The sequence below is a fragment of the Benincasa hispida genome, chromosome 7, assembly GCF_009727055.1.
Source record: "Benincasa hispida cultivar B227 chromosome 7, ASM972705v1, whole genome shotgun sequence".
In the NCBI taxonomy this organism is placed as follows: Eukaryota; Viridiplantae; Streptophyta; class Magnoliopsida; order Cucurbitales; family Cucurbitaceae; genus Benincasa; species Benincasa hispida.
This window is the reverse complement of record NC_052355.1, coordinates 48,370,717-48,442,805: the sequence shown is the minus strand read 5'-3', so window position 1 is coordinate 48,442,805 and position 72,089 is coordinate 48,370,717. Positions and strand designations below refer to the sequence as shown.

The window sequence follows — 72,089 nt, the reverse complement described above, 5'->3', positions numbered from 1 at the left end:
ACCTAAATAGGTTTGTAGTATAAGGATTAAGGTGGGATACCTAATCCTGGTGACACTACAGATACCGGCCGCTTTGTAGAGGTTTGCAAGTGTTACAAATGGTAGATTCTGACCATTCATGTGGAGACATGCGAGCGGTGGTGTCCTATACAAAGAGTTTGTATAATACTGGACCACGAGATGATTCGTCTTTGTATATAACGTCGTTGATACTGAAGACTTACATCTCACCTAAACGACCATAGGTGACATGACCTCAATCCTGAATGTTTTGGAAATTCCTGCCTTTGAAGGTAATCCTTTGATTAGTATGGGTGAGAGTGACCAGATTGACAACTCAACATGCCTACCTTTTTAGGGAATTGTCTGATGTAGGAGCTGGGAATCAGTTACACAAGATAGAATTCACTTCTTCCCTGAAGTTGGGGTAAGTAGATAGATTGCTCCCTTAAGGGCTGATTCCAGGGCTTGAACATAGTGCCCACAACTTTTCTTTGGAAGAGAGAACTCAATCATAGTAGAACTATGACTTATGTTCATTAAAGGGATTAATGGTACTTAAGGAGTTAGATGTAACTATAGGGGCATAACGGTTATTGGCCCAGCTGTACTTACGGGCGATCTGTGAAGGGTTATCGCACTGTTGATTGGTTGATATGGACACATAATATATCTGTGGTAAGGAGAGTTCAGTTGTCGGTATTTAGTGGAGTGCCTGGTAGTCTATGAAGCACAGATACTTCATGTGAGGCAAAGAATCCGTATCAGACATGTATCAGATACCGATACTTCCAGATACTTCCCAGATATGTATTTGACACCCAATTTGACATATCTATTTCTACGCATACCTTTTTTAAAGAAAAAAGACAAACAACTTATCTAATCTTTCCCAATCTAAAACTAGACAACCTATTTAAAAAGCTCAATACTCGAGTCCAAAACTAAAAGGAAAATAATAAATAAAAGGCCAAATCCTAGAATCATCTAATCTTCATCTTCACATTTGAGTCCCACAAAGTCCGCCAAAATATATACCATTTGGATATCTTCAACAATTCAATGAAGAAGTTCTTCGTTTATCTTCATATTTCTCCTTCTAATCTTTTTCTTTTTTATAATATGAGTCACTTTTCTATTGCATTTTATTAACTATTGTAATTCAACATCTTAGATGTTGCTTTTTTTTTTTTGTATTGTATTTCAGTGTATGTATTCTATTTTGTGCTATTGTTATTAACTTGTATGCTAAATTTATCTATATCCTAGATTTTTTTTAAAAAAAAGAAAATGTATCTTCAACGTATCAGTATCCTCGTTTTTTAGATATATATTAAAAATATATATAAAAAATGATGTATCCTTAAACATATCCGTATCATAGTTTTTTAGAAATTGACGAATCACCGTATCGGATCATATCCGTATCGTATAACCGTATCTGTGTTTGTGCTTCATAGCTGGCAATTAATGGATGGTGGATTCCATGACTAAAGAGTTTAGTCAATTATTCACGTACCGTTAGAGCTTCGAGCTACAGGTCCATAAAGTCCCCTTGGTAGCTCAATGGATTCAAGTTGAGGATCAGTTCTTGGTGTTGATTTGAAATGTTCAAATAGACAAGAGGTAATTCGATTATATATGATATGATCGGTGTGATGTTTAAGATACATCAAGTAGAGGATTAATGTAAATGAGATTTACATTAAGGACTATAAAATAGAAAAAGAGCTATGGTTTATATGTTTCATAAGATGAAATATTAAAACTATAGGTTAGTATGGTAAGTTGGTTTTCATATGTATTTATAATAATATTAATTATTGGATAATTATCTCTGTTTCTCTAATAACCAATTGAGTGGGAGGTTATTGGTGGTTTCATGGTAACCATGTGATAAAAGGAAAAATGTTTTCCTAAATTTAGTAGTTGAAATGAGAGATTCTATTCTCAGAAAGTTCTCATGGCGACTGTCAAGTAAATAAGATTTACTAAACGACAGCTGAAGAAAAGACTAGACGATCATGGAGTGTTTCTATACGATAGTCACTCAACTGGCCGATTAGCTAAACGATCATATAGTTTTTGCTAAACGATCGCATAACTTTTGTTAAGCGATTGGCATCGTCTATACGATAGACATGTCATCTCCCACTTGCTCAATCGTTTACACGATTTTTCTTCCTTTAGTCTCGTCTTCTAACCAAGTCCACACATAGCCCACACTTCTGGATTCTTACACTGAGAATACCAAGGTAGCCATTATGGTGGTGTCGTACTCAACTCAACATAGTCAAGGTTTTTGGAGGTCGTTCATTGAGTTCGCGGTGTTCGTGTGGTGGTTGCCGATTGTTCGTGATCTTGGAGATCGTTGAGTTCACGGTCGTTGTGATCGGGGAGTGGAGCGGTCGAAGTGTTCGAGCATTCGTGATTACTGTGTTATTGTCTGTTCGAGCGTTCGTGATCAAGGGAGATTGAAGATGAGTCTTCAAAGGTATGTTTTTTTTTATCCCTTGATCTTATGGAAAAGCATGTTGTAATTTCGTTGTATGCATGACATGTATGTTTCCGTTTGTATACTATAATTGTTAATGTTCATATACAAGTGGAATTTGGAACGATCATTCCACTGCTCATGGAAATCCTCATGTTCGATTTCCTTCACTAATTTCTTTGGGTATTGTACACATGTGTTGGACAACCCCAAATCTTAAAGCGACATAAACTACCTTTACGTCCTCTCCATAACTCGTAAGGTATTTCTGAAACACTTTTCAAGGGAACTATGTTCAATATATATACCGTAGTCTCTACTGTGTGACCCCAAAAAGAACTTGGCAACTGAACATAACTCATCATAGAACGAACCATGTCCAATACGGTTCTATTTCTCCTTTCTGCAATACCATTTTGTTGAGGTGTGCCAGGTGCTGTGAGTTGTGGTTGAATTCTGTGTTCTATTAAATAGTCCTGGAATTTTAAGTCCATATACTCACCACCTCGATCTAATCAAAGTGTTTTAATCTTTTTACCTAATTGGTTCTCAACCTCTGCCTTATATTCCTTGAACTTTTCAAGTGTATCGAATTTATGATGCATTAGGTAAATGTAGCCATGCCTTGAATAATCATCGATGAAGCTGATGAAATATTCATACACTCCTCTCGCTTTAACATTCATCGGACCACAAAGATCTAAATGTACTAGCTCTAAGGGTTCTTTAGTTCTAAGACCTTTTCCAGTAAAAGATCTTTTGGTCATCTTACCCTGAAGACAAGATTCACATGACAGTAAATAGCTATCTTCTCACTAATTTAGAAGTCCACTCTTAATCAATCTCCAAATCCTATTGAGATTAATGTGACTTTGTCTTAGGTGCCAAAGATGGGCATTTGGACAAATTTTTCTTTTCTTATGATGAGTTTCAGCTGTTTTAAATATCTCTATATTCAAAACAGCTTTTATTTCAGTCGGTTTTAACATGTATAAGTTATTTTCCACTTTTGTTGAACAAGTTTTAATATCTTTCGAAATAATGAACACTTCATTATTTTCAAAAGAAACTTTATAATTTTGTCCTAGTAAACATGAGATAGAAATTAAATTCCTTTCCATAGAAGGAATGTAATAAACATTTTCAAGTAAAACGTGTCTATCTCCAATAAATAACTTTATATCTCTCGCTGCTTTAGCTGAAACAACCTTCTCGATCCCTACCTTAAAGGTTGCTTCACCTTCTGTAAGCTGTCTCTAAGAACTAGTTTTCTAAGCAAAAGTACAGATATAATTAACGATACCTAAATCTAATATCCAGGTTAATTTATCATTTTCCACTAAACATGTCTCAATGACAAGTAAATCATATTTACTTTGTTGTGCCTCCTGGTCAGTAGTAGAATTGGGAGATAAAAGACATTCATGTGTTAAAACAAATTCATCATCTGCTAGTATATTCGTTTTCCACATTAATTTATGGTTAAAAGTGTCGAAAGCAAGTAAATTTGAAGAATTCAACATGCTGAAATTATAAACAAATTCTAATTAATGAATTGCTCTTAAACTCAATCAAAGTTTAGCAAAGTAATAATGTACCCAAATTTCATTATTTTATTTGCAACGATACCATAATGAGTTAGAGCAAGTGCTAACGAGGGGCAATCAAATACTCCTTTACTAAAGCAAAACATTCTTGACTAAATAATATCTCCAGAATAACTCATATTCCGGTAGTCATTTAATTACCGCTTTTGGTCAAGAACTTACTAACACTTAATAATTTTGTAAGTGTAACCCTCCATTTTCAGATCTCAGAGATTAGCGGTCCCAACAATGCTACCGAATTGGAGAGTAAAAATTGGGAAACAACCTAAGAAATCCTATCTATTTATGGAGTTTTATTTGTTCCGAATCCTATTTGACAACCCTCCGACGGGATAGCCGTGATTAGCGACTAGCTAATTCCGCCTTAAAGACAACAACCAGGCACAACATAGGAATCTCACGGTCCAAACTAATGGAAAAGATCGCAGGACACGTTGACACACACTCTTCACCCACTTACTATAATCTATTTCCCTTATTAACCTTGATATTGACCCATGAAAACACTTTCCGTATGGAGGTCACTTCTAGGGTGACACGAAGCGTTGCATGGATCTCACAATGTGAACTCTGAGGGACGTGAAAGCTAAGAATAACATATCCCATATGTTATTAATCTCCCACTAAAGTGTTCTTTTTGTTTTTAAGTAAATCTTTACTTAGGAATGTTTCGGCTAATTAAACAACCTGAGTCTATGTGGTTTATCCAAGTATAACGATTATAATTGGATTTAACCAACGATGTCTAGGTGAAAAACCAATTTTAACACCTCACACCGCTCACGTGTGCTTATAAAATCGGTTAACAACGCTCAATTATTCGACCATAATCCCCAGGTAGGAGGTATTCCGTAGACCGTCAACTTAAGTACCCTTAGCCTTAGACAAGAATATATACCTGTTGAGTTTGTAACCGTATTTTATAAGATGTTGACCTATTTTAACTATTAAAACAGGTGGTTAACCTACGTGAGCATGCAACTTGTCTTTGTTATGGATTTTAATGTCTAATCCAATTTTATAACAACTTATAAAATAATATACATGGTTTGCATCCATAACATGATTTTATATAACAATTATATAAACATTCATTCCATGCATTAATATAACAACTTATATAAAAAAACCATGGAATCCTACACATGCATACTATACATTATAACACTTATAATATACTTGCAATGCATGCTACATGCTTATCCTATGGTGGGATTTTAAATCTACATGGCATACAATATGCCACAATAGATAAAATATTTAATCCATACATATACAATGCATAATTAAATAAACATACTAAAATAGACCGATTTTGGCATCCTAAGCTAGTTAAAAGCTAAACTTATTACAATAATAAACCAAAACCAACCTCGAATCACCTCCAAACACTTTGAAACAGCTCAAACCACTTGAAAAATGCTTGAATCGACTTCAAAAATCGCCCAAAACCGGTCAAACCAGTCGAATCAGACCGATCTAGACCATCTGGACCGACTGAGGCATCAACAGGTGCACGCGGGTCAACGGGTTGATTGGAGCGGGCGCTGAACCGAGTCGGCTGAGTTGGGCGAGTGCAGATGGCTTGGGTGAAACTTGGCGCGGGCACAGAGGCTGCAGGTCTAGACCAGGTCTGGAATAGCTCTACACGTGTCAGCTACAATTACATGGGTCAAGCGCCACTTTGAGCCGGATCACGAGTTGTGAACATAGTTTGGGATGTCAAATTGGGTCTATGAGAATTTCTACTCCAAATTTGAAGTTGTCCTTTTTAGAAATCGAGCAATTATAGCTTAAAAACGACTCTAATGACTCTAACAAATTTACAAACCTTTCACGACACATTAAAGCCCATAAATCACTGGGCAATTACAATAATTATTATAACCCATGAGAGAATTTGGATGCCAAAACCGAAATTATCCACTTTAGCACACAAACATTCATCACATGAATCAATACCCACCATATGCAAAAATTAACCACAATTGAGTACTTTAAACATGCTCTGATACCAATTGATGGAACAAATAAATACGCATGAAGAAAAACAGATCTATAGTACTCTAATTAGGTTAATTACAAAGGATAAGAATGCGATTAAAATAAATAAAAGGGGAAGAAAAAAATATAACTTTTGTAGTCCCAAAGCTTCTCCAAATTAGCTCCAATCTTCTCACGAACAGTTCTAAACCACCACGAGAGTCTTCCCGACTATTCTCCTACCTTAAAACAGGATGATGGAATCCGGTGAGTGACTAATTTGGAGAGAAAAAGGTTAAGTCTTTGAGAGAAAATTGTAATGAAATTATCACATAATCTCACCAATTTCCACTATGGCCAAAAAGCTTTAAAATTCAAGAAACACTTCCTTTTAAAGGTCATTACATGAAAAACATGCAACTTTGAGTTTGATGAGAAATTGACATTAAAAAATCTACTAACTCAAAGTGGGATTTAGTGAGGCAAGTGTCTTCAAATGAAGACAACACTTAGCAATGCAAAAAATGGCATTTCTCACTCACAAATGTTGGATCTTTCCACTAACTTGGTCAAAGGTCAAAGTTCGACTCTCAAAGTGTAAATTCAACAATTTTGACTTTTTGACTTTCAAAGTCAAAAGTCAACAATTTGACTTTCATTGCATTTTTTACCTAGTCAATAGTTTTGACTTTTAATGCAATTTTGACCAATTCCATTTAATTTCAAAATTAATTCTAATAATCAATTTTTAAATTAAATTCATATTTAAAAATTTTAATTAATTTAATTTAATATTAAATCCAACACTAATCCCAAGTAATATGAATCTTCATTCATAATCTTGATATTTAAATCTTATTTAAATATCTCATATTTTCTCTTTCTTTATGTTTATTTCACAATTAAACATTAGGTTAAATATATTGTATATATTTAACGCTTTACTCCAAAAATCGAATTTGAACACTTCAAATTCGTTTGTCACATTGTTCTAAGGTTTAGTCCAATATGAGCTAGTAGGGGGACCTCATGAACCTACAGATCATGGGCACCAACGATCCAAGATTAACCGGCTAAACTCTTTAACCTAATTAACCACATTCATTAACTACTGGGTAATTCTACTAAAGCTCAGTAGTTGCACTCCCTTGACTGTAGATATATTATGTCCACTCGATATAACCATGATTAGTAAGTTAACCCTTCACAGATTGTTCGTAATAACAGTTAGGTCAAAAGTTGTTTTACCCCTGAGATTACATCTTGCTCCTTAAGTCCCACTGATCCTCTAATGAACAATTGGTTTGTGATCCAATCACTAAACCGAGTCCCTCTCGGGCCAATGAGAGGGTGGGGCCCGTTCAAAACCTAGAGTCAGCACTTAAGGGAACAACCTCTCTACTATCCCTAAAATTGGGTAGGAGTGAATTTCGTCTTGCACCCTATGTCCTCAACTATTTACTCGATCTTACTCTTGAAATGGGAGGCTTATTGAGTCAGCATTGTTGAGCCAACCCTCACCCATGCAAATCTAAGGATAATCCCGAATAAATAGGAATTCATAGTTAGCTCAAGATTAAGGTCAAGTTACTAAGGTCATCGCTTTGAAATAATCAGTCTTAAACAGTAAACATCGTTATAAAGTAAGAGTGACTTAATTCTTGGTCCGATCTTATGAAAACTTATTGCATAGAACACCCATGTTCCTCATGTCACATGAACGAATCAGGATCACTTCGTTTGTAGCACTTTACAATAAATTGTAACATCTACAGAGTGAGTCGCATTTGATAGTGTTACCAAAATAAGGTACCCAACCTTATTTGTATACTATAGATCATTTTGACTATTTACTGAACTTGATCCACTCTTTTATCTCCATATAAAGTTCATATACTCATATAATAGCTATAGATATTTAGTTTATTGGATTTAGTTTTTACAAGTGCAATTTACATATTTAACAACAGTTTTATTGAATAAATGTGAATAACATCTTTATTGACAATAGAATATGTTTAACAATACAAACGATGAGTTTTAGGACATACAACCCAACAAAAATAACTCAGAAGACTAGAGAGAGTAGAGAGAAAATTAAGTTTAGAGAGAGAGAGAGATTTTCATTCTGACCTGAAAAGATAGAAATTCATTTTGAATTTGGAAAAGAAACCAGCTCTCCCATGTGTTTTTCAATCGGCAAGATGTGGCTTATTCTTCTCCTCCTCACAAGGCAACAACCACTTACTCTTCATTTGGATCAAAATTCTCCACAATTGGGTCTGGTATCAAAATTTGAAAGCCCAACAATTATCCTTCCGTAAACATGCCTTAGTTCTTCATTTCTAAAGATCAAAGATTCGATGTTCTATATCTACTTGTTGTTGTTGATCTTAAAAAAGAACAGGTTTTCACAAAATTTTGCATTTATTACAAGAAAAGAAAACCAATTTTTTAGCTCAACAAAATTTGGGGGCAAGAATTCAAACTTTATGTATTTGACAATGAAATAATGTTTTCATTAGTTAAATTATGTTGTTGGCATGTTGCAACTAAGAAGAGAAAATTTAATAATCTTAACAGTATTGTTATATAAAAAAGGATAAATTATATGTTTAATCTTTAAATTTTTAGCAGTTGGTTCTAAATTTTAAAAGATTAATAAGTTGCTAACCTTTAAAATGTTTAATTGATTTCTAAACTTTTGATTTTGTGTCGAAAAAATTTATAAACCTTCACTTTTATATTTAGTAGGTCTATAACACATTCTACATTTAAAATATATATATATACTGTCTCTTATACACATCTAGATGTGTATAAGAGACAGTACTAAGGGTTTTTTCTAGTAAGGTTTTAACAAGGCTATTTCATATATATATATATATATATATGAGCATATTAGGTATAAAACTAAAATTTTAATATCTTATTAGATACAAAATTCAATTTTATGTCTACCAATTTTGTTAATATATAAAAATGTTGAAATTAAAAAGGACTTATTTAATATTTGTTATTTTTAAAAGTTTAAAGATGGAAAAACATTTTTAATAATAGAAGGATGTGAATCAACCTTAAAAAAGCAGTATTTTTTAATTATCATTAAGTTATGCTCACTTTAACAAATATTCGTCGTAATTTGATCTATAATTAGTAAGATTCAAATATGTTATGGGTAAAAAATATGGCTAGTATGGCTTTTTATGGATGATCCAATGGGTCATTTAGGGAGAAGTGAGTTATTTAGTTAAGCGTGGGGTTGGCTATAAGATGTAAAAAAAATTAACTCACAAGATGGATTAAATGATCAACAAACATCATGAAAGGCTAACCCTCTCTCTTGTATTGTGTCCTAAATCCTCAGAATCGGTTTCTGATGGTCTTCATCTCCACAGAAGTTTAAAGAAAAGACATAGAGGTTTAGGATTACCAAAGTGTTTGTCTATTAGACCAACTACTATGATCGTAATGATTCAATTAAGTTAAAGATGGTCAAATTAATTATCAGAGAGATTAATTAGTCAAGTGACCGTTATTGAACCAAATTTTCTATATAATCAAGAGGATTCAAGACATTTGAGGTACACTAAAAAAAACACTACGAATACTTTTCCATTCTATTAGATCTCAAGATTATTACTAACTTGATCGTCATAGTTCTAATGGCCAAACATCACATTAATGTAAAGTCTTTTATGATTGTTCTATTCCTCTAAAGATTACAAATTTACGGTTGGTATTAATTTTTGCTACCAACACAAATAAATTATGAATTTTTTTTTTTTTATAATGTAAGGATCTTGATGGATAGTTCCTAGTGGCAGACCATGGTCTCTGAATCAAACAGACAGAAAATGAAGAACGAGAATTTGCCACGTGGAGCTTATATTTTTGTCTTATCTCAATCGCATCAGCCGGCTTCCTATCGACTAATGTGCAAGAATGTTAATGATGTTATTTATTTAATAATAGATGGCGAGGACAAAAAGAACAAACACAAGCGACCAACCACTTTGTAGTTGCCTTCTTCTTTGGCTTCGTATTATCCCCTGTCTTCCCTCTCCTTTTTTTCTGTTAATTTTATATTTTATCGTTATTTAAACTTTTAACCCTTTCCTATATATTTGCTAATATTTATCTGTTGAACATAGTTCAATTGACAGTCCAATAATTTGATAAAATTAATTATTTTAATACTTTAATATTCCAATCACTTGTAAGCTTAAAAATTACTAGAATATCTAACAGTAGAAATCAATATTAATTTGTTCAAATACAATATTTTGTGCTCTTATATCATGTTGAATCATTGATTAACCCAAAAATTTAAATTGATGAGTTATGATAAATTTAATTATATCAATATTTTAACAATAAATTTAAGCAACAATTTCCACTAGCTTCGTAAACCTGTAAAGAAGCTCAATTCTTTCTATATCATTGCATCTAAAAAATACAACGAATAGGGTAGGGAGAATCGAACCTATAATCTTAATGTAATACTTGTCAATTACCATCGAACTATGCTTACTTTGGCTAGATCCTCGTATATTAGTACTATATTTATAATCAACTATGTATAGGAGTGTAAGTAGTTTGTTTTGGTTCTATTTTTGTAGAAAAACGCAACCAAACTGGAATCTAGGAGAAACCGTGTCGATCGAACCGCTTAGACCGACAGTTTGATCGACTCGACTTTGGTTCATCAGACATAATATGTGGTGCGTGAGAATGGGTGAGGAGAGAGAGAGTAGAATGTTCCTCTAGGATCAAACCCACACCACGACCTGGAAAATCTTGGCACACCAATTCACTAATTTGACCAACTCAACTTTTGAAGTAAAAAAATGACGTTGATTATAAATATTTTATCGGCCATTTCAGTTTTTCAAATTCTTTTTTTGCCTAACCCGAACTTGACAAAAAAAAAATGTTTTATATATTTTTAACTCGAAACCGCCATATCGACCAATTTCAATTTGAATCGATAGCGGTTTCAATCAGTTTAAGCAATTTTCTCGATTTTTTCTTACACCCTTGAAAACTATATTTCTTGATTTTAAAAAAAGGAGAATTAGAACCATTTTTTATAATTAAAAATTTAAAACTAAACAGTTATGAAATGGATATTGTTTTTCACCATCCAAAATTGAACATTTTACCTAATGACTGTATTTTGCGAAAGTTATCTAGAAAGTAGGTAAGTAATGTTATACAATTTTTTTTTTTGGGAATATTCAAACTCGTATTTAGTAACTCATCAAACTCCAAATTTCAGAAACACGATTGACAACCAGTCGACCAAAAGCTCCTTCTACTCAAGCACAACATAGAATTTGACAATATCAACTATAAAAAAAAATTTGTACCGATCTATTTCTAAAAATTCAATATAAAATGACCAATCTTAAAAAACGAAAAAAAACTTTTTGTTGATAGCACTATCTTAATAAGAAGGTGTCTCCATCGTAAAATAACTAGAATCTTAATATGATATTCATTTTAATTGAGATCTTTTTTTTAAAACTAACCCGTCAATCAACCAGTGATTTAAAATGAAAATAAAGATCCAACTATCTTACGATGGGTGAAAATAAATCGTAATGGTAGAATACTTTGTGACGTAAGTAGAAGATTAGTTTTCATATTTTTTTTATGATTAAGTTATTCTATTGTATTTAATCGTCCGTACAAAAATTTCTTTAAAAAATTAACAATTAACAAACAAATAAAAATAAATAAACATATTTATTTATATAATTAATTACTTCAAAGTTAAACTCAGCCGTTAGAATCAATGGCTCTAGCTGTTTGTTGGTATATCAAACTACGTCAAAATAAAATAAAAATATATATTTATTAAAAATGCTAAATAACAAACACAGAGCACCCAAGAAGCATCAAAATTAACCTCCTCTGTTTTCTTTCTTCCTCACAACGAAACGAAGAACTCCTAAAACCACTTCCATGGCTTCAAACGTCGTCGTTTCATCCTCCATCTTTCTACTGATTTTCATTTGTTCTTCAACAATCTCCGCCGCCGCCGCCGCCATCGACACAAATCAAAGTATGTTTCCGATGACATGTTCAAGAATAAAGAAATGCGAAGCCTCATTATATCACGTCAATGGCGACTTGCAGGCCGAGAGCGAAATCGCCGCCGCGTACTCCGTCAATCCGTCGCAGATTCAGCCGGTTCCGCGCAAGGGAGTTCAAGATTACTTAATTACGGTGCCGTGTTCATGCGAATCGGCCGACGGCGTGTCCGGAACGGCGTATTTTCACGACACGTCGTTCAGAGTGGGAGTTGGAGACTCCTTGAGCGACGTGTCGAATCGAAATTACAGCGGACAAGTTTGGATATTCGGCGATCCGTTGCTTTTTGCTGGAGATGAATTTGGGGTGAAATTGTTGTGTGGATGCATAGAAGACGAGTCTAAAATTGTGGTGACTTACACGGTTCAGATGCACGATACGTTGTCACAAATCGCTGGTCTTTTATGGGCTGATGCGAGTGAAATTCATAATTTGAATGCGAATTTGATTCAAGACCCTGGTTTGATTGTTCCCGGTTGGGTTTTGTTTGTGCCGATGTACAAGAATGCGTTTCAAAGTGCCAAAGGTAATTTTCTTCTTAATAATTGTATTTCATAATGCTTAAATTATTAATTCCCACGAATTCGTCTCGCATAACTTATTTAGGGGCCACTCGAAATTTAACTTAGATTTCTTGTTCTTTACTCTCATTTCTTCATCTTGTTCTTCTTGCTCATTCGAAGCGGGGAAAGAGATTGAAGACCGAAGACATTTTCTTTATTTTTAAATAATAAATAATAAATTTTTTAATAAAAATATTCTCCACACATGTGCGCCTCACCTCGCCTCGCCCAACCGATCGACAGATGGCGACACACATGGAATGTCCACCAAACTCATGTTTGCCTATCTCCTCATCCCTCTAAAACATAGGTACCCCTTAGGACCCAAACCTATAACTAAAGGTGAGGGTTTATAAAGAGAATCAAATTCACAAATCTAGTAATGTGGGATTTCTCAAAATCTTGTTTTTCTTTTATTTAAGTTTTTCACCAACAATCCCCCACCTGTAAAACTTTTCAGAATACAAGAAAACATTTTTTTCATCCAACAATATCAGTCTATAAAATATTGTGCATAAGCAAAGGTGTCTAATGACTTGAACCTTTACGTAGTGTAGATGATTCAAAATATAGTAGAGTAACTCTTGGTTTTGAACTCTATCTCTACCAACATCTCAAACACATCATTATTAGGATGTAGTTCGAAAGTCTATGCTTTAAGGCCTAGCACGTGTATCACAGTTTAGCAAATGCTCTAGAAAATTTGCCTAAAATTCCATAAGAAGTGACCCTCACTTCCATATCCACATAGGTCGTACTCCTGTAGCTAGGTACCCCACTTGACATCAATTATAGATCTCACTAAGAACTAAGGTCAACCTTTCTTACGCTTCAAGATATCATACTCAGACTCTAGGTCATAGGAAGGGAATTCTGTGTTCGCTTTAGCATGATTCATTTCATATCACATGTGATCAATTATTACTTATTGAACCTGTTTCTTTGGATTTTCAGTCTACAGGTTGGGTTTTCCTCACAGGTGATTCATTTCTTTATAGACATAAGTTCCATTCTTTCTAAGATCTTGAAAATCTTTTGTATGGCTAGTCCTTTCGTCAAAGGATCTGCCAAGTTTTCATCAGTTTGTATATGATCCGCTCTAACTACACCTCTAATGGTACCGTGCTTACAACGTATTTCTCATCTCTTTCCATTACAGTAATGGTTTTAAACTTTTGCGATTGCTGCAGTACTATCTCAATAGATCAATATGACTTATACGAGCTTTTTCCATAGAGGAATCTCTGATAGCAGACTTATAATCTAGCCTGCTTCTTCACTAGTTGTTGTTAGTGCTATCATTTCTGACTCCATCGTAGATTGGGCTAAAATAGTTTGTTTCTTGGACTTCCAAGAGATAGCTTTGCCTACTATATTAAAGATATAGCCACTTGTAGCCTTTGAATCATCCGAGAAGAAGTTCCAGTTAGCATCGTTGAACCCTTCCTAGACAGTGGAAAACTTCTAATAATGTAATCCTAGGTGTTGGGTTTTCTTCAAGTACCTCATAACCCTTTCTATAGCATTTCAATGCTCTATACTAGGTCTACTTGTAAACCTACAAAATAATCCTACAGCATAAGCTATATCATGCCTAGTGCAGTCAGCAGCGTATTGAGACGGCCTACGATGCTCGCATACTCAATTTAATTAACACTGTCATCAGTATTCTTGAACAACTTAACACTAGGGTTATAAGGAATAAATGCTGGTTTACATTCAAAGTAATTATATTTCTTTATAATCTTTTCTACATGATGAGATTGATCCAAATAAATTCTCTTTTCAGACGTAGTCACTTTTATGCTTCAGATTAAACTCGCTTCTTCTAAGTCTTTCATATCGAAGTTTGCACTCAACATGGATTTCACATTATTTATAACGTGCAAATTCGATCCAAAGATTAACAAATCATCTACATACAAGTATAAGATCGTGCAAAGATCATTTTCAACCTTGTAATAGATGCATTTGTCATTTTTATTGATTTTAAAACCTATATAGAGCATTAGGTTAACAAATTTTTCATGTCATTGTATAGGAACTTGTTTCAAGCCATAAAGAGATTTATCTGACTTGTAAACCTTGTTCTTTTGGTCGTGGACTATAAAACCCTCAGATTGTTCTATGTAAACCTCTTCTTCAAGTTCATCATTTAGGAAAGCAGTCTTTACATCCATTTGATATACTACGACGGCGAGAGAAAACAATACACGGATTGAGGTAATACTAGTGACAAGGAAAAATATGTCAAAGAAGTCTGTGTTTTCTCTTTGTCTAAAGCCCTTTGTTACTAACCTGGCTTTAAACTTGTCAACTGTTCCATCATGTCTAAGCTTCTTTCTTAGGATTCATTTGCACCCTATTGCCTTATAACCTAGGGGTAGGTCTACTAAGTTCCAAGTCTTATTTGACTCAAGAAAGTCTATCTCATTATTTATAGCTTATTGCCATAAGTAGGTATCTACAAATGATAGGGCGATTTTTAGGTCTTTAGGATCTTCTTCTACATTATAAGTCTGGAACTCATCCCCAAAATCCTTGACAATTCTAATTCTTTTGCTTTTTCTAGGTGTTGGCTCGATTTCCTTTGTAGAGGTAGGATTTCTAACTAGGGTTAGGATATTGGATCTCGAGCCCCCGCTATTTCTCGATTTAAAGGAAAATCTATTCTCAAAGAAATCAACATCATTTGACTCAATGATCACTTGGTTTACTAGGTCACAGAATCTATAGGCATTACTATTTATGACATAACCTATAAAGACACACTCATAGGCTTTACTATCAAGCATTCTTCTTTTGGGGTCAGGAATTCTTACAAAGGCTAGACACCCCTAAGTTCTAAAGTATGACATGTTTGGCTTCTTATTCTTAAGGACTTCGTAAGGTGAAGTTGTACTTTTAGATTTTAGTATTTTATTTAGAACATAACACACGGTAAGGATGATTTCACCCTAACAATGAGACGCGGCTCCTGAATTGAGTAAAGTAGAAACTACTAGCTCAACTAAAGTTCTATTTTTTTTCTTTCAACTTTTCTGTTCGTTTTAGAAGAGTGAGGTGCAGTATTTTCATGTATTATTCCATGTGAGTTAAAAAAAACTCATTAAAGTTGTCTGAGTCGTACTCAGTTCCTCTATTACTACGAAGTCTTTTAACATTCCGGTTATATTGATTTTCTACTTCAGTTACAAACAATTTAAAAGTATCAAATGCATCCCTTTTGTTTTTCAGCAAATATACAAAGGTGAAATCAGAGCAATCATCAACAAAAGTAATAAAAATATCTCTTATTGTTTCTAGTCAAGATGTCATCATATTCACATTCAGGATGAATTAAATCTAGAGGCTCAGATTCCCTAAGTACAATTTATGTGAAATCTAGTTATTTTAGCCTGACTACAGTATTCACATTTATCAAATTCATTCATGGATAACTTAGGAATCATTTCTAATCTACTCAGGTTACTAACTATCCGTTTATTTATATGACAAAGTATAGCATGCCAAATATTAAATGAACACAACATATAAACAAAAGATTTCATCTTATTCATTTCAAGGTTAAGTTTAAACATGCCATCAATTGCATATTCTTTTCCTACGAAAACATTATTCTTAGTAAGAGTATATAAGTTTTCCCCTATTGTCTGAGTAAAGCCGACCTTGTTGAGGAGATAGCCCGATACCAGATTCTTCTACATCTTCAGAGTGTGTAAAACTTCCTTCAGTGTGAGAGTCTTCCTGAAGGTAAACTTCAGCTCCACCTCGTCGGTTCCAACAACTTTAGTTGAGTGGTGATCCCCAACAGTATGTTCTTACCCTTAGTTTCAGTATAAGTTTTAAAAAGACTAAGGTCGTAACATACATGGCACATAGCACCAATGTCTATCCATCACCCCTCAAAACCACCGATCACATTTACTTCTGTGATCATGGCAACTAACGGTTCTTCTGTAAGGTTCGCTTGACCAGTAGGATAACGCTTGTTCCTACAATTCCTAGCCAATTGTCCAAGTTTATTACAGTTAAAGGAAAGAAATTGTACCATTTCTCCCGAGGGGGGTTTCTGCTTCTTTTGATTGTTCTGGTTGTTGGATCCACGGTTCTGACTTTTCCTTTTGGTTCCCTTTGACTTTTGGTCAGACTTTATCGCAGCAGAGGCAGATCTCCCAGGAACGATGTTAACCTCTTCCCTCTGGTCCTGCTTCCGATCTTCCTCCTCAATCCTCGGCAGGTGATCAGATTCTCCAAAGAAAATTTCTTAGACTTATGCCTCAAGATGTTCTTAAAATCCTTCCATAAATGAGGCAATTTATATATAATAACAACAACTTAGAATTGCTCGTTTAGGGGCATACCTTTACTTATTATTTCGTGGGCTATCTTCTACAGTTCATGGGACTCAGCTTTTACAGATTTGTCATCCGTCATCTAAAACTTTAGGTAATAGCTGAAGACATACTTTTTTTACCCAACCTCCTTGGTATCATACTTCTTCTACAGGGCATCCCAAACTTCCTTTGTTGTCTTCATTGAGCTATAGTAATCATATAGATTATTCGTCAAACCATTTTTACCCAAAAAAAAATTTTCTTCCCAGTCAACAGCTTCTTTCATTTATTGTTCGATCGGATTTTCCTTTAGGATAGTTGGCTTCTCCGTATTGCATGCGTCAGCAACCTTTTTGACGGTAAGGAAGAATAGCATCTTCTGCTTACAACATTTGAAGTTTGCTCCTTCAAATCAGAATGGACGGTTGAGATTGGAGGACATGATGTCATTCTGAGTTGAAAGGGTCATCATAATAATGATAGATGGAAACCATCTTAAGATTGTTGGAACAGTTACCCTCTGATGGACAAAAGATGACAACAACGAACGGTCACGAATGGCAGTCGTCAGAAAATAGAACCTGCAAAAAAGAAACTCGTTACAGGCTAAGTCGCAGATCTCACTCTCTTTAAAACATTTCATAGCTCTACCCAAATGTGCAAGTAGTTCTATAGAATTTCCACGTCATCCTTAGAATAAAACAATCCAGAAGAAATAAATCTATCTCAATAAGAGTTGCATTGGAACTAATTGGAAAAATCACACCTTTCAGATTAATATAAGTTGCTTGGAAATCGTAAAACTCGAGAAAAAAGTAAAGAGAACGTCTTAAGAAGAGAAGATAAGAAGAAAATTGTTGTTGTGAAGGAACTCTACTCAATTTATAGGTCTTGGAGGCTAACAATTGCACAAAACTGATGGGGAGAGGAACACGTACAACCACAAAACGTGCACGAAGGCCACACGTGAGAAGCGGAGAAGGAGTCCAAGGACTAGACGTTTTAATATTTCCACACACATGCGCACGCTCGCCTCGCCACGCCACACCTGGCCAGGCGAACGACGACAGTGGCGGTGGTGGTGCGCGTGTGTGGGATGTCTACCAAACCCATCTTTGCCTATCTCTCACCTCCTTTAAAACATGGGTACCCTTGGGCCCAAACCCATAACTAAGGGTGAAGGTTTATAAAAGAGACTCCAATTCACAAATCTAGTAATGTGGGATTTCTCAAAACCTTAATTTTCCTTTATTTAAGTTTTTCACCAACATCGCTTCTTCCTCTCGTTTTTTGGTCTCACTATTGCTTTTTCCTCTCGTTCTGATTCACGCTCCAACTTATATCTTTAATTCGATAAGAAGAAGAATGTGTTGACATAAACAGAAAAAATCACAGGAAAAAGAGGACAACTGAAGAAAAGATGGTGGGAAGGAAATCTCACTGAAAAAAGGGAAAAAAGAGCGACATAAACATAAATTATCGGAAAAGAAAAAGGGGAAATCGTTGAAAAACAAAGGGCATCATAAATAGAAGAAATCACCAAAAAAGAAAAAAAAAAAAAAGCAGAAAAAATGGGAAAAAAAGAAAAGAAAAAAGTATGGAAAAGAGAGAAGGAAGAAGGAATAAGGGGTAAAGTGGGAAGTTCATAAGGTGATGACATCAGCAAAAGGCCCAAAATCGAGCAAATTAAAAAAAGATGCCAAATTTCGAGATGATCCCTTGGTAGCAATTTCTCCATTTAAGTATACTTTTGGTAACCATTTCGATTTTTGTTTTTGAAAATTAAGCCTGTTTTTTCTCTATTTCTTACCCAGATTTAACTATAGAGGTTGAATTCTTAGCCAAATTCCAAAAACAAAAACAAGTATTTAAAAACTAATTTTTTTAATTTCCAAAATTTGGCTTGATTTTTTAAACAATAAGTAAAAAGTAGATTAGAAAAGAAGAAGTTTGGAGTTGGGAGTAATGTCTATAGGTTTAATTTTGAAAAACGAAAAACGAAAAACGAAAAACCAAATTGTTATAAAAAAAAAGATAACAAAAGATAACAAATCACTTTTGCTTGTTAAAAAACAATATGAAATACATTTTTAATATTTAAATTTACACTTCTAAATATAATTTCACATCTTCAACATTGATTTGGAATTACTAAATCCCTTTAATTTTTAAAACTTAAGCTTATAAAACATTTATTTGACTTGTGTTTTTTTTTTTCTTGTGGAGTTCGGCTAAGAGTTCAATCATTTAAGAAAGATCCAAATTATTGTTAGAAGTTGTCTAGAAATAAGCTTAGTTTTTAAAATTAAAAAATAAAAAACAAAAATCCCCTCATTTGGTAATCATTTTGGTTTTTGAAAATTAAGCCTATTTTTCCTCGTCTCTTATTATGTTTTGCATTTTTATTAAGTACAATGGTTGAATTCTTAGCCAAATTTCAAAAATAAAAAACAAGTTTTTAAATGCTATGTTTTTTAGTTTTCAAAATTTGACTTAGTTCTTTAAACCATTGGAAAAAAGTAGATAATAATGAAAGAAATTTGGAGATGGAAGTAGTGTCTATAAGCTTAATTCTCAAAAATAAAAACGCAAAAGTTAAGGCTCCATTTGGTAACTATTTAGTTTTTTATTTTTGTTTTTGTTTTTGAAAATTAAGCTTATTTCATCCACATTTCTTACAATGATTTGCATCTTTCTTAATTAGAATGGTTGAAACCCTAGTCAAATTTAAAAAACAAAAACAACTTTTTGAAGGCTACTTTTTTTAGTTCTCAATTTTTTGCTTGGTTTTTTAAACCATTGGTGAAGATAGATAACAAAGGAAGAAATTTGGAGATGTAAGTAGAGATGTCCAATTTTTCCATGGGGACGGGGCGGGGATTCCCCGATTAGGTGAGGAATGGGGGAGGGAGTAGGGGAAAAAATTCCCTGTGAGCTAAACAGGGACGGGTCCCCGATCCTGACCCCGGCCTTGCCTCGTTTCTCGTCCCCCATCCCCCGTCCCCGCCTCGATTAGCTTTTACATATTTATTTAGTATAGTTATCTAATGTTATGTTATTATTATTATTATATAAATATTACATTTAAATTTCAAATTTGATTATTTATTGGGAAAGATCACGAATATGTTTAAATTGAATGTTTAAATTTACATTATATATGTGAATAGTTTGATTTATATTTATTTCTTTCTACTAAAAATTAATTTGCTTTTTAGGCTAAAATTTGAGTAATTTATCTTTAAATTCAAATTGTTATATAAAGCTAATCATAATAAACAATTTGCTCACATTAGTGATTTAAATTAATTTACTTTTTACAAAAAAAAAAAAGAAAGAAAGAAAAGGTAACTGGGAAAAATTCCCCGCGGGGAATCATCGCCTCAATCCCCGTGGGAAACTTCATGGGGATGAGGAATGAAATGGGGAGCAGGGACGAGGATGGGGAATGGCATCCTCGGCCTTGCCCCGCCCCGTGGACATCTCTAAATGTAAGTAATATCCATAAGCTTAATTTTTTTCATAAACAAAAACAAAAAACAAATTGATTACCGAATGGGGTCTACAGTAATCATCTGGTTTTTAGATTTTAGTCTTTTAAAATTAAGTCTATAAACACTCATACCTCTAGATTTCTTGTTTTGTTATCAACTTTCTATCCATATTTTTAAAAACCAAGTCAAAATTTGAAAATTAAAATAAGTAGTTTTTAAAAACTTGTTTTTGTTTTTAGAAATTGTCTAAGAATTCACTCTTGTACTTAAAAAGAAGTAAACCATGGTAAGAAAACGAGAGAATATAACTTGATTTTCAAAAACTTAAAACAAAAAAGAAAATGAAATGATTACCAAATAAGGCAAGAATGATTATCAAATAGACCTAAAAATTCATGTTTCATAATGATTTTGAAAATGTTAAATGTGATTTTAACCATTTTGACATGCTTGGAGTCATTTTAAAATGGTTATAACTTGTTTTTTTTTCTTAAATGAAGTTCTTTTCAAAAAAGAAAAATGAAAAACAAAAACGAAACAAGTTTAACACTGATTGATTTTAGAGCTAATATGGTGTGTTTATGTGGAATTAGGGTCGCAAAAGAAACATGTATTGACAATAGTTGTTGCAATACTATCAACATTGACACTACTTTCATTGGGCTTATTGGCTATCATCTTCATAAGGAGAAAATTAAAGAAGTCACGCCATAACAACCAGCTCCAAAATTCAAAACCTCCCTCCCGGAGTTTTACCTTTTTTGGAACCTCCAGCTTCCAATATCCGCTATCCAAGTCCAAATCAGAAGCTCAAAAAACTTCATTTAGAAAAGGTGAGGAAATTAAAACCACTTCTAACAGTTTAGTCTTTGAATTATTATAGCCATAACGATTTGGTCTTTATACTTTAAAATTTACAATAGTTTAGTCATAAAGAATGATGTAGTCTCTATACTTTAAAATTTGTAATAATTAAGTCTCTATGTTAAAAAAAATTCATCAAAACTAAGTGTAAAATTTTATGATGTAATAACCTTTTATTTATAGTTTATAAAAAATGTATAAATTTTTTTTATTAAATACTATAATTTTTTTATGTTAAAGATTAAATTGTTATCAATTATAAATTAATAGATTATTTTGTTAAGGATTAAATTGTCGTAAATTAGAAAGGGAAAAAAAAAGTAAAAAGGAGACTAACTACTTAATTACTTACAGTAAATATATTATTTACAGAAGTTTCAGGATTTGAATCAGAAAAAACAATGATTTTTACCATTGAGGAGATCCAAGAGGCTACGGCTAACTTCGATGAATCTCGCAAGATTGGAGAGGGTGGATATGGAACTGTTTACCATGGAGTATTAAATGAACAGGTTTTTTTATTCTTTTTAATTTTTGGGTGTGTTTTGCTATTTTAATATTGATTTCTTTTTTTTTTTCCTACAGTATATAGAACATAAAATGAGAGTTTGTTGATAATTTGTTGTTTAATTTGCAGGAGGTTGCAATTAAGAAAATGAAATCTAATAAATCCAAAGAGTTCTTCGCAGAATTAAAAGTTCTGTGCAGGATCCATCATATTAATGTGGTAAGTTACGGAACATTAATACCTTAAACTATTTATTGTTCGAATATTTTCTAAAACATATAAGTATATATAGTTCTATGTTAATAAGTAATAATTATGATGATCCTTTGATTTTTCAGGTGGAACTTTTAGGATATGCTAGTGGAGATGACCATTTGTATTTGGTTTATGAGTATGTTCAAAATGGATCGCTTAGTGATCATCTACATGATCCTTTGAAAAAAGGTACTCAAATTAATTATTTGCTTGAGTTATATTATATGGGAAGAATATAACTTCACTAAATTAATTGATTCAATTAAAATGTAATATATTGTTTTTTCAAGGATTTTCAAAAATAAAAAAATAAGGAAAAATATTTACACAAATAGTAAAATTTAATTATAGTTGTGATTGTCTATCACATATAGATGTTGATAGAAGCTATTAATGTCTATCAGTAAAGTCAATCATTGATATAATTTTCTATCCGTGATTTTTTTTTTTTTTTTGTTTATTTACGGAGCATAATGAAAAAAGTGACATTGATTTGATTAGGATACCAAGCTTTATCATGGCCTACAAGAACACAAATAGCTCTGGACACAGCGAAGGGTATTGAGTACATTCACGACCATACTAAAGCACGATATGTTCACCGTGATATCAAGACGAGTAATATCCTTCTTGATGAAAGCCTTGAAGCGAAGGTAATAAATTTCATCTATTAATGTAAATAAAAAGAAAATTAATTACATCTTTAGACTAGATTTAACTTGTCAATTCTACTGATATTAACCATGACAAACTATATCTAAGGGTCTCTTCAAATTGATTTTCTAAGCATTTAAAAAAGTGTTTTTAAGTGAAAAGAAAAATATTTTCAAAAGTATACGTGAAAAGTCAATTGAAATAGACTTTTGATTTATCTCGATCAACTCAACTCTAAGGCCATGTTTATCAGGTGAGTAATCTGAAAAGTGTATCCTACTTCGTTTCCGTATTTGACATGGGAGATCCACTCCCAATTTGTAATAAAAAAATCGCATACTGATTGACGAGTGGAGGGTGATCTATTGAGTATAAGAATTATGAATTTGTCACATTAACCATTGCTATTTCCATTAGAGTTTAATGGTAACGGTAACAGTAATAGCAAATGTGACATATTCATAAATCTAAGTAAATGCGATTAAAAGTAATCTAATTATGTTTATAATTGAGATTAATTACGATTGATCCATCAATGAAATTTCATAGTGATTACACCATTTTTATTATAGATTGATAAACATAGTCTAAATTGTTTAAGCCTTTTGCAGGTTGCAGATTTTGGACTAGTAAAGTTAGTTGGACGAACAAACGACGAGGAGCTCGTAGCGACCCGACTGGTCGGAACACCGGGCTACCTTCCTCCAGAGTAAGAAGAGAAATAAATTCCAAATAATTAATTTCTAAAATTATGAAGTCTTGCTAATAATTTTTTTTTGTAAATCTTTGTAAAAAGATCTGTAAAAGAGCTACAAGTGACACCCAAAACGGACGTATTTGCATTTGGAGTAGTTTTGGCGGAGCTAATTACAGGAAGAAGAGCTCTGGTTCGAGAAAGCCAAGAGCCAAAGAGAACCAAATCACTAATCACGCTTGTAAATTTTCAAACTAACTACATTTGTTTTTTTTTTTTTTTTTAAAAAAAAAATTTTTTTTTTATCATTATGATTTTTTTTAAAAAAAAAAAAAAAAAAAACTTTTTGACCTGGTCTAGTTCCATTTAATTCTTAGATTTCAAAATATTTTATGATTAGTCTTTTATGTTTTGATTTTAGTTTCAATTTAGTCTCTTGATTTTGAAATGTTACAATTTTACTTTGAAATTGTTTCAATTTGGTTTATAAGTTTCAAGATTTATACTTTTAATCTCGATTTTCATTAAATACTCATTTGCCATCTTTTTAACTTGATTAAAAATGTAAATCTTGAAATCTAATCCAAACTCAAAAGAGACTAAAGTGTGTAATTTTTTAAAATGTAGGAATAAAATAGAAACTATACAAAAAATCTAGGGAGGAAAAAGTTATTTCTCCCTTCTTTCTTACTAAGAAAAAATACATTTTTAGTTCTCAAGGTTTTTGGAATAGATGCGTTTGGTCCCTAAAGTTTCAAGTTAGTCATTTTAGTTCTTAAGCTTTCAATAATAGGTTTAAAAGATCCTATTCGTTAACAGAACTGTTTAAATTAATAAATCTGTCCAAGTAGATTACTTAAATGTTGTTGTGGCTTGCTAACTAAGTTGATGATTTAGATTTAAATTTGTCTCGTGAAGAGACAAAAGACAGAAATGACGTGAAGTTGAGTTCGTCGAGTTCATTTCTTGTGAAGTAACTTCATGAGAAGAATTTCATAGGAAAAAAGACAAAAATGACATGAAATTGAGTTCATTTCTCGTGAAGTTCGTCTCATGAAACTTTACGAGACAAATTTAAATTCAAATAATCAACTTAATCAGTAAGCTACATCAAACATTTAAATAATCTACTTGGACAGATATGTTGATTTAAACAATTCTGTTAATGAAGAGGACCTGTTAAATCTATTATTGAAAAGTTAAGGACTAAAATGACTGATTTAAAACTTGAAGGATCAAACACATTTATTGGGGACTAAAAAAATATTTTTTCCCAACTCACTATTATTATTTTGCACTTGAGTTAAGATTAATTATATAATATGCAGCATTTAAAAATTAATTTGGTTGGATTGCGATGTTGTTTTAGATTTATTCAATATTCCAAGGGGAAAACTCTGAGGCTGTTCTGGAAGCCGTCGTGGATGAAAATTTGCATGGAAGCTACCCGATGGAAGATGTTTACAAGGTAAATTTGCTTCCATAAATTTCTTTTTCTGCTGAGTTTGGCATTGGGGATAATTTCACATATAAGTGAAGTCTAGCTATAAATTAATTTTTTTAAAAAATACTCCATAAATACTTTTCAAATAAGAACTGGTGAATATTTTTTTAATACCACAAAAACATTTGAAATAACCAAATCAAGCATAGTTTAGCTGATATATAATATGTGTTAACGACTATGAAGTTTGTAGTCTGAATCTCTCACTTTATTATAATAAAAAAATATTTTGAAGTAAAAAGAATTTAAAATCACTTTTAATAAGGACCATAATTTTATACTTTTTTTTAAAGAAAAAAATCATAATAGATTAAAATATTTTTTACTTTGTATTAATTAGATTCACCTTTGTTATCTTTAATCTTCTCTTTTTAAAAAATAAATTATATGTTTATTAGAGTTTTTATTTTCTTAACAATGATAATTAGTGTACGTTCGTCTTTAAAAATGCAGGCTCAATCATTTATTGTACTAAAAAAAATAACATCACAAAATTGAAAATAAAGTTTCTAATAGATATAGATATTTTGTTAAGATACGAATTTTACATAACCCTATGATGTTTCAATTTAAATTTTATGGTTGGTTAAACTTCACAAATGGTAAGTCATTCATTTTACCCACGTAAATGTACAGTACATTTATTTTTGTATATCTAGTCATAACTGTAAATAGACCCAATTAACACAATCAACCAAATAAAAAAGAAAATGGATTCCTTGTCAATCACAAAAGGCACATTTCTTAAGGACAAGTACAATATGGGAAAATTAGACAAGCACTAACTTATATAATTTGACTGAATTACATGGACCAAATAAAAAAAATTAAAATATAGAAGCAATTATATACTCCGTGTTAGTGACTAAGAATAGGATGTTCGTGAGATGGTTTGGATTGTGTTCGTTTTAGATTGTAAATTTATTCAATCCAAATAATTCTTATTAAAATATGAATCCAACTCAATCCAATCATGAAATATTTGATGTTTGGGTTATTGGAGTCATTTATTTAAAATTTTATTTAATATCTTATTCAATTATTTTCATATATTTAATTAAGATTAACGACTTAATTTCAATTTATATAATGGAAATTTTCTTTTTAAGGTATTAAAAAATTATTTTAAAGAGTTTTTGGAGAATAAATTATTGACAAATAATAAAATTAAATAAAACTAAAATCTATAAATAATTATATTATTATTAACAAATATATACATTTTTTTAATACCCCTACCAAAGAGGGCCATGATTCTAACCTCCTCATCTCTGTTGCCCTAAAATTTAGAGTTATTAAAAAAATTTAAAAATTTAAAAATTATATAGATACAATATTAAAATTTTGAGATTATAAAAGGGGTGTTTAAGATAAAGAGTTGGTTACTATAGTTATAGATTATTATAATTGGATTATAATAGTTTTTGTTTGACATGTAAATTATTTTAGTTTGAGAATAAAATAGTAAACATTGTAGTAGATAATAAAAAATGATGAATATAAAATAGTAAAAATTTTAGCAAATAATAAATACGATAACAAATAAGTATTATAAAGTAGTGTTGACTATAGTTAATAGATAAATATATAATAATATTTACTACACACCTAAAATATTTTGTGGGCGTAAAATGTGAAATGAAAGTGTAAATTTGGGTGCAGATGGGGGAGATAGCGGCGTGGTGTTTGAACGAAAATCCGGTGGGGAGACCAGAGATGCGTGAAATTGTTCCTTTGCTGTCGCAGCTTATGACGTCCGCCGTCGAGTGGGAGGCCTCACTCGGTGGTAACAGCCAGGTTTTCAGTGGCCTCTTCACCGGACGATGATCCAAATTTCAAACTCAAATTCCATATATACCCTTTCTCTTCGTCTTTTATCTTTTTTTATCTTTTTTTTTTTTTTTTTTTTTTTTTTTTTTTTTTTCTTAAAAAAAAAAACATTTTCCCCTTCTTCTTCTTTTGTAATGTTTTGTGAAACAAAGGAAGGTTGGTTGTAATTAAATTCATTGAATTCATCTTTGCCAATTTACTTACTGCGTCAAGTGAAGAAGCATGTGTGGATTTAAGGGGTAGGATGGAAATAAAGTAAATTTGCAATTTGTCAATTTGTTTTGTGAAAAAAATTATTTTATGGTTAAAAACTTAAAATATAATTTGTTTGGATGTCTAACCACTATCCTTATTTCTTATTAATGTCTCTTGTGGGTTAAATTATAAACTTAATTTTAGATTTGTATCTATAACTTTGAAAAGTGTTCAATATTTTCTTAATATTTAATTTTGTGCCAAATTAAATTCATGAATTCTTTGACATACATTACGAGACAATAACAAAACAAATCAGTCCCTTATCAGCATGTTCTTTCAATACTTTTTTCTTTTTTAAGAAATGAGAGAAAATTGTTTTTAATCTCGTGTAACATTTTTTTTAATTCACCACTAAACAAAAAATTAAATTTTAAAGTCTCATGTTTTTAAGGAAAAGAAGAGGAAAGTTTGAGGCTATCTTAGATATGAGTTCAATTTTCTGTCTAATAGATCAATTAGTTTTAACAATTTCAAATACATCAAAAACCTATTCCATACAAAATTATCTTAAGAATCTATAGATATAAAATTAAAAATTTAAGAGTCCATTAAATACTCTTAAATTTAGTGACCACGTAGACACAAATATGAAATTTTCCTAATTAAAATTGTAATTTAAGCTCCAAAGTTATGCTTAAATATTTTTAAAAAATTTTAAAAAAAACATTAATTTCTTAGTTTTTTGTGTGTTGTAAATTTTGGAAAATTAGCCGCTATATATTTCATTGTTAATAACATCTACCACACATAGCAATAAAATGGAAAAAAAAAAAAAGTATGAACACAACATTTGTCCACCCTTAATGATAAGAAATCATAGCTCAACTGACATGTAGTATATATCAATGATTAAAATATCTGTAATTTGAATCCTCCATCTTTATTATACTAAAAAATAATCAACAATTAAGATGGTAGTGATTCTATTATTCACTTAATTGTTCTAAAATTGACAGAAAAAGAAAATGTCAACATAGCTATGAAGTTAAATAGTATGTTACTTGTTTGTTGGTTTTCTGTAAACTTTTTAAGACAAGTTTATTTCTACTTTTTTAATTATATGTTAAATAAGTTCTTAATTTTTTTTAAATAAAAAGAATTCTAATAGGTCTCAATTTTTTTTTTATTTTGTATCTGCTAAATCTTTCAAATTTAAAAAATCAATAAGTCCATAAAATTTTGATTAAGTATGTAATAGCTTATCGATTTTATGTTTATTAATTACTACCACATAATTTTATGCAAAAGAGATTTTTAAAGTTCACTAATTATTAGATATCAAATTAAAAGTTGAATGATGTAGATTTCGTTTAGTAACCATTTCATTTTTTGTTTTTAATTTTGAAAATTAAGTCTACTTTCTTACATTTTCTTACCACGATTTGCATATTTCTTTAAGTACAAGAGTAAAATTTCTAGAGATGATAAAGGGGTTTGAAGACTTAGTTTTCAAAAAAATAAAAGATAAAAAAACTAAATTGTTGTAGTAAATATAAATTTATTATTTTTTTAATGTATAATAAACCCAAGTATTTAACATTCCCGAATTTATTAGATACCAAAATTAAAATTCAATTTATTAGATACAAATTTTTAAAACAAAAATTAAAAAGTAAACCAAGTAATTCAATAATAATTTTGAAAGCATTTCACATCCTTACGCTGAATATGAATTTATTTATCAGAAAAGGGAAACGGAAGGGAAAACTAAAATAACTCGACCATTGGAACAGCTTGCCGCAGATCGTCCTCTAGTAATGGTTGAGCGTCGGCATCCGGAGGGCACAAGTTTCTTGTTCGACGATGTGTCGAATTGATTCAACAGATCTACCTTTCTAGCCAGTTGATTCTTCTGCTGAACATCGCGAGATCTCCTTCAATTTCTTATGTTCTCCTTGATTTCGTGAACAACCTAGCTTGCCGGAGGAAGAATTGTTTCTACTAGTGATTTTAGGAACCACTTTCTGATTTGATTCAATGGCGGGGGCGGCCTCCGCGCTGTTCCTATTAGACATCAAAGGGCGTGTTCTCATTTGGCGCGACTATCGTGGCGATGTCTCGGCAGTTCAGGCCGAGCGCTTCTTCACCAAGCTCATCGAGAAGGAGGTTATGGATCTTTGTTTAATCTAATCAGTCTCTGATAGAATCGTACTCTTATTTGCTTTTTAGGTCGAGTGATTTAGTTTTTGTTCACTAGTGAATTGATGATACATGCGACTGAATCAGAGAAATTGGAGGTCCTCGTTTCGGATTGTTTCTTTTATGTCATTAGGAATCAGATTCAAATAAAGAACTGGCTAAATAAAACGATTTGAATCTCTACCTGATAGATTCTACAAAATCTTTTGATGTCAGGGTGATCCGCAATCTCAAGATCCAGTAGTTTACGATAATGGCATAAGCTATATGTTCATTCAGCACAATAATGTGTACCTGATGGTTGCTGCGAGGCAGAATTGCAATGCTGCAAGTCTTCTTTCCTTTTTGCATCGAGTAGTTGATGTAAGTTGTATATATGATCATAGCGTTCTCCAACAAAGCATTTCGGTATTTCAAACATGTTTAATTTGGATATATGATAGTGTACACATTATCTTAGTTCCTGAACTTATATGGTTCAGTAAGATTTTGGATAAGATTTCTTAAAATTTGAGGCTACTTAGCATCTTCTTTTTCAATCACAATAGGAGAATAGTTTTTTCCCCATTAGTTTACTTTTCTGTATTGATTTCGGTGGTAAATGGTAATGAAATTGCTAATTTTGTTTTCCTTATAAAATAGATCGACTTTTAGGTAGATTTTGGGACTTCCAAGCATATATGTTTTGTGATAAGAAAGAAAAGTATTAAATGATTGACGTGAATCATTATGCTACAGGTCTTCAAGCATTATTTTGAAGAGTTGGAAGAAGAATCACTTAGGGATAACTTTGTTGTGGTGGTAAGATATGCCTTTCACAGATCAAATCCTTATAAATTTCTTAAATTGTTCACCATATCATGTATTGTGATTTATGTCAGGTGGTGAATGATAATATTATTACTTATATTCTTTGTAGTACGAGTTGCTTGATGAAATAATGGACTTTGGTTATCCTCAATACACCGAGGCCAAAATTCTTAGTGAGTTTATAAAGACTGATGCCTATAGAATGGAGGTTGCTCAGAGGCCACCCATGGCAGTAACAAATGCAGTTTCTTGGCGGAGTGAAGGGATAAATTACAAGAAGAATGAGGTATGCGCTCTTTAAAAGAATAAGCTGCATTTGTTCATTTGTGATTTTTAAAACTTAGTAGTTAATGTCCTCTTCTTATTTCTCCAGGTCTTTTTGGATGTGGTGGAGAGTGTTAATATACTTGTCAACAGTAACGGGCAAATAATTAGGTCAGATGTTGTGGGCGCATTGAAGATGAGAACTTACTTAAGGTTTGCTCACAATGCTTTTAGAAATTTACATCTCGACACAGAAAAAGCTTGTACTTTCTTCACTTGCATATTGCACAATAATATCCTCAAAAGTACTTTTCCTGGTAATCAAGCAAAATTTTCTAGTCATGCATGCATTCTGTTATTGGTTTGCTCTCTCTTTTACTCTCACATAAGAAAAGATTTTAAATTGTTTTAGCGAACTCTGAACAGGGAAACTAAACCATTAAAAAAGAATGATCTATCTAATGATTGTGGCAAACTTAGAAGAAGTGTTAACTCTTGAAACATGTGAATATTGTCTTAGTGGTATTGTTGAAATCTCCATTTCTTTGCCTTTTGTTTTCGTATTTCAGTGCTTTATTATTATATGAATATGTACTTATTCATAACTTGGCAATGTGGTATTGTTAAAACCTTCATTTCTTTGCTTTCCAGTCTCTTCTTTCAGTGATTTGTAATATCCTTCTCATTCCGTTTTGTATCTTTGCTAGTTGATAAGACAAATTAAGGTTTGGTTTTGTCTTTTGTTGTAGTGGTATGCCCGAGTGTAAGCTTGGGCTCAACGACAGGGTATTATTGGAAGCACAAGGCCGAACCACAAAAGGAAAAGCTATTGATTTGGAAGATATCAAATTTCACCAGTATGTATCAGACCATATGGTGCATTTATTTTTCTGTACTATTAATATCTGTGTTTTGTGTTGGGGCACATAAGCTAATATAATGATGTGTACTTCATAAGCGTTATGACAGTTTTTATATTATCTAATTATACAAATGCATTTTTTGGGGGGGGGGGGCTTTAGGTGCGTACGCTTGGCCCGCTTTGAAAATGATCGGACCATATCCTTCATACCTCCAGATGGATCTTTTGATCTCATGACTTATAGACTGAGCACTCAGGTTGGATATATCAACGTAGATGCTATTTTCTAAGTCACCGTTGGTTTATTCATTACTTTCTTCTATCTCGTCATTTGATGTGCTTCATCTTTTTTGTTGACAGGTAAAGCCTCTTATTTGGGTAGAAGCTCAAGTTGAAAGACATTCAAAAAGTCGTATTGAGATTATGGTGAAAGCAAGGAGCCAGTTTAAGGAGCGAAGGTATTATAAAATGTCTTTCTACTTTTTTGTTTTTTTTTTGGAGGGGGTCAGTAAAAATCTTCTCTTCCTAGTTTCTTTTTACTAATAAAAAGTTCATCATACAGCACCGCAACAAATGTTGAGATTGAGTTGCCTGTCCCAGCAGATGCTACCAACCCAAATGTTCGGACCTCAATGGGGTCTGCTTCTTATGCACCAGAAAATGATGCATTATGCTGGAAAATAAGATCTTTTCCAGGTGGCAAGGTATTTAAAATATTATTTGCTTCTCTGTCAATGATACCGTACCTTATACATGAATAGCGAATAATTCAGACAGCTAATTTTCTTGATCTTAATCTGGAAAATTCAGGAGTATATGTTAAGGGCAGAGTTTCGCCTTCCTTCAATTACATCCGAAGAAGCAACACCAGAGAGAAAAGCGCCAATTCGTGTAAAGTTCGAGATACCATACTTCACCGTTTCTGGAATCCAGGTACACTTCCATATACTTTCTCTGGTTATTCCTGTTTACCATTAAGTGACATGATAACTCCTCTTTACCATTCAGTGGCATGATAACTGCTGTTTACCATTCAAGGGGTGTTTAGCCCACCGACTTCATAAGTTTGTGTTAAATAACGTAACTCCACCAATTTCAATAATGTTCACTATTGAAATTTGCACATTTATCAAGCAATTCCATCTTTCTTTCTTTCTTTCTCTCTTTTACACATTTATCGATCTACACTCCAAACACAATTTTCCCAACTCCAGACTTTAAAACTCAACTTAGCGTCCTAAACACCCTTTCAGTGACATGATAAACCGTGCAAGAAAATTTGCTAAGCACATACAACAAATAATACCCTGTCCAAACTTTGTCTTATGAAGAGTTGGCATATTTTTCTTTTAGGAAACCAACCTCATCTTTGATTTATTCTGTTATTTGTGATATCAAATATGTGAACACAGTTAGATCTGGTAGACTTACATTAGTTTCAGACTCAAATATGTGAGCAAAAATCTGTTCTTTTTGTTTGTTACATTGTATTGGTGGAGAATAAGGATAACAGTGTGAATTATATTAACCATTTTGGAGTTTCCTAAGTATAAACTTCGTAAGATATGATGTTCCTCTTTATTAGTATGGAACTAGGAGGATATTTTAGATGTTAATGTGCAGTACTATGATTTCGTAGGTTCGATACCTGAAGATTATTGAGAAAAGTGGGTACCAGGCTCTTCCATGGGTGAGATACATCACAATGGCTGGAGAGTATGAACTAAGGCTCATATAAAAGTTACTTTGATTTATAGACATTTCATTTCGCAGAGTTCATATGTCGTGAATTATTCAGTTAATAATCACAGGATGAGTTAAAGATTTGTTGTTGTAGAGGATTTGGAGGGGGAAAAGCAAAAAAAAAAAAAAAAAAAAAAAAAAAAAAACTGTTTTCTACTCCTCTTTTGTTTGTGAAGCATATTGCAGCTTTTGTAAGTCCATAGTAACTGAGAAGGGTGTCTTTTCTTTTTTTCTCTCTCCTTTATTTTTCTTTCTAACTACACTAGGTGGTCTGGTTGAATTCTGTTTTGCTTATATTGCTTTCAACTAGCTCCATTTCTATCTGTTTAATTTGTTATATCCAGTGCCATTTTCCAAATGCTCACCGTTGAATTCCCCCCTTATGGGCTTTCATTACAGATGTTATTAACTCAAGCAAACCAAAGAAAGAATATCATTGATAAAATAGGAGGCTTAAAATGAACATGAATGTGAGGAAGTAAATTTTTTTTTCTTGATTTTCTTTCATGGTTGCATTTCAGTGTTTTGGTTTGGCAGGATCAGTTGTTTCCTTCTAAATACATGTTTTCTACAACGCTCAAAAATCCCGTCGTATATCAGATCGAATTGAACTCCTGCTCGATCCCGATTAATAATGAATGATATGTGATCTGCCTCCACAATCTTGTAGTACCTAAATCCAAAATTTCACAAGATTGAAAAACATAATCAAGGGTTCTATATATAGAATTAATATGCAATTCCAAAATCAGCATAAGTTAGATTAGATGTTTTTCTCATTAAGCCTACATACTAACCTATGCTTGAAAAAATAAAACATTTTGAACACATCAGTTTTCAGAATCCATGACCTAACGCCCTTGGAAAGCAAATCCCCAATTTATTTCCTGCACCATTTCCAGAAGTTCCGATCTCCATAGAAAAATCATGATTAAATTATTAAAAGAAATGCATTTGAATTTTACTATTTGCTTTAAAAAAATATCCTTATTCTTTTAAAAGTGACAAAAATCTTTTAAAACTACTATTGGAGTAGAAATTCTTTCAAAATTTGAACATAGCATGTGATTGAAACGAGGGATTAGTGACCTAAAATGAAAATTTGCATGTCATATCAATTTATGCCACCATTACACCATTTTAAAGTCTCAACTTTTATCCATAAGGTCAAAATATTTCTATTCTGAAATGTTTAGGAGAGTTTAGAAATATATATATATATATATATATCTAACAAAAAATTATTAGAGTATTAGACTAACCAGATGCCAGGTTCCCAAGACTGGGACTCAGATTCATTATGAACAAAATGGCTTGGATGTTCAATTGGGAAACGTGGGTGAGTCATAGAGATTGTGTTTAATGCCCCATCATTCTCTTGCCAATCTTCATCCCTGCACACCCACGAACACGAACATGTATCATTCACTGTTAAATCATCGATTGACTCAAAAGTTACAAGTGGAAATCAATATTAATTGGAGATAAAATAACAAGAGATGGTTTCTTCTCACTTAAAAGCACTTAAAAAAACTCAGATTGAACAACACTTACCGGTAGCCTTTATACGGCGGCGAGAGGTCCAAAGGAAATCGCCACCGGCTCATTTGCAATGCTCTGATAGAAAGCAGAGGGTGGATTCCAATGATGCTGTAAGGAACAGTGAGACCAAAGATCTTTCTTGGAGGCTTTGTAACATAGCTGAAATAATAAGTGCTTTTAAAGGTTTGTAAACGGCTGTTCAATCGAATTGATCCTTGAATTGTAAGATCAGGAAGAATCCAATCTCCAGAAGCAAAAGGACCTGTATTTCCCAATAGACATTTTAAAAGACCCAAAACACCTATTTTCTTCCATGACATGTTGAAGTGATCAAATCCAAAGTTGTAATACTTTTTCAACCAGCCAATGTCCAACCAGTCATAAGCTATAACACCAACTCGACAAAGCTGTAGCAGACTTATAGGTTTCATTGTTTCTCCGTCTTCTGGTCTGAAAACATAAAAGGAAGTTTATACCAAAAGCATGAGATGACAATTTGTTTTGTCACAGTTCTTACTCTTGGTTGTCATATTTATTAAGAAAACTTTTGAATTCATACTCAATTTCCATGAACGAAAACAAGTTTTTCAATATTTCTTTCGGTTTTCAAAATATGGCTTTGATTTTAAAAACACTCCTAAGATTTAGAGAATAAAATGTAGAAATTAATAGATAGAAGTGGTGTTTGTAGGCTTAATTTTTAAAAATAAAAAACTAATAACCAAATTGTTATCAAATGGGAAGCTTAATATTTGTTTGTAATAGTTTACAAGGGTTTAAAAATACTTCAAAGTGGCCTAAACAAAGTTTTTAAGTAGCTTAACACATGAACTAATCAACTGAAAAAGATAACTAATTGAATTCAAGACCTCATGCGATCTCATTAATCCATATAGTTAACAAAAGGATAAATTATAAAAGAAAAAACTTAGGTACAATCGGGTAGTATCCATCTTTTGTGTAGTCCAATTAGCACTCAATAAAAATGTGCCACGTGGCACTTATATATATTTTTAAATGATTTTTTATAATTTTTTTGTGGGTAAAGGGAGTGGTGTATGAGACTAGGTGCATCCTCATTGCTCAATTATTAAAAAAAAAAAAAAAAAAAACTACCCTTTTGCAAAAATACTTTTATTCTTTCAAAAATTCTTAAACTACTCTTGAAATGGAATTCCTTTCAAATTTCAAACGAAGGTTGGGACTTAACACAGTGGGGTGGTGATCTAAACTGGGTGACAATCTAAATTTCCATTCTAGGTCATCGTCACACACTCACTCTCTTAATTTCATTTCGACACTTGAACGAAAATAGGTCAATGATAATAGTGTAGCTTTTGAGAAAATATTTTCTTATATGAGTTGTCAAGTTCAACCGTATTTTTTTAGGATAAATTGCAAAAATACTCCTAAAGTATGGTTGTAGTTCCAATTATATCTTTAAACTTTCAATAGTAAAAATTGAACCCTCAAACTAATACGGATATTAAAATTGAACCTTCAAACTTACATAATTGTAGAAATTATAATAATTGTATAAGTTTGAGGGTTCAATTTTCATTTGAGATCCAATTTATATAATTATGGTAAGTTTGAGTGTCCAATATTAAGAGTTGTATAAGTTGAAGGTTCAATCTATTGTCCAATTTTTTTATAAGAAAGTGTAAAATTTTAGAGAGAAACTGAGACTCACTGCATTCCATCCAAATAAGTTCTTGTGGTTCCATTGAAGGCTCCTGATATGGCCGATATGCTTAAAACCCAATTCTCCGAAGTATTGTCGTGGCCCTTGAATGCCTGCAGCCAAATTGAAAAGACAGAACCAACCAAAAAAAAAAAACATAAACAATATAAGTAAATGTGTTGGAAGTTTAATGAAACACATAAAATATCAACATGGACAGGACAATTTGAAATGTGGTGTTTTAGAGTTGACCTTGTCGGCGAGCATTTGTTGGAGTAGACGAGCAACCTGAGCTCCGGCTGAATGCCCCACGATGTGAATAGGATGATCCTCGTCCCATTCAGGGTACTCCCCTGCATTTCTCAATCAAACACAACTTTTTGTTTTTTTTTTTTTTTTTTTTTAAATTTTTGGATAATCTTATAAAAAGAAAAACAGGGGAAATTAAGCTACATTTTGCTAGTGCCAATCTATTATTAGCCTAAATTTTTAATTTTGGTTGTATTTGAAATACATTTTTACATGTTTAATTTTAAAAAGTAAGTTTTTTTTTTTAATTTTTAAAATAGAGTGTTTGACAACCACTCAAAATAGCTTTTGAAGAGTATTTTCAACCATTTTTGTCAATAATATATAAATAAATGGGCTCTTCATCTGATTACGACTTTTAACTTTGAATATCCATTTTTTTTAATTTAAATGTTGCTCTTATAAATTCTATATATACACTTCATCACTATATTTTTTTAAAAAAATGTAGTTATAAATTTCTATTAGATTTTGGGTATAAAATTTAAATTTGGTAAATATGGATCAAAATAATCCTTTGTAATTTTTTTTTAAAAATTAAAATGCACAGAAATGAAGGTGAAACAAAATAGTATTTGAGAGAGTTATTCAACAATACTTTTGTGCATTCCTATCCATTAAAATTTAAATTGACCCAACAATAAAGCTAGTGATTTTTCTACATTCTTACAATTACAAATCCCTTTTTCCAAAAATTATATATGCTTTTATTTTTCTGAGAAAAAAAAAGTAAACTACGAAAATTAGCCTAAATCATGGTGGTAATTGTATTTATATCCCGATATTTAGATTGAAAATCATACTTCAGTACAGTTTTTGAAATTTGGAAAAAAAAAAGAAAAAAACACGAAGTGGAGTTGACCTTGTTCATACAGGCGGCCGAACTGCGAGTGACCAAAAATTCTGCTGTGCTCTTCACCGTAATCGACTTTCCCACCTTTCAAATAATAGAACAATTCACGAGCCCTGCAACCCAATTTCAATTCAATTTCCATTGATTAAATTATAAAAACACCACAAAAAACATCAAAATTGTTTTCCTTTTTCTTTTTAACCTGTCGTAAATGCTGGTTAAGGAACCCAAATCAGGCACAAGAACTCTTTCGTCTTTGTTCTCAGCCCCAGCAAAATACGATATATTTCCCAATCTCTGAAATCAAATTAAATTAGAAAAAAATAAAAAACAAAAAAACAAAAAACAGAACAGAAACTAAAAGATCAGGCCATAAATTACAGACCCCTTTTCCAAAACCAAAAATTCCATGGACCAAAACAATTGGAGGAAGATGCTGGTCGGAATCCGCCGTTTTTGGTTCTAAATTGACCGATTTAAACTTTCGAAAGGTTAAACTGAGAGACTCTGAAACATCACCAGCTACGGCGGAGGTAAAAATATACAAACCATAAACCGAATGAACCAAAGAACTCAAAAACAGTTCCCAAAAGAAGAAAATTACAGCAATCCATGAACGGATCATTTTATTAGTTGATTTTCTTCGCCGCAGACGGTGGTTGTTAAAAATTAGGCGAAGTTGTAACTTGTAAGTAATATAAAGGAAGAGACGGAAGTCGGGCGTTTTGATGGGCCGGAACACGTGCTGCCGGCACGTGTGTTGTGTGTTGCATTGCATGAGTTGCATGATGGATCAAGCTTTTTTCATTTATATATATATATATATTTTTAATTGGTGGGATTTTTGTGTATTTATTCAAAATGGGGAAATTAAATAAAAAAGGGTATTCGGGGTTGTGGAAGTTAGCTAAACTAAAATAAACGCATTAGCCATTAGACAAAGCCAAAAATAAATGTGTGGGGCTAAAAGGCCAAAAAGCTATAGGATATGATTCAATGGGATTACCGCCACGTTTCTTTAGTCTTTGATTTCTACTCCCACAAGTTTGGTTTAGGGACCCACTGGCCACTCCAATAGTGGGAGAAACCCCTAGAAAATTCCCAATTGCAATTTTTCTATATACCAGTTTTCAACCACGTGCATCCTACGTGTTTTTTCAATTTTTTTTCTAATCACATAATTTAGTTTTTATTTATTTATTTTTTTTTATATAAAAAAAGTAAGGATGTTGAATACGAATTCAATTATGATCTAAAGAAATAACTCTCAGTATTTTTTTATTAATTTCAATATAACGACTACAATTTCTAATATATAATCCTTTTATGTTTTTAAAATAAACTATAATCTTTTTGGATTTTTTTGGATGATCGACTCTTGGATTTGTTGATATTCTTAGATGATCGATCTTTGAACTTGATGATCTTAGATTTGGTAAAGTTTAACTTATGTTGATGTAGATTTGATGTGGATGTGGTTTGATCTCCCATACTTGTTCCCCTGAATATTCTCTTTCAATTGAATGCGTACGCTTGATGTATGAAAGCGAGCATGCTTCGGGAGTTAATGAGTCTTCTAATTGTAGAGAATTTTCTTTTAAACTTTATGGGTTGGTCCATGGACCTAACCCATGGTTCCATTTAATTGGATTTGGGTTTAATTTGGTATTTGGGCTAAATTAAGCATTTGGGTTTAGTTGAATCTTACCCAAATTATAATGTCAAATTGGACCAAATTAATTTTATCCAATCCAATGGTCAGGATGAAAACGAGTGGCATCATCGTAATGTACCAATTTATGTCTTTAATTTCAATTTGGGACACATGTCAATTTTTAATTGGTTCCAAATTTGATGATTGGTAATTTTGTATTAATTTAGAAAATGATGTGGCAATTTGTGATTGATCCGAAATTTCTCCTTTTCGAGATTTATGCACATTTATGGGTAAATGAATCTCGAAAAAATAAAGTTGGAATCGAAATATAAGTAATTTATTCACATTTATGGGTGGATGAATCTTGAAAAAGATAAAGTTGGAATTAAAATATAAGTAATTTATTCTTGATTTCAATATGTTAAATTAATCAAACCATGAATTAAGTACATAAGTTTGATTAAAATTTGGGATAAAAATTGAAATATGACCAAATTTTAATTTGAGATGAATTTGAGGTTTTATCCAATTTAACTTGAGGATAAAGCCTAAACTTTTACTTCATATTTGGGATAAAATCTGAATTATGTCCAAATTTTAATTTGAAATTTGTATCAACAATATATTTTTACTTGAAGACAAAAGCTCAAAGTTGAATAATTTAGGATAAAATTTGGAATATGGCCAAATTTGTATCCACAATATAATTTGCTCTAATTTGAGGTCTAACCCATCATTTGATTTGGTTAGAGAATAAGAGCCTAAATTTTGAAGACATGAATTTGGGAAAAATTTTGAGATATTGCCAAATTTTAATTTGAGATAAACTCGAGGCATTATCCACAATTTAATTTGACATGAGGATAAAAATCAAACTTGAATAATTTGAATTTGAGATAAATTCTGGTATATGATCGGATTTTGTATTCTAAATTTTAATTTGAGATAAACCTAGAGATTTTACCCTCAATTTTGTAGATAAAAATTTATTGAATTTGGACCTAAAAAAAAAAAAATAGAATATGGCCAAATTTTGGTTGGAGATAAATTTGAGATTTGATCCTCAATTTTATTTGCTTGATTTAAATTGAGAACAAATTGTGATGACTTGAATTTGGGATAAAATTTGAAATATGCCCAAATTTGAATTGTTACATAAATTTGAGATTTTATTCTTAATTTAATTTGACTTGAGGATAAAAGCTTGTGTGATTTGAATTTTGGATAAAATTTGGAATATGGTCAAATTTTAATTCGAGATAAAATTTGGAATATGCGCAAATTAAAATTGATGTAAATGGATTTTGATATCATTTGATTTAAAGGTAATCTGTTCCAACCCATCAAGAATCTTAAACTCAAATTTAAAAGATAAGACATTTCGATTCAAATGTCAAAATCTTTTAAACAAAGAAGATTTTAGTACTAAATCCAAATTAAATTAGGAATTTGAATACCTCTATAAATAGGGTTCACCACATACATCTTTCTCATTCTCATCTTCTACTCCTTTATCTCCTATTTCTTTTCTTCCTTCTCCTTTTTTTCCCTTTTTTTTCTTCTTATTTTTTTTCTTCTTCTTCTTTTATTTTATTTTATTTTATTTTTGGCAGCTATGAATAGAATGGGAGGTAGTTCAGGGTTCCAATTTTAGAATTCCTCCTGCAAGCATGATCTCAATCTGCGACCTGAGGATTTGTCAGTTTTGGCTTTGATTTAAGCATTCCACGGCTTCAAGCTTAGTGTTCTATTGGCTATGATTTCAGTGTTTTGTTGGCTTTGATTTTAGTACGCGACCTGAGGATTCCATTGGATTTGGCTTGAGACTTTGACTCGAGCATTCCATCGGCTTCAAGCTCAGTGCTCTACCGGCTTTGATCTCAGCGTAGCATTGGCTTCGATCTTAGTGTGTGACCTAAGGATTCTTTGGCTTTGGCTTCAGTCTTTGACTCGTGCGTTCTGTCAGTTTTAAGCTTAGTGTTTTACCAGCTATAATCTCAATGTTCCATTGGCTTCGATCTTAGTGTACAACTTCAGGATTCCGTCAAATTTGGCTTGAGTCTTTGACATGAGCGTTTTGTTGGTTTCAAGCTTAGTGCTCTACCGGCTTTGATCAGCGTTCCGTTGGCTTCGATCTTAGTGTGTAACTTGAGGATTCCGTTGGTTTTGGCTTAAGTTATTCACTTGAACATTCTGTCAGTTTCAAGCTCAGCGGTCTATCGAATTTGGTCTTGGTGCTCCGTTGGCTTCGATCTTGCAGATATGATGAAGCAAAGAAAATTGGACTTGATCTACATATAAGGCAAACAGATCGAATGTGGAGCCTGATAGATTGGACTTGATTGTGTAGAAGAATCGAAGCAAGACAGACTGGACTTGACTGTTCAGTTGGGGCTAAGCCAAGTAACTAGACTTGATCTCGCATATAAGAAAGAACCTTGTAGACCAGACTTGATCTTGCACATGCGGCGGAGCCAGGAGAACTGAACTTGATCTTGCATATGAGGCCTAGCTAGCGGACTGACGTTGATCTCACATATGAGACAGAGCCAAGCAGGCCATACTGGACTTTAGCCAAAATTATAATACCAAATTGGACTAAATTAATTTTATCCAATCCAATGATCAAGACGAAAACAAGTGGCATCATCAGAATCCGACAATTTATGTCTTCAATTTCAATTTAGGACACATGTCAACTTTTAATTGGTCCCAAACTTGATTATTGGTAGTTTCGTCATTAATTTAGAAAATGACGTGGGTCCAAAATTTTTCCTTCAACAGGTTCAAATACTTTTTCCATACGAGCTAGAAAGCACCACTAATAGATTGATTGACTTAATCAAAGGCTGACCCTTCTCCAACTAGATCAAATCAAAGACTGCAAGAAAAGGGCATACCATGGGAAAGCACTAAAAAGGAAAAAATTAAAGAAAAAAGGATAAATGTCTATTTTTGCGATCAAATGGATGGAAAATAAGTTTTTTTTTTTTTAAAAAAAAATTAATAATAAGTCAAATTTTTACCATCTCAAACACTTTAAAATTCCATGAAGTATCAAGAAGATTTTATAGATAAATGGAAGTAAAACTGTTCATATTCTACCTTTATATTTTCCTTTTATTTATAATGATTATAAAAGTATTTAAGCATGATAAAAAAAATAGAGTATTTAAGATTTTGATTATCCATTCTAATATTCTTACAACTTTATTTTGTTACATTTCCAATAAAATATGTAATTTTTTATTATTTTAAAATTTATTTATTTATTTTAATTATGATGAGAGAGATGTAGAGCTAAGTGGAGAAATGAGTAGGAGAGTTTGGATAGATGATCGGGGAGTGGAGTGCTTAAAGAAGTTGAAAGGATTTTCTTCATTCAATTAGCATAAAAGTTTCAAGTTGAATGGATTTTCTCCATTCAATTAGCACCAAAATTTCTATAACCAAAAAAAAAAGTGATTATTTATACGTAATTTGTATTATTTAAAAATTAAAGGGGGCTTCTAAAAAAAATAAACAAAGGTCGCAAAATGGGAAGTTGATTTCATTATAATCCTTTTTATATATAGTATGGATATAAATATAGATAGATAATCGATTTTTTATTTTTTTTCAACAAATACTTAAAAATATACGTCGATTATAGAAAAAAGAAGGAAAAAAAACATAAAAAATAACTTTGCTATACACTTATTTTTTCACGACAATGAGTAGAAAAACATTCTTATTTTACTTCCTAAATTTAGTTGTAGTATCGCAATCGTCTTAAGAATCGAGATATAGGTATGACATATGCATCATTTACAATTTAAATATAGATTAAAAAGGCTTAGAGAATAAAAAAGACAGGATAAAATTTTAGATGTTAAATTGGTGAAATATAGTGATCAAGCCACTCATATTTATACTAGTAGAAGTTGAAAGTTAATAAACTAATACTAAAACAATTAAATTTTTATTTTTGAATTAAATTAAATAGAAAAATCTTTAAAATAGGATAAGCCTTTTACATTCCAACCTTTGAATTTTCATTATACTTATCATTGATAATTAATAATTAACTAATTATTTACAATATTGATTTGAAAATTAGTAAATTAAAGAAAGGACAAATGTGTCCAAAATTCTTTTTCCATCATTCTCACTTTTTAATATAAATGAATAAATATAAATTTGTAACCATTTTCTTTTAAGAAACAATACAGTAGCTTCCCATTTTTATTATTTCAAAGGTCATTTTCATTTCCATTTAAGTGAAACTCATGCAATTATTTAAATCAAATCCTCATAAATTAAATACAATTTTGTAACATCATCACTTTATCACTCTATTTATTTTGATAGTATCATATATTGTAAAACTAATATAGAATTATTATTGTAATTAATGTAAATTTAAAAGGGTATTGTAAATTGTAGTTACAAAAAGGATGACAGTAATTGAATTAATATTTTTTAAGAGTAAGTAATTAATTTAATATTAAATGAATAGATATGCTCTAGCATTGGTTTTAGAAGTTATCTGCTATATATATATATATATATAGCTGATTGATTATTTAGTTATTTTCTCTTGTTTAGTACCTTTAAAATATAAAAATAAGAAAATTAATATTTATTTTTTATGCTCCAAATAAGGAAAATTATGTTTTATTAATTATTAGATTAAAAAAATATGTAAGAAATAAAACTAAAAGAATGACCATACTCAAACAACAAAAACAATTTTTTAAAATTACATAAAATATCTCTTAAGATATTATATGAAGACGTGTTTGCCTTTGATTGGGAGTTTGAGATCAATACAACTTTACAATTCCTACAACTTAGTGTCACACAAATATGCAAGATTCAGTTAGTGTTACACAAATATGCAAGATTCAATTAGTTAGTGTAACATCTTATTTATTTAAAAGTTTTACCACATTGTAGAATAATTGTTTTTACTTTGATGGCACAATCTTGGTGACGTCAGTCGGTGAACATAACTATAAAACTTCATAAATGGTAGAGTTTCTATTCAAAACTAATTTGTCATCGACTAGATATGCATTTGAGAACAATGTAGTGAAAGAATAAATTAAAAAAATAATAATGATAGTACGATCTTAAAGAAATATTTGGAGAAAGTGTTGGGGAGAGAATGATGAAACAAATGTCATTTTAATTAGGGGTGGAAACAGTTCAGTTCAGTTCGGTTTGGTGGTCAAACCGAATCGAACCGAATTTTTTAAAATGCGAAATTGAACCGAACAGCAAATTCGGTTTTGGCATTTTAAAAAAATTCATATTATATATATATTTTTAATTAAAAACGGTTCGGTTCAGTTCGGTTTTAAATTCGGTTTTGTCCTTTAAATTGAAAGCAGTTCGGTTTTAAATTCGGTTTTACTCTTTTTTTTTTTAATATATATATTTGTTAAAAACGGTTCGGTTCGGTTTCAAATTCGGATTTGGCATTTTTAAAAAATCTATGTTATATATATATTTTTTAATTAAAAACAGTTTGGTTCGGTTCGGTTTTAAGTTCGATTTTATTCTTTAAATCAAAAGCGGTTCGATTTTAAATTTGGTTTTACTCTTTTTTTAAAAATATAATATATAAATATTATATATTAGTTAAGAACGGTTCGATTCGGTTTCAAATTCGGTTTTCAAAAGTGAAACTGAACCAAACCGAATTAATTCGGTTTCAAAATTTCTTCAAACCGGATCGAACCGCATTTTCGGTTTCACTGAGTTTTCAGTTCGGTTCAGTTCAATTTTTTGTGGTTTGAATGACCCCTAATTTTTATACTAGTTGATAACAAAAAGTCAAAAACTTTTGGTATTCTAAAACTTTTGAGATTCTATAATAAATTATAATTGAATGAAATTAAAAAAAAAAATCTTAAGTGGTAGAAAATGAAATACTTTTGGTATTCCTTTTATTTATTATTATTGATAATCAAGTTATTGGTTCTAATTAATTATTTTTAGTGCAATTTATAACTATTTATTATTACATATTTGTAAATTAATAACTCTAAAAAATGATAAATTTATATTTTAATTAAATTATATAGACAAAATTGTAGGTGCATGTGGGTGGGTGTGAAAGTTGTTATTTATCAACTATTTATTTTCAATTAAAAAGAAGTTAATGGCAAGTAACATATTTTATAAATCCTAAATTTAATAAAGGGGTAAAATAGTCCAACAACGTTTTTCAAAATTTGTAGCTAAATATATTATAGATTCGAATAAAAGGTTTGAGGTGAAATTTATTCAACTTAAAAGAAAAACTGTTAAACTATAAATGTTAAATCATAAATTTGATGGCTATTTTTCGAAAAAAGTTATAATTCAGTGTATAATTTTAAAGGTTAGAATTATGATTCAATAAAACTTAATGAATAATCTCGTTATAAATAATCCTTAGATAAAAATACTCCTAAATAGTCTCTACGATAGTGATTATTATTTATGAAAATTTTATCTAACTATAGTGACTATTTTCTAATTATAAATCACAGTGACTAAATTCTAACTTTCTTCAAACAATAAGAAATAATCTTGCAATTTAACTACTTGTAAATATTTAGCTCTATACCTTTGAGATTTGTGACGATTTGATTCCTAAAATTTTAAAATTATCTAATAAATTCATAAATTTCCATTTTGTGCTTGATAAGTCCTAAAAGTTCTCTGACATATTCGAATTTTATAAAAATTAAATGATCTTTTAGATAAAAATTTGAATTTTATGTCGTATTGAGCTTTAAAATTTTACTCCTGTATCTAGTATTTGTATGTGAGTTTTTAAACACAAAATTAAAAATAGAAGAATTTAGTCTCGGTTTAGTAACCATTTGATTTTTGATTTTTTTGTATTTAAAAATTAAGCATACGAACACCCATACTACTTTTATGTTTATTGTTTTGTCATCTACTTTTTACTCATGGTTTAAGAAACCAAGCAAAAATTAGAAAATTAGAAAAAGTAGTTTTCAAAAATTTATTTTTGTTATTGGAATATGATTAAGAATTAAACGCCAGTACTTAAAAAAGATGAAAATTATTGTAAGATAATGTGAGAAAATAGGTTTAATTTTTAATAATAAAAAACTAAATGATTATCAAACGAGATTGTAGACACAAAATTGAAAATTTAAAACTTGTTAGATATAAATATTTTCTAAAATTTAAGGACTATTAGGCCCAAAAATGAAAATTTTAAAACTACTTAGACATTCTTGAAACTTCAATCCCTAATTGTAATTTAACCAAAAGAATTAGTGATGGAAATTATATATATATTTGTAATTATTCTCTTCCAATCATAGTAATAAAAATAAAATGAGGATCGGAAAAAAATAGAGAAAATAGGGAAGAGAGATATAGACGAGATAAATAGAGAAAGATGAAGGTATGGAGAGAGGAGTTTGAGAAAATATTTAGGGTGCAATTATTAAAATTAATTTAATCTTTTGATTTTTCTTTTTTAGAATCTTAATGTATTTCTATTACTATATTCATATTTCTTCTCTATGTTATTGACAAAATAAATTTATTGTTATACGGTCAACTAATACAAGGTGTATTAATGGATAATTTTTTCCTTTCTTAAATTAATAAAATAGAATAATTTTATAATTTTCTTTTCTTTTAGTGTTGTCTTGAGATCTATGATTGGTCTTAAAAAATTATTATTGACTTTTTTAATCAAATACAACGAAAAGATTTCGTGCCATTATTATAAACAAGCTTTAACATACTCAAAATTTTTAAAATAGGAAGGAAATCCACTTTAAAAATAATATAAAAATCAATTTTTACTTAAAAAATTTAAATTAAGTATATATTTATCAGTTGAATATAATACATCATACAACATCAAAACTTTAATAATGACAAGATTTTTATTCATTTTCAAAAAAATTAAACTTATGCAAAATTTTAACGTATAAAATCCGAATAATTTATCTTTGAACAAAATTATAATAATAATAACTACCTCACTAATCCTTACATTTAATAATTATATCCATAAATATCAACAAACTTAGATATGATTTGTAGAATGCCTAATATATTAAAGTAATTGACATGATTTGATTTTAAATTTCTAAGAGAGTATGTTCCATGTCGTTTTTTATAAGCAAATTTGAGTATATCTATGAAATATCCACGTAATTTATGAGTTATACCTTCAAATCTATATCTATATGTATATATATATATATATATATATGTATAGTTATTATATTAAAAGGGTAATTGGGAAGAATTTTTAACTTCTCCCTTTACCCTTAAAATTTTAAATATTGTCCAGTTTACCTATTTAGTCACATCCCTCCATCCATGTCTTGACCAATAACTATTCACGCATAAGAATTGAAGAAAGAAGATAGAGAAAAATATGGAAAGAAATTCAAACGAAAAAATGAGAGTGAATCGTCTCTAATTAGGATGATAATTATGTTATTCCCAAAATCTAGGAAAGAAATAATCTATCTTATCACTAGACATTTTCATTACGTTAATAATCTCAAACTCAACTAAAAAAAAGGATATTCATATTTCAACATTTCTTGTTTAAATTTTTTTTGCATAATGCCTTACTTCATTTTACCTTATTGATTACTTTCAAACTTCATGTCCAATATTTATGTTTTAAAATCAATGAGATTTATAACCATTCAATCATTTATATTTTACCTTACAAAATTATGTTTCATATATATATATATATAGATTTTAGAATAGGTGATATTATTAAACAACAAGGGGATACCACAACCCAAGATCAAAACATCAAAGCAACAAAGCACAAGCAAAGACAGGGCAACAAAACCAAAACAAAGCCAACAAGATAAGACCAGAACAAAAACCAACACATAAATGCAAACTCGCAAACTACCAAGGAGAAAGACTGAGAAAAGAACCCAAAACCCCACAAACTAGGGGCTACAACAAAACAGAGTACAACGTAAAGCTCAAAAAGAAAAAACATTCGTACACACACTAGATAAGACCAAGAAGGTCAACCCGCCAGGGAGTAGCATGAGCACGAACCATAGAGACCATAAGGTGAACCAGAGCAGACACCGACCTCGGTTGACCTCCATGCAGCCGCCGATTACGCTCCTGCCAGATGTAATATATGGAAACACACTAGAAAACACGGAACAACTTACTACGCACCCCCTTACCCAACTCCACTCGGCACAACCAACTCAACTCTACATCCCAACCAGCCACCCGATGCGTCGAACCCAACTGACGTAATACACTAGACCACACCTCTCTCCCAAACCCACACTCAAAAAATAAATGATCCCGCGACTCTACACCACACAGAAGACACCCCCTCTCTGACAACACACTCTAACTCCTCAACCAATTCCGCGTACCCAACCTATCCCTCACTACTAACCACTGCTAACCTTCGCCTACAAAATACCAGTCCAAGATACCATAGGAAGACGAGGACGTATACTCTCCCAAGCACTAGTGATAGAAAACCGACCACTAGTATCCGACACCCAAACCCAATAATCCCCCCGTCCCCCTCACTCTAGGCCCCACTGCCTGAATAAAACCCCATATCTCTAGCAGCTCTCAAGACACTGTAGGCTATCTCCAACCTCCCTCACCATCCATGAACTCTGACAACCGCGCTTTCAAACTACTCCTTGCATCACGAATCACCGTAGACCCGTATGAATCCAAAATCGCGCCCCCCAGCAGCCAAAGATCCCACCAAACAAAACAAGACCGACAATCTAAATATGTTTCAGATATTTAAATTACACATTTCATATTCATTATTACCAAATAAATTATATGTATTATTTTCGTCATTATCTCTTCCATTATTTTCAAATTGCATGTAAATTTACTCTTTAAATTAAATCAAAAGTATATCTATTTTATAATTATGTTCTATAGATTTTTAATAACATTACATGTGGTCCCTAACTAATCACCAAAAATATTACTCAAAATGAGTCCAAAATTCAATTATTAAAATTTAAGAATAGAGAAAAGTTCTAAAATGGAACATAATATACTTGGATATTAGTTTTTTTTTTAAATAGTTGGATTTTTTTTTTTAGAAAAAAAAAACAAAACTATGTTTTTTTAATATAAAAAATATAGGTTAAAAAAAATGGCCCTGAACTTTACACTTGTGTCACATGAAATTTTAAAAGTTTCAAAAATACCTCTAAACTTCTAAAATGAGTTCAAAAATACCCTTACCGTTAGTTTTAGATGGAAATCATTAAAGTTTTGTTTAAAAAATACCCATAAACTTTCACAAGTTTCAAAAATATCCTTAACTTAATAAAAGTTAAAAAATACTTCCACCATTAGTATTCGACTAGAAACCGTCAATTCCTCGTGAGAAAAATAACTTTAAAAATTAAAACAAATGGTTCAAAAAATGCTCATACCATTAATACGATGATCAATTTGTTTGAAGTTCTCTTTAAGTTCGAAAAGATTTTCCTATTTCTCTTAATTTTCCAATTCTTAGCTTACACCATTTTTCTCAACAACCAAAATGAAAACCAAAATTTTACACTAAAACATAAAATTCCACAAAATTTCAAAATGAAAACACTACAATAATTTGGACCTTTCTCAACGCTGAAAACCGTCAGGATTAGACTAAAAGAGCGTTGGCAAAACTTTTCCTGACAGTCAAACAATCGTCGGGCGAATCGTGGGCAAAGCCTCGTCGACGTAACCTTCCTCGACAGTATAACAACACTACCGTAGAGAAAAACAGTTATTTTGATAGATGGAGAATGGAGCTTTTATGTTGACCCTAAACAACACCTTCGGGATAAATTGTAAACCTCGACGGTCGTAATTTATTAAGCTTGTCGGGATAAAAAAAAATCGCCCAATGGTGAGAATTCACCATCGGGATAAATAATTAAATCCCGACGGTGACAACTTAGTGTCACTGTCGGGAGATATTTAATTATCCCCACGGTGACCTTGCACCATCGGGATTTTGCATCATTTTTTGACCCCATGAACCGTCAGGGGTTTGTTCATTAGCATTGGGAGAAGATAAAAAAATGCATTAAATTATGATTTTTTCCGACCCCTTGTATCATTGGGATTATATATTTAACCGTCAGAATTAGCTTTTTCTTATTCTTTATTTAATTTTTTTTTCAAATGTCATACCTGTTTGAATTTTACAAATATCATTCAAACTAATATAAAAATTGCCAAAATCAAGTAAATGTCTACAATAGTAAATAATATATAGAAAACATGTTTGAATTTCAAGTCTTAAACATACTATTTGTCTCAAATTAAAACAATACATCCACAATTCCTTAATCCAAAATAATATTACATGATAGCGTCGGGTCTAATCGGGAGATGCATCTACAATCTTAATCCACAATACCTAAATCGAAAATAACATTAACATCCAACCTAAATACGTTTGTTGGGAGATGCATCTGCAACATAAACCTTGAGGTACCTACAAAATACAAATTTAAATAAGTTTATGCTCAATACCATATACCAATCTCAAAATGAATATAGAATTTAAAACTCAACTAAGAACATTAATGAATTGAAACAAACCAACTCAAACTTGCATATTTCAATCTCAAACTCAATATAGAACTTAAAACCAATATAAGAACATGAACAAATAAAACCCACTTTAACTTCAAACCTAATATAAAACTTAAACCCACTTAACCCAACGCAACTCAATAAGAATTTAAAAAACTAGACATATCTTACATTTACTAAAGAAAACCACTTAGTCCCCCCCCCCCCCCCCCCCCCCCAAAAAAAAAAAAAAAAAAAATTATTCTCAATCCAAAAATACAAAACAACATAATTAAGAATTGAAACAAACAAACACATATCTACATCTACTTAAACAAACCAATTTAAAATTAAACATACTCATACTTAAAACCCAACTTAAACCCAACCAACTCATAACATTTGCCCTCCTCCTCCCCTCCTAAATTATTCTCAATCCCAATATACAAATTAAATAATTCAGAATCGAAACAAACTAACACATATCTACATTTACTTAAACAAACTAACTTAAACTTAAACATACTTGTACTTAAAACCCAACTTAAACTCAACCAACTCATAACAATTGAAACAATCTACATTTACTTAAACTTATATCCACAACACATACTTCCACTTAGTTTTACTTAAATGAAGTTTATTGAATCCCCATCCCTCCATGCTCTCCCACCCCCCATATTTAGCATAAATTGAAAATCAAACTCAACTTTAGAACACTAACAATCTACATGACTATATGTTTATGTTGTTACCATAATTGTAGGATAATATCTAGTTTGATTTATCTCTCATGAGTTGTAAGAGCATAGCTTTCATATCATCTATCTCAGATTATCTTTTTGCTTCCAGTTCATCCAATCTAGCAAGTTTAGCCTTTAACTATTCTATCTCTTGTTTTTGCTCCTCTATAACTCTTGATGAGGATGTATTGGATGATGATTTAAATTTTTTTTTACCCTTTGGTGTCTTACCAAGGCCCACTCATGTGCCCAACACCTGTTCGCATATTCTTCTTTCAATATTGATTCAGACCCTTCTTGGGTGGAGACTTTTCTCAACCCGACCATTTAACTCTACATCAATAACTAGGACTAATTATTGTATGACAGTTGTATATAAATAATGTTACATTGCGAAATAAAAACTTACATATGCATCATTAGTGGCTGACTAACAACGACTGGTCACTCTTATAATGTGTTTGCTTGAATAAGTCCACTAGGTCCATTATTTGACCATCGGGTCCTTTCTGTAAACAATTCACATAGAAGATATTAATAATACTTTCTTAGAAATCAAATATAGAAATACTTTTAATACTACCGTGGATTCTCGTATGCTTATGAAAGTCTTAAAACTAGCTGTATGAGGGTACTTTTGGGATGAATGATTCCTTTGATTAGTCTCTGCCGCTTTCTAAGAAAATGAGAAATTAAAAGGAAATGGGTAATTGAAATGTAAGTAAACAAAACAAAACAAAACAAAAACACAAAAGGTTCTTACTTTCCAGTCGGTGGATTCAAACTTGTTGCATAAAAAGTGTCAATCTTTTATGTCGTCTTTAAGTCGATTAGGTGGGTGTGCTCGTGCCTCTTCAGAACTTGCATACTTTTTTTATAGTGTTTGTATAGTTCCCCTCTATACTCTTTGAACGAATTTTTTATCTGTTCATCGATGAAATTATTGACCAGATGGCTGGCCAAGTCTAACACAAAATGGCTCTGAATTAAGAAAGAAAAGAAAAACTAATTAGTATCTCTACATATACAGATGCATATATATAATTTGTAAAATATCAAATAACCATCTTACCAATAATCAACTTTAACTAGCTCTCTAGACTCTATTGGTACCTCTCTCCATCATCCATAACGAATACAAAATTATTCCCAAACGTTGGTACTAATGGCATTGCTAAACCTGGTTACATTGTTGCAAATTGGTTTCTCCCATACAGGGTTGATTTAAATAGGAATTCTCCCAAATTGTTGTACATATCTATCCAAATCAACATTTCGAGAGTATCCGCGTCTAGTCCTATTATTCGTACAACCAAACTTTGAAGAAATTGTACATCGTTAGTTTAATTAAATATTAGTTTATATATAAATTACCGATTATGGATCTAAAATAAAATATAGATCTAAAATAACTTGAATTATCTCTCATGGAGAATGATCCGTCAACATGCTCAACCGCTAAATACTCCAAGACTGCCTCCTAATCAGTGTGGCCTACCATTGTTCTTGTGCAAACAACAATATATATATTATACAACAATATGTAGATTATGAAATGAAAAAGAAGATACATATTTACATGGTTATTCCATATTATTAAGATGTTCATCGAAACTCAAATTCCTATTAGAAGATGATTGTACATCCTTTTCCTCGTCATTTATGAAGTCACATCAACTCGTTGAATTATCTGTTCTTCTACGACTTTAGGATCAACATCAACTCTACATAAACTAATATCGCTCATTGATTCATTATATCCTCTAGATAAGTCGACTGGGTCTTCATGATACACCCATTGATGATACGATGGAGAAATTCCATTAATGAATAAATGTTGTTCAACTTCATCTATTGGCTCCCACCTCACATTCATACATTTTCTATACGGACATCTTGTTTTTCCCGAGTTATTAACATGAAGTTTTGCAACTTCAAGAAATCGATATACTCCTTCTACATACTCAGTTGATAACTTGTTCCAATCTTAATCCACTATTTATCCATTCTTAATAATATATGCAATAAATTGAACCTGTATGATTTAGACAATTAGTTATATTAGAACACGGAGTTCCAATTTCTAACTTTTAATTTCATTTCATTTCTTTCTTGTTCGTGTTTCTTTTTTTTTTTTTTTTTTGGGTGAATTTCCCAAATCATCTTTGAAAATAAAGTTTTCTTTTAAGGGATTGACAATCCCTTGTAATCCAATCAAACACTTTATCGAATTTAGTGGTGACACAAGCTAGAGATTAGACTCTATCACACATTTTCACCTCCCAATTACACTTCAAATTCTATAAAATAATTGACATATACCATTCACATTCAATTTCATTCACATAAACCACCGCACTCAATTGTGTCAGTCATATAACCAAATTTGAATGGTTTATGTGAAGTTATGGTGATGGTTATAACCAAATTTGCTCTTTAATCCACTTTAGAAAAAACGTTAAATAAAATAGAAAATGTTACCAAAAGTTTATGCATGAGTGATTTAGTGTGAGAAAGTTGATGACGAGTGATTGATAACGGGTAGAAATGCACGTTATCATAGTGCTAAGTTCTTAAACAATGTTGGATTGCGCTGATGAAATATGTTAATTTGCGTCCATTAAGCATCGATTTCATAATATTGCGGTCACATGCGTTTAACGCATTAGAACAGTTGATTTTTGTATTTTTGTGCAGAATATGCGTTAACGCAATGCAAGAATTGCGATAATAGGAAATCATTGGTCGAGCGTAACTTCACCGCAAAGCTTTGCGATGATTTTGTTCGCAAACATTCACCCGAGAAGGATCACCGTAACTTGGTCAGCGCAACATGGTGGGCGCATCTGGGTGAAAGGTTAATTAAGCGTGATGGGACAAAAAGCTGATGACAGTCGAATCCGAATTAAGTTGACAGCCAATAATGATCACAAAGTACATTCAGCTTTTCGGTGACAATTATTCGGCACATCAATAAGGAATTAAAGTCATCCCATCTGTACAACCATGAAAGAGAAGCCACCTTTCACCATGGATACTCTATAAATACGAAGGGCAACCTTCAGAAAAGGGGTTGACAAGTTGATTAGTTCACCATTCTTTAGTGCACGTCCGTGTTCATACTTTTCTTTTATTTTAAGGCGGAAGCGAGGAAGGAGGTTGTGCTGGCAGATCGTTCCGGTAAGCTTGGAAGAGCGCCGGAAGCTTCAAGAACAGAGAGAGGGCCGACGCCTGTGGAAGCAGGAACATCTTTAGAACCGAATAGAGATTTCAGTGTAAAAGTCTCGGTCAGCAAGGAATTGCTACCAGGTTCTCTACCTTTAACTTCCATTGTTATTTTGTACTCAAACTCATTTATAAAAATGGATTTTCCTTCTCTATATCTGTTCGCTCTTTGTTATTTACGCATGAGTAGCTAAATCAGTTGAATGAGTTGAAAAGTATTTAGCTAGCACAACTAGGGAATCTTCATTCTTTGCGATTATCTTGTACTATGTATGCTTCATTCGTCCATTAGAGATACTCGGGAGGGTAGTCTAAGGAAAGGATCTAGACTTGGGAAGGTCAGGTTAGAATCTAGGCTTGAAAGAGCCAGATTAAAACGCATAATCAAGATATAGGAGCTTAGAAATGAGCACTATTTGTTATTAACGCATCGCATGCATCCTAGAGATAGGGTATGATTGTATGCGGTCACCTTGCTTTCATGCATTATGTATCATCGCATAGAACAAGAGTAGAGACTTAGAAATAAGCTCTATGGACACTTTTACATTCAACACATGCGTCCTAGACTTAGGAGCATCGCATTTGCATGACTTGATGTGTATGGTTGTAACATGATCGCATAGTCTGACGCATTCCCAAGTAACACTAGCTAAAGATCTTCTCAACCCATTTATCGCATACTCATTGCATCTATCACACAACTGCCTTTTCTCAAATCCGCCACATTTGTTTATTTTCTCATTAACGCAATCAACAACAAACCAACAATTTATTTACTTGGTTACTGCAAAGTTTTCATAAAAATTACCAACGCAATCTGTTTTCACAAGTCCCTGTGTTCGACCCTGGACTTACCAGGAAACTCAGAGGAATTTACATTTGGATTCCGCTGGGGAAACTTGAGTGCACAACGCAATTTCATCAATACATATCATCCACATTTCCACTTCATAAAACCAAGCATCAGCGATATCATGGCTTTTTTTAGCTTCAAAGTTCGTCAAAAGTATAGTTTTTATGGGACTGTGTATTTAGTATGTGAGAGGTTATATATGAGTATAATGATTCAACAAGAAGTAAAAATACTAACTACTAAATAATAAGCTTGTAAATGAAATAAAGTGAAGAAATAATTTCTTAGGTAAGAATAATTTTATTTGTATGATTTGGAGTTGATTGTAAATGAAATAAAGTGAAGATATAGTTCTAAATTATTGATCAAATCTAGAGTTTAAGAGATATAATTATTATTTTAGAGTTTTAATTTATCCTTTATGTCATTTTTGTTTATATAAAAATTATGATTCCTTTTTAATTTATATGTTTATGATCACTTATTTAAATAGGTGATATTAACAACTTAGCTAGATATTAACTAACTATAATTATGAAAATTCACTATGAGAGATGTAAAATTATGTCAATTATGCCAAATATATAATTAATAAATAATAATTAAATACATCATTTAAAAAAAAAATACTAAAGGTACCAAATAATCACACCACAATCTTTTAGGCGATACTTAGACTCATATTCTAACAAATTATGCCAATTATGGATCATCTATGTGTATCCTATTTATACAAAAGGGATGAAAATAGATTTATAGTAAAATTAGGATATAATATGCTGACAAACTAACTAAACATAATGGAGTTACAAAACATAAACTTTAGATTATTTTGTATTAACAAAAATCATGAACAAACTCTTTCACACTTCCTTCTAGCAATATGTGGACCATTTTAATTTCCAAATAATTTCTACCTTTTAATTGTTACAAAAAAAAAAAATTGAAGGCTTGAACAGCGAGTGGATGGGACGACGACTACACGGGACTAGACGACGAGCAAATGGGACGATGACCGAATAGCGAGCGTACGAGAAGAATTGAAGGCCTTCGTTTCGGAGATCGAAAGGAGAGAAAGAAAAATGGAGGAAGAAGGAAAAGAAGAAGTTGTCAATTACCAAATCTTGACGTTCACATGCAAACTGTCAGGCTAACACCAAGTTATGCCGACGGGATTCTGACACAATCGTCGGCATAACTTCACAACTTCCCACGTAGTTACAAATGTTAGGGTTTGTCCCCTAAAGTCTCATGTCTTGTAGTTTGTAAACAATTTTGTACGAACGCTTGTGATGTATAATATGTATGATATTTACTTCACTTCTTGACTTTGCACATTTAGATGTTTTTATTTAACCACAAACCAATAAACTTAATATCCTTGGTTGTCTTTATGTAACGTAAGCATGTATGTAGTGACATACAAGTGGATCATGTCTTAAGTGACAACCAAAATGGTCTGTAGTATATGGATATAAGAGGAAAACCTTATCCTGGTAATACTACGGACATGACCCGCTTTGTGGAATAGTTACAAGTGTTGTGACTTGTCACAGATGATTTGATCCTGATCATTTGTGTAGGGGACATGCGAGCGGGAGCATCCTATTCAAAGAGTTTTTATAAGACCTAACCTCGAAATGTTAACGTCTCGTCATATAACTCCGTTCATGATAAAGACTTCACTTCACTAGGATGACCATAGGTAACATGATCTCAATCTTGAATGAGTTGGGAACTCCTGCCATTGAGGGTGGTCCTTTGATTTGCATGGGTGCGAGTGGCCAGAGCGCCGACTCAAACCTACCACTTTAGGGATTCTTTTGATTTGGGAGTTGGGAACTCAGGTTTACAAGATGGAGTTCACTCATTCCTCGAAGCAGGGGTAAGTAGATAGATTTCTCTCTTAAGGGCTCATCCCGGGGCTTAAACGATGTGATGCCACACACGTTCTCATGGCCCAAGAGGTGATTGAAGGATCTCATATCTAAGAGTTCCATGAGCATGTTCGGATCGCTTCGATCTCACAGTGACCGAAATACATATTATAGATTCAAAACATACAATTATGCAAACAAATACTAATTATCGGCATGCTATGAACAACAAAATAATAAGGGAAAGAGTGCCATACCAATTAAAGACGTTCTTCACACTTCGGAACTCAACGCAGCGGAACCTTCCACGCGATCTACCAATGCTCAGCAGTAGTGTCAACAATAGCAGCACGAACAACCGCACGAACACGAACACCGCGGGGACGACACCACCACCAAAGAGCCCTGAGTATTCTTGAAGTGAAAACCCAAAGGGTGGTCTTTGGTGAATTTGGTAGAGGAAGGAGGAAATACGAATCGTGTAGGCGATAAACAAGTGGAAGGGGAAAAGATGCTATCGCATAGCAGAAATGCTTATCATTTAGGAGAAGCTACACGATCGTGTAGGATTTACTGAACGATCGTTTAAGAAAAGTATACGATCATTTAACTACTTGGCACACTATACGATGGTTTAGAGAAGCTATGCGATCGTGTAGGCGACAATGTGCAATCGTTTAAACGCGAGGTGGACAATCGTTTAGGCGGAGAGGAGCTATCATATATTCTCTCGATTTTCTTAAGCGATCGTTTAGGAAACACCAACTCGCTCTCTCTTTTTCTCTTCAGGCGATTACGACGGGCGATTGACCAAAATGAAAACTATTTTCATTTTAACTCATCAGTTACAATAACCGATGATGCCCACAAACCCACGTCCGAGCGTGAATTTTTTAATTAATTATCATATAATTAACCAACTAATTAATTAATAAATATAATCATATTATATTTTTACCTTATAGTTTGATATCACATATCTACTATAGTATTTTCTCCTCTACTTGATATAAATCATATTTATATCTAATTTTCTTCAAAATAATGTATCTCATACATTTAGCCAATGATATCATATATAATTAACTAGTCCAATTATATCATATATAATCGAACTTCCTCTTGTTAATTTGAACATTTCAAATTAACCCAAATAATGGTTCTCGACTTTATCCAAACTACACAAGGGACCTAATGAACTTGTGGCTCGAAACTCCAATGGTCCGTGAATAGCTGACTAAACTCTTTAGCCACGAGATCCACCATCCCTTAACTGTCAGGCATTCCACTAAAGACTAATAGCTGAACTCTTCTTACCACATATATATTTCTATGTCCATCGGATATAACCAATCATGAGTACGATGACCCTTCATAGATGCTCGTAAGTATAGCTTGGCCAAATTATCATTTTCCCCTGTTGTTACATCTCACTCCTTAAGTACCACTGATTCCTCTAATGAACAATACAACATAGTCCAACTATGTGTGAATAACTCTCGAGCCAAGAGAATGTGTGTGGCGTCACATCGTTCAAGCCCCGAAATCAGTCCTTATGGGAGCTATTTATCTACTTACCCCTGCCTCGGGAAAGGTGTGAATTTCATCTTGTGTAGCTGAGTTCCCAACTCCCAAATTAAACGAATCCCTAAAATGGTAGGTTTAAATCAGCGACCTGACCACTCGCACCCATACAAATCAAAGGACCGCCCTCAATGGCAGGAGTTCCCAACTCACTCAAGATTGAGGTCATGTACCTATGGTCATCCTAGTGAAGTAAAGTTTCTGTCATGAACGGTGTTATATATACGAGACTTTAAACACTTCGTGGTCAGGTTTTATACAAACTCTTTATTATAGGACACCTCCGCTCCCATGTCCTCAAACACGAAATGTCAGGATCAGAAACATAAGTCCAAAAACACTTGTGACCATTCCACAAAGCGGGCCGCATCCGTAGCATTACTAGGATAGGGTTTCCCTTCTATATCCATATACTATAGACTATTTTGGTTATCACTCAAGACATGATCCACTTGCATGTCACCACATACATGTTTGAGTTACATACAAATAACCAGGGATTTTATGTTTATTAGTTTGTGGTAAAGCAAATACAACAAGTAATCGAGCAAAAATACAAGATGTGAAATAAATATCATATATTAACAACACAAGCGTTCGTACATACTGTTTACAAACTACAGGACACGAGACTTTAGGGCATCAATCCCAACAATTCACACATAGTAGGACTATGTTATATTTTTCATTAGAGGGATCAGTGGTACTTAAGGAGTAAGATGTAACTATAGGGAAAAAACGGTAAATTGGCCCAGTTGTACTTACGAGCATCTGTGAAGGGTCATCGTATTGATGATTGGTTATATCCAATGTGAAGAAACTCTTAAACAAGAGAATCTATAAGCCGAACCGGATCTTTTCGATTTCATTATGACATAATTACCACACATACATTCTAACATACAGATATGCATTGTAACACTAATTACTGGAATGCTTTAACAAATAAAATACAAAAGACCGAGTAAACGTACCAGTTGAAGACTTTCTTCAAACAACTCAGTCCAGCAGAAGCAAACTCCTCTACGCTTCTTATTGCCAAGCAATCAGTCAGCTAATAGCACCATGGTCGTCTACACGATCGGCAGCGCACGAACCAACAGCAACCGGGGACGACACCACCACTCGAAGCCCTTGGTATTCTCGGAGTGAGAATTCAAAGGGTGGACTTTGATGGAATTGGTCGATGGAAGGAGGAATAGACGATCGTGTAGAACGAACAAGCAAATGAGAGATAGTAGAAGACTAATGTATAGTCGGGTGCTTGTCGTTTAGAAAAAGGTACACGATCGCGTAGGTTTAGCTAAACGATCGTTTAGCAAAAGGTAAACGATCATTTAGTTCCACTTGGCACGTTAAGTGATCGTTTAGAAGTCGCGGGCAATCGTTTAGTGTGCGAGTATGCGATCGTTTAGGATGATGGGCGCTATCACATAGGCTCTCAACGCTAAGCGATCGTATAGATTCACAACGTGAGCATTTTTCCATATCTCCTTTTTTGTCATGCAAAATGAAAACAATTTTCATTTTATTCGTCAGTTACAAGAACTGAATTCGATTTTCCCACTTTCGCACGATTCCGGAGAAATTCTCGGCCAATTATCTCATAACCGCCTAATTAATTAATTAATTAATATATACATAATAATATATCTCATACATTTAGTCAATTATATCATATATAATCGAACTCCCTTTTATCAATTTGAACATTTCAAACTGACCCAAAAACTGATTCTCAACTTTATCCAAGCTACCAAAGGGACCTTATGAACCTATGACTCGAAGCTCCAACAATACGTGATTAGCTGATTAAACTCTTTAGCCACGAGATTCACCATCCGCTAAATACCAGGCATTCTACTAAAGATCAACGACTGAACTCTTCTTACCATAGATATATTTCTGTGTCCATCGAATATAACCAATCATGAGTACGATGACCCTTCACAGATGCTCGTAAGTACATCTATGCCAATTTACCGTTTTGTCCTAGTAGTTACATCTCACTTCTTAAGTACCATTGATCCCTCTAACGAACAATACAACATAGTCCAACTATGTGTGAACACCTCTCGGGCCAAGAGAAGATGTGTGACACCACATCATTTAAGCCCTGGAATCAGCACTTAAGGGAGCTATTTATCTACTTGCCCCTGCATTGGGGAAGGAGTGAATTCCATCTTGTGTAATTGAGTTCCCAGCTCCCAAAGCAGACGAATCCCCAAAGTGGTAGGTTTGATTCGGCAACCTGGCCACTTGCACCCATGCAAATCAAAGGACCACTCTCAATCGAAAGAGTTCCCAACTTACTCAGGATTGAAGTCATGTTACCTATGATCATCCTAGTGAAGTGAAGTCTCTGTCATGAACGGTATTATATAACGAGACGTTAACACTTCGTGGTCAAGTCTTATACAAATTCTTTGTATAAGACGCTGATAACTTGTAGAAATAAAAATTATTTATGCCCCTTATCTAGATATTACGGCCAAAAGTTAGTGAATATGCGCCGATTGTATGAAAATTAGCCTAGTATTACAATAATTATAAATGTTTGCAATTACACCCACTAACACCATAAAGATGGAAGACAAGCCGAATTTTACTCTGTTTTGTAGGAAACCAAGTCACCGTTTGCGTTCAAGGCTCACGAGAAACTGATCAACGTATCTCTGTCACATTGCGCCCGTCAATCAACAATGAAGAGACGATTACCGCAATGACGGAGCAATATGGCAGTCGATCCAGAGCTAACTTTCAACCACATTCGGTAATAAAAACAACACCGCATGCGAACCCATGATCGAAAGATGCAGCTGAGCAACGCAAAAGCGGAGGATTGTGCAAACATCCCTACTACCGGTGGAGCAAGCCTGAGAGGGAAGCTCTTCCTACCATCAAATCCATCCTATCCGGCAAGCAGATCTCCATCGAATCAGTGCCAAGACATTGGCACTTGTTTGTATCTGTTCTATCTCTTTCATCGTTGTATTTCACTGTTTCTTTACCTTTGCATTCACACCATGTATCAAACGCTTAATAGAGATATTAAATGTTTCGATAACTTCCATTTACCATTTTCTGTCTATTTCCATTCACCCGTCAATCACTTTCTTCATGATGTCTTCTTAGTTCCTTGATAAGCAATATGAATTAACCAAGTACTTAATTTGTTTTAAAGATATAAAATGCGTTTAGCTAAAGCATGCTAGAAGGCATCTTCACCTGTGAGAGAAAAAGTGAAGATGCCATTCTGGCCTATTGAGAGAAGGTCAGAAGAATGCGTTAACTAAAGCGAGTAGTACTTCCAGGCATGGAAGCAACCTTGCGTTCATTACGTTATTCTTTGTTTCACCATAGACATGTGGGAACATGGCCGATCACTGAAAAGTGTAAGCTAAGAGAAGAGCAGAATAGTATTTCTAGCTTCAACGCAATTGAGAACTTGTGCTGTTTATATTATTTATCTCTCTTTCTGTTCTGTTCATAAGACTTGCCGCCGCATTCCACGTCTTTGCACAATTTCACAGCCAGCCTTGACCCCAGCATCTTGTAACATGAAGCCTGTATCTTGTATCATCTAGCTTAGGTTTATCGTATTTCATTTTATTATCACATCTTTACTGCTTTACTTTATTTTATCGCAATTTATATACCTGTACAAACACATTTTTAAAGATTGAAAACCTAGTTGCATATATCATGAACATGCCACAATAACCTAAATCAGTCCCCGTGTTCGACCTCGGATCACACCGAGAAACTTGCGATGGAATTACACTTGGTTCTATCGTAAGGAAACTTGTGACAACGCATGGCATACTACATGAACACCCATCATTAATGCATATCTAGTGGTAGTATCGCATCATTTCGAGCATAGAACATCATCAATCATACCTATCAAGTTTTGCGTAACAAGTTTATGGCGCCGTTGTCGGGGACTTGGTTAACAGTTTATTGTTTGAGTGTGTTTTTGGTAATTTGCAGGACAAATCTCATTGTACTGGCTGCTCAACATGGAGAGTAGCCTGACAATTTATGAGTCCTGGTGCTAAACCGAAATTCATAACTGACTCTAAGATCGAGCGAACTTTTCACGCAAGGGTACGTCAGAACCGAATTAGGCGAAAGAAGGCAGCCAGCATGGCGGAAAATAACAATAATGCGGTACCGGCTGTGAACCAAGGGGCTGTTCGATCGGCTCAGGATCCTATCTTCCTGGCGGTTGATCGCAACATCTCGATGCGTAATTATGCGGCACCCAGTTTGTATAATTTTTTGCCTGGAATCTCGAGGCCGATTGTGGAGGAGAACGCGCATTTTGAGATTAAGCCGGTCATGTTGCAGATGATTCAAAATGCCGGGCAGTTCGGGGGTTTGCAAGGTGAAGACCCACATGCCCATCTGACTAGTTTTGTCGAGATGTACGGCAATTTTTCCTTACCTGGCGTGACCCCAGATAATATAAGTTTGTATCTGTTCCCTTACACCTTGAGGGACGAAGCTAAGAGGTGGGCTTACTCACTGGAGCCAAATGAGATCACTTCATGGGAGCAATTGGTGGAGCGATTCATGAAGAAGTTCTTCCCACCTGCTGTCAATGCAAGACGATGAAAGGATGTGTTGAACTTTAAACAGAAGGAGAATGAGACCCTGAGCACCGCCTGGGTGCGATTCAGGAGATTGGTGAAAAACTGCCCGCATATCAGGATTCCCGATTACGTCTTGATGGAAACATTTTATAATGGCCTGAATAGAGCAATGGCTCCCCACCTCGATCCTTCAGTCAATGGCAATCAACCAAGGAGCCATTGCTCCACAATCAGTGCAACCCGCTGCACCGGCTCAAGTGGTCGTAATCAGTTGCGTCAATTGTGGAGGGGCTCACGGAGCTGATATGTGTCCATTGAACCTTCAGCAAGTGTGTGCTATCAAGAACAACCCTTTTAGCAACACCTATAATCCGAGCTGGAGGAGCCATCCTAACTTCGGTTGGGGAGGCAATCCTAACCTAGGGGGACCAGTGAACAATCAAGGGGGCAGTAGAGGAAATCCCCCTTTTCACCACAACCAAGGGCAATCAAGACCGCATAACCAGAAACCATTATTGTCTAACACCTCGGGAGGCTCGTTAGAGACACTGCTGAAGCAGTATACGGATAAAAATGATGCAGTGATGCAAGCACAAACGTCTTCTATAAGGAATCTGGAGATCCAAGTGGGCTAGCTGGCCTCTGAGCTAAGAAGTCGAACATCGGGAACATTGCCCAGCAATTCAGAAGCCCTGGGATCTACAGGCAAGGAGCAATGTCCTTAAGACATTGAGCAGGCAAGTTTGATCGCCTGCGGAGATGTGGATTGCGATCACCCAGGACAACGCAATTTTCGGTCCATATCTCAATACTATGTTTAATGCTTTATTGAATTTCTATCTCTTTGAATTTTGAATTTTGTCTTCAATTCTTCATTTAATTTTGACTTTATGAATTTATTTTCTTCATTTACTTCTATGCCTTTACTTTTGTCTTGTCTTTAATTCTTTGACCTTTTTTGTAATCAATGTGTTATGCTTTAAATGGTAAATAATTGAGTAATAAACGAAAATCTATTGTCGCAAGACACAGCACTTGCGTTGATGAAAAAGGTTTAATAAAAATAATAATAATAAAATAAACATTTAACAACAAATATGCAAGGCAAAAATGGACACATATCAAACCAATCAGGAATGTTTTGCATTCACCTAACTCAACTGCATTGAGTTGAGGAATGTGTTGCGCTCGCATATGTCCTTTGCCCATCCTTAGCCAAATGCACTATGTTGAGTTATCCTCCAGAAAGCATTGGTTAAGGGGTGTGTTACGAGGATATACGCATTGTTGCCCATCCTCTGCAAAGATACAGTTACGTTGGGGAGCACAATGTGTTATTCTTTTTCATATGTCCATTCAAATAAAATATTAAAGAAAAATTCATTTGGCAATTTGGGAAGAAGTCCAATCGATTCGTATCCCCAAGCAATTATGACTTGGTAGACGGAAGGACACTTTTTCTGAAATTCCATAAATGAAGGAGGTGGAACGACACGCCTGTTGAGCTGCTCGAGGACAGTCGCTGCAAAAATTGTATTGGGCCCCACCACGGCCCAACCTATAAATACGACCTCCCCCTTCATTGGAAACCCTTTACCTCACTTTGGCAAACCAGAAACCCTAAGTGTCTTGCATCCCAAACCTTTCTTTCTCCCCAACAGCTCGAGTTTTTACCAGACCTTGCCAAGCTCGTATCCATGGCTGACCAAACCCCAAACCAATCCGCTTCACCTTCCACCCCTAATCAAGTAGCCATGCGAGAGGAAGCATTCCTGGCTACCAGTCACAGGCTTACCGCCCAAGCCCACACCATCCCCAAACTTGCCGGACGATCCCAGAGAAATCCCTTGACCGTTAGGCCTAATGTGTTCAAGAGAGGAGGAAGCACCGAGACCATGCCTACGCCAACACCTGTCGTCTCCACTGAAAGCGAAAGGAAGAGATGCGATGATATGGAGGTGTTTGGCAACATCCTAAGTACCTTGGAGCAAAAAGGTGGACTGCCCAAGGTAGGGGTTGTAAACCAACCACCGCCTACGGAGGAGGAGGCGACGGTAGTGGCGGATGAAGCAGTGAAGGATGGAGTAGTGGTGGTAGAAGAAGTAATGGTTGAAGAAGAAGAAACGGGGAATGATGTTCTGGTCCCTGAAACTCAGGAGGCTTCTATCATCGCAGAAGCCTATGACAAACCTCTACAAAGAAAAGAAGAAGCGATTATGAGAAAGGAAAGAGAAGAAGAAGAGATTACGATGGAGGAGGTTAAGGAAGGCGAGGTTGCATTGGAGACCCCTGTCATTGCGTTGGAGGAGGTTGCAAGGGATGCACAATTAAAAGGGGCTGAGAAGAAAAAGAAAAAGAAGAAGAAGAAAGGCAAGTGAAAAAAGACTGGAGAGGCGGAGTTTCACATCATCACAAGGTAAGAAAGAACAAAGAACAAAAGGATGAAGATGAAGAGGCCAAGAAAGAGAGGAAGAAGAAAGAGAAAGAGGAGAGAAGATTGTGCCGACGTGAAGAGAGGCGCTTGAGAAAAGAAAAGGAAGCGAAATAGAGGGCTGCAAGCTCTGATGGAGAATCAACCTCCGTAAGGGAGGATAGGGGGGAAACGACACATTTAATGGAACTGGCGCAAGCTGTAGCGACGTAATTGGTTGCGACGGATGAAGGAGAAGAAGCAGAGGGAACCTCCCTAATGCAGCGTCGCAGAGAGAATGCACCGCAAGGGTCCACAATTGACCCTTAAAGATTAATTTTGGCATTGGAAGAGAAAGAGAGAAAAAGAAAAGAAGAGGAGGAAAAGCAAGAAAAGATGGAGAGGGGCAAGCTCATCATCGCAAAGGGGGATAGAAGAAGAAGATTGGAGTTTGAAGAAATGCGACGCAATAATGAGCTTGCCAGATTTGAAGGGATCCGGAAGCACGAAAAGGAACAACGCCTGTTGCTGGCCTCTGAGCAATTCGAAGAAGAGTTTGCGAGAGAAGAAAGAGAAGAAGAGGATAGATTGTTATTGGAGGAGAAGAGAAAGAAACGCGAAGCCAATAAGAAGCGCTTATATAAGAGCAAGGGCAAAGAGCTCGCTGAGCGTAAGAAAGAAGAGCAATGCAGAGAGCGGGAAAAGAGAGAACGACAAGTAGCCCGCCTTGCGTTGGCAAAAGGCAAGGCTATAGAAAAAAGCAGCGAACCCGCGACGGCCAAGAAACGATAATCAAAGAAAAAGGAGAATGATGATATGTTGATCGAGATGGGCCTGCACCGAATCCACTACCTGACCTCATCACGAGCGTAATTATGGAGCATGGGTGGGACACATTCTGCTAGTGCCCATCCATCATAGTGCCTCAGGTAGTGCGAAGCTTTTACCGCGGGCGCTTACATGAAAATAGGGATGCGGTGACCTTTAAGGGAGAGACAGTATCCTTCAATGCAAGGGACATCAATGAAATTTATCAAATGAAGGACAACCCTGATGCGCCAGGGAACAAAATTATTGATGATCCCACAGAAGAGAAATTGGAGGACGCGTTGAAGATACTAACACAATCGGGCACGAAGTGGTCGGTCTTGCTCAAAGGCATCTGCACCCTAGAGCCCAAGTCCTTGCTACCGGAGGGTAGGCTCTGAGTTTATTTGGTCAAGAAGCGGCTGATCTCAACGATGCATGACAGAACTATATCAAGGGATCGGGTCATGGCCGCGTACTGCATAGCTCGCAGCATTCCTATCGACGTAAGACAGGTGATCACGAGGCAGATCAGAGCATTAGTGGGACGTGTTCGGGGGCAATACTTCTTCCCATGGATCATTTCAAGTCTATGCCTATCTATGGGTATAGGCGTTGATGAGGAGCCCATGCCGGAAGTCCACGGCCTCATCAACATAAAAATCTTGAGGATGCTCCTCAAAGATTTTCCACACTTCCCTGAGCTGCCAGCAAAGAGGCCTGCGATCGATTTGAATACGTCATTGGAACCCAGACCAAAAAGAAGACGAAGAGAGGATAAGGGAAAAGAGAAGGTCCATGAGTCACCAACGCAAAATCCTTAACCTATGGACCCTTTTCCCTTAGTCATTCGGCCTCCAAGTCCTCCGAGCCCACTAGCACAACCTTTTTCCCCCTTACACAAGATTTTACAAACCTTCTTCTTGTCCTCAACTCTTCTGTTTACCCAGCAGCCCCACCTTTACCATTAGCATCATCATCGCAACCCACCATTCCACCACCACAAGTTGATGACCCACACGGTTTGGGTGAAGGCACCTCTGCTAAAACCCAAAACGATGCTGGCAAGACATCGCAGGCACAACCCTCCATCACCTCCATGGCTACTAAGTTAGCAAAAATGAGATCCCTCTTCTCCCAGCAACAACAACTCTTCTCTCAACAACAACACTTCTTCAACCAGTGATTTGAGGTAGTAATGGAGCGCATTGATGATATTCAACGCAGTGCCACCATATTAAGAGAGGCGTTGATCAACATATAGGGAAACATTTATAAAGTCCATATGCACTAGAGAATGATTGTGGAGCGTAATCAAGAATACTTCAACTTTCTCACCGCATATCTTCATGGTCCAATGGTGCTACTACATCTCCGGCAGCACTTAAATTTTGAAGAAGCGCCTCCTGCACCACCTCAAAATCCGCCAGATCCCCCTGCTTCTCAACCTTAATATTTACACTTTCTTCCAATATGATTTTTTTATGCGGCCATTCTTTATTTGTATTTAATGCATTTATTCTGTATGAGTTAATCAAATTCTTTGACTCTTGTACAGGCAATAGAAAATTTTTATAATGCGTTCATTTGTAATTTATCTGTATACTTTGTTAATAGTCAATACAATTAGAGCACATGATTCACTCCACTTTTTGCATGTGTCTCTTTCTTTATCTTCCTTTGTTATATTTTGTAATGTTCTAAATCTCTTATTTTTACGATCTTCATTGCGTTACTATGATGTATTACATGTTTATACTTAGAAACATTTCCCATACTTAGTAAATTCTGACTAACACTTAATTAATTCTTAGATTAGCAGTACTTTACCTTTTATCTTTCAAAGTTCTGCTCAAACTTTCTTTTTGAAATTTTCTTCTAAGTGTTTGTCTAGTCTCTCCAAACAACGCAATGAGGACCTTGCTCATCTTTAAATTTGGGGGTGGGGAAGGTCTGAGCAGATGAGATCAAGATTATGCTGTATTTAAGAAAATGTGTCTATTTTCTTTTAAAAAAAATATTGTCTTTTTTGCAAAACTCCAATGTCAGCACAAGGGAAAACCTTAAAAATATTCCCAACCTGATAAGAGTTTAGTTGTGAAAAGAGCCTGCTCGAAGTTGAATGTTCATATGACACCTGTAGGAGCAAGCCAAAACGAAGGTGGGTTTCCAAAAACAACGCAATATGAAAGAAGAAAAAAAAAAGAAAGAAACAAAAACAAAAATAAAAGAATGCAAGAGACAACTCCTCTGAAATTCTTGAGTTAAAGTTGAAATTGGCACACAATCGTAGTTGGATGTCCGCATGACACCCGTGGGGATAAACCAAAACGAAGAGTGTAACCATGACCAACAGTCTCTAAAAATAAAAATAAATGACGCAAAGTTTTGTTCACCGCATATAGATACATTGAGTTGTTTTAACAAAGAAGAGATAAACATTCTATTTTGAAAACTAGAAAAACATCTTTGAGCAGAATTTTGTCATATAGAAGAATAAAGTAGGGCTTGCTAAGAATTAGCAAGGATAGAAGGAAATTGCAATGTCAAGTAATGTGCCTAAGTGCAGCATTCGGAGCAACCAATCGTTGCAAAAATAAAGGATAGGAATTAAGCATGATTGCCTTAGTAGAAGATATGCTTGAGGACAAGCATATATCTAAATTTGTGGGTGTGATAACTTGTAGAAATACAAGTTATTTGTGCCACCTTATCTAGATATTGTGGCCAAAAGTTAGTGAATATGTGCTGATTGTATGAAAATTAGCCTATAATTACAATAATTATAAATGATCGCAATTACACCCATTAACACCATAAAGATGGAAGACAAGCCGAATTTTACTCTATTTTGCAGGAAACCAAGTAACCGCTTGCGCTCAAGACTCACGAGAAACTGATCAACGCATTTCTGTCACATTATGCCCGTCAATCAATAATGAAGAAATGATTACCGCAATGACGGCGCAATGCGACAGTCAATCCAGAGCTAACTTTCAACCGCATGCGGTAATAAAAACAACACCGCATACGAACCCATGATCGAAAGATGCAGCTGAGCAACACAAAAGCGGAGGATTAAGATACGTGTACAACTAAAGGTTGTGCAAAATTAATGGTCTGATTGCATAACAGAAGGAATAACATCCCTCCATCTTCGGAATCGCCATAACAATCAGTGGGGACCACAAGGCTGGAGTCAAAGACCTGCACCTATAAATACCCCATAGATTTCAAAGAAAATGAATGCTACGGGATACAGGGTAAATGCAGCAAAACTGTTGAGAGAAAAGGCTGAGTTGAGTGCTTAAGTGAAGAAATCCGGGAAGAAAATGAGATAAGACCGAGAGGTGAATCTCAGATCTAATCTGCCAAACACCCGATTGAAAGCTCTGTGCAAAGATCCCTGCTACCGGTGGAGAAAGCCTGAGAGGGAAGCTCTTCCTACCATCAAATCCATCCTATCCAGCAAGCAGATCTCCATCGAATTAGTGCCAAGACATTGGCACTTGTTTGAATCTGTTTTATGTCTTTCATCGTTGTATTTCACTGTTTCTTTACCTCATAACATGCTTCCTTCAATTAAACATGCTTTAATATAACTACCATGTATCAAACGCTTAATAGAGATATTAAATGTTCCGATAGCTTCCATTTACCATTTTCTGTCTATTTCCGTTCACCCATCAATCACTTTCTTCATGATGTCTTCTTAATTCCCTGATAAACAATATGAATTAACCAAGTACTTAATCTGTGTTAAAGATATAAAATGTGTTTAGCTAAGGCATGCTAGACGACATCTTCACCTGTGAGAGCAGAAGTGAAGATGCCATTCTGACCTATTGAGAGAAGGTTAGAAGAATGCATTAACTAAAGCGAGTAGTACTTCCAGGCATGGAAGCAACCTCGTGTTCATTATGTTATTCTCCGTTTCATCACAGACATGTGGGAACGTGGCCATTCACTGAAAGGTGTAAGCCAAGAGAATAGCGGAACAATATTTCTAGCTTCAACGCAATTGAGAACTTGCGTTGTTTATATTATTATTTATCTTTCTATTTCTATTCTGTTCATAAGACTTGCCGCCGCATTCCACGTCTTTGCACAACTTTCATAGCCAGCCTTGACCCTAGCATCTTGTAACATGAAGCCTGTATCTTGTATCATTTAGCTTAGGTTTATTGTATTTCATTTTATTATCGCATCTTTACTGCTTTACTTTATTTTATCGCAATTTATATACATGTATAAACACATTTTTAAAGATTGAAAACCTGGTCGCATATATCATGAACATACCACAATAACCTAAATCAGTCCCTGTGTTCAACCTTGGATCATACCAAGAAACTTGCGGTAGAATTACACTTGGTTCTATCGTAAGAAAACTTGTGACAACACATGGCATACTATGTGAACACCCATCATTAACGCATATCTAGCGGTAGTATCGCATCATTTCAAGCATAGAACATCATCAATCATACCTATCAAGTTTTGCATAACAAACGCCCCCACTTGCATGTCCCCTACACGAATGATCAGGATCAGACCATCTGTGACAAGTGACAACACTTTTGACCATTCCACAAAGCGGGCCACATCCGTAGCGTTACCAGGATAAGGTTTCCCTCCTATATCCATATACTATAGACCATTTTGGTTATCCTTTAAGACATGATCCACTTGTATGTCACCACATACATGCTTAAGTTACAAACAGACAACCAATGATTTTAGTTTCTTGGTTATTGGTAAAGCAAATAAAACATTCAACTGAGCAAAAACAAAATGTGAAGTAAAATATCATATATTATACATCACAAGCATTCGTATAAACTATTTACAAACTACAGGATACGAAATTTTAGGGCATCAACCCCAACAATGGACATAGAAATATATCTATGGTAAGAAGAGTTCAACTGTTGATCTTTAATGGAATGTCTGGCAATTAACGGATGATGGATATCGTGGCTAAAGAGTTTAGGCAGTTATTCACGTACCGTTGGAGCTTCAAGCCATAGGTCCATAAGGTCTCCTTGGTAGCTTAGATACAAGTTGCAAATCCGTTTTTGGGTTAGTTTTTAGTTTGAGATGTTTAAATTGACAAGAGGGAGTTTGATTATATATATATGATATAATTGAACTAGTTAATATATATGATATAATTAACTTTATGTATGAGATACATTAATTTGGAGAAAATTGGATATAAATATGATTTATATCTAGTGGAGGAAAAATAATATGATTAATATATGATATTAATCCATAGGTTATAAATATGATGTTATTATATTCATTGTCTATTAATTGGACGGTTAAGGGATAGTAGGTCGACGTCTCTTCTGTTTTCATAACGGATGAGTAAGTTGAAGAATTTCTTTGAGACGCTT

General features: G+C 33.5%; 3 protein-coding genes across 4 annotated transcripts; 2 read left to right on the top strand and 1 right to left on the bottom strand.

The window, feature by feature from the left end:
- Nucleotides 1-21,183: 21,183 nt before the first annotated feature.
- LOC120082107 (lysM domain receptor-like kinase 3) lies at nucleotides 21,184-26,956 on the top strand. Its single transcript, XM_039037335.1, has 9 exons — nucleotides 21,184-21,410; nucleotides 21,814-21,953; nucleotides 22,079-22,168; nucleotides 22,288-22,393; nucleotides 22,706-22,857; nucleotides 23,470-23,567; nucleotides 23,655-23,793; nucleotides 24,922-25,020; nucleotides 26,719-26,956. Exons 2-9 carry the CDS (start codon nucleotides 21,843-21,845, stop codon nucleotides 26,881-26,883), a joined length of 960 nt encoding a protein of 319 aa, XP_038893263.1. The 5' UTR covers nucleotides 21,184-21,410; nucleotides 21,814-21,842; the 3' UTR covers nucleotides 26,884-26,956.
- A 1,854-nt stretch (nucleotides 26,957-28,810) lies between these two features.
- LOC120081578 (AP-1 complex subunit mu-2) lies at nucleotides 28,811-33,206 on the top strand. Its single transcript, XM_039036596.1, has 11 exons — nucleotides 28,811-29,250; nucleotides 29,500-29,646; nucleotides 30,022-30,084; nucleotides 30,203-30,379; nucleotides 30,467-30,570; nucleotides 31,107-31,214; nucleotides 31,380-31,476; nucleotides 31,580-31,677; nucleotides 31,782-31,923; nucleotides 32,030-32,152; nucleotides 32,859-33,206. The coding sequence occupies exons 1-11, from the start codon at nucleotides 29,122-29,124 to the stop codon at nucleotides 32,955-32,957; spliced, it is 1,287 nt and encodes a 428-aa protein (XP_038892524.1). The 5' UTR covers nucleotides 28,811-29,121; the 3' UTR covers nucleotides 32,958-33,206.
- On the bottom strand, nucleotides 33,067-38,115 carry LOC120081577 (lipase-like). 2 transcript variants are annotated; one of them, XR_005482882.1, is made up of 9 exons: nucleotides 37,736-38,115; nucleotides 37,553-37,647; nucleotides 37,360-37,463; nucleotides 36,441-36,541; nucleotides 36,198-36,301; nucleotides 34,517-34,954; nucleotides 34,225-34,356; nucleotides 33,760-33,849; nucleotides 33,505-33,635 (listed from the first exon to the last, which is right to left on the bottom strand). XR_005482882.1 is itself a non-coding variant. In XM_039036595.1 (8 exons), exons 1-8 carry the CDS (start codon nucleotides 37,973-37,975, stop codon nucleotides 33,467-33,469), a joined length of 1,383 nt encoding a protein of 460 aa, XP_038892523.1. In that variant the 5' UTR covers nucleotides 37,976-38,114; the 3' UTR covers nucleotides 33,067-33,466. The 2 variants fall into 2 exon arrangements, 1 of the variants encoding a protein (XP_038892523.1); XM_039036595.1 differs by lacking the exon at nucleotides 33,760-33,849 and having other exon boundaries at nucleotides 33,067-33,635; nucleotides 37,736-38,114.
- Nucleotides 38,116-72,089: the final 33,974 nt, after the last annotated feature.

Coding starts and splice junctions, on each gene's coding strand:
- LOC120082107 (XM_039037335.1), top strand. CDS start 21,843: ATGATTTTTACCATTGAGGAGATCCAAGAGGCTACGGCTAACTTCGAT. Junction 22,394..22,705: donor ACATGATCCTTTGAAAAAAG/GTACTCAAATTA, acceptor TGATTTGATTAG/GATACCAAGCTTTATCATGG. Junction 23,568..23,654: donor CCGGGCTACCTTCCTCCAGA/GTAAGAAGAGAA, acceptor CTTTGTAAAAAG/ATCTGTAAAAGAGCTACAAG.
- LOC120081578 (XM_039036596.1), top strand. CDS start 29,122: ATGGCGGGGGCGGCCTCCGCGCTGTTCCTATTAGACATCAAAGGGCGT. Junction 29,251..29,499: donor CCAAGCTCATCGAGAAGGAG/GTTATGGATCTT, acceptor TTTTGATGTCAG/GGTGATCCGCAATCTCAAGA. Junction 32,153..32,858: donor TCACCGTTTCTGGAATCCAG/GTACACTTCCAT, acceptor ATGATTTCGTAG/GTTCGATACCTGAAGATTAT.
- LOC120081577 (XM_039036595.1), bottom strand. CDS start 37,975: ATGATCCGTTCATGGATTGCTGTAATTTTCTTCTTTTGGGAACTGTTT. Junction 37,464..37,552: donor TTAACCAGCATTTACGACAG/GTTAAAAAGAAA, acceptor ATTGGGTTGCAG/GGCTCGTGAATTGTTCTATT. Junction 36,302..36,440: donor AACAAATGCTCGCCGACAAG/GTCAACTCTAAA, acceptor ATTTGGCTGCAG/GCATTCAAGGGCCACGACAA.